The sequence below is a fragment of the Lactuca sativa genome, chromosome 2 (assembly GCF_002870075.4).
Source record: "Lactuca sativa cultivar Salinas chromosome 2, Lsat_Salinas_v11, whole genome shotgun sequence".
In the NCBI taxonomy this organism is placed as follows: Eukaryota; Viridiplantae; Streptophyta; class Magnoliopsida; order Asterales; family Asteraceae; genus Lactuca; species Lactuca sativa.
Genome location: NC_056624.2, coordinates 81,693,836 through 81,765,924, shown reverse-complemented (window position 1 = coordinate 81,765,924; position 72,089 = coordinate 81,693,836). Strand labels below are relative to the sequence as shown.

The 72,089-nt window shown below is 38.0% G+C and overlaps 1 protein-coding gene and 1 long non-coding RNA gene across 2 annotated transcripts; both read left to right on the top strand.

The window, feature by feature from the left end:
- Positions 1 to 37,052: 37,052 nt before the first annotated feature.
- On the top strand, positions 37,053 to 37,904 carry LOC111909381 (uncharacterized). Its single transcript, XM_023905196.1, has 5 exons — positions 37,053 to 37,082; positions 37,160 to 37,195; positions 37,370 to 37,465; positions 37,547 to 37,654; positions 37,755 to 37,904. Exons 1-5 carry the CDS (start codon positions 37,053 to 37,055, stop codon positions 37,902 to 37,904), a joined length of 420 nt encoding a protein of 139 aa, XP_023760964.1.
- An 8,737-nt stretch (positions 37,905 to 46,641) lies between these two features.
- Positions 46,642 to 47,897, top strand: LOC122196704 (uncharacterized). The gene is made up of 2 exons (XR_006188735.1): positions 46,642 to 46,773; positions 47,084 to 47,897. It is a non-coding gene; the product is annotated as an uncharacterized LOC122196704 (long non-coding RNA).
- Positions 47,898 to 72,089: the final 24,192 nt, after the last annotated feature.

The window sequence follows — 72,089 nt, the reverse complement described above, 5'->3', positions numbered from 1 at the left end:
TCACCACTTGACTCTTGAATTTCTTCAAGGTCAACTTGCCTCCCACTGTTTCCTTTGGTTATGAACTCTCTCTCTCTCTCGAAAGACAACCCTCCTAGCTACAAAGACCACATTTTCATTAGGTCTGTAGAAGAGGTAACCAAAGGATTTCTATGGGTAGCCGATGAAAATACACATCTCACTTTGAGGTTCGAGCTTATCATGAGTCCTGCGTCTCACGAAAGCCAGGCAACCCCAAATCTCGATGTGGTCTAGTTTGGGTACTTTACCAGTCCACATCTCATGAGGAGTTTTGGCAACTTTTTTTGTAGGGACTAGCTTGGGCGGCAGTCTTTAAGGCATATCCCCAAAATGAGATTGGTAGCGAAGCTCGACTCATCATGGAACGAATCATATCCAAAAAGGTTCGATTACGCCTCTCAGCCACACCATTCAACTGCGGTGTCCTGGGAGGTATCAATTGTGAGACCATCCCACATTCCCTAAGATAGTCGAGGAACTCTGAACTAAGATACTCACCATCTCGATCGGATCGAAGCATCTTAATGTTCCTGCCCAATTGATTCTCGACTTCCTGTTTAAACTCTTTAAAACTTTCAAAAGTTTCTGACTTATGCTTGATTAAGTAGACATATCCATATCTACTGTAATCATCAGTGAAAGTCAAATAATAACGATTAGCATCCCTTGTGGCATGTTTGAAGGGTCCACACACATCCGTGTGTACAAGATCCAACAAACCTTCACCCCTCTCACAAGAACCTGTGATGGGTGACTTTGTCATTTTTCCATGTAAGCATGATTCGCAACTATCATCTGACTTTAGGTCAAATGACTCCAAGACTCCATCCCTTTGGAGTTGGCCTATGCGTTTCTTGCTTATATGTCCAAGATGACAATGCCATAATGATGCTTTATCCAAGTTATTATCGCTAACAGAATGAATACACAACACATTATTTCCTAAGTTGTTAACCACAAATACAGTTTCATACACACCATCACAAGGTAATGCTTTAAAATATAAAACATTATTAAAGAAAGCATTAATCGAACGAACTTCATTATCAAATGAAAAGATAAAACCTTGTTTGTACAATGCATGAAAGGAAATAACATTTGTTGCCATTTATGGCAAATAACAACATTTATTCAAATCTAAACTAAACCCACTACTTAGCGATAAAGTATAAACTCCAATCTTGGTGACAGGTGAAACTTTCATATTCCCCATGATCAAGTTTATTCTTCCTTGCTCCACATTATCACTTCTTTTTAGTCCCTACAAGTAAGAACATATATGAATACCGCAACTGGTATCAAGGACCCAAGAGTTTGAATATGGTGAGTTATTAGATAAGATAGTGTAAATACTTGCACGGTTGGGTTTAACTTTCCCATCCTTCACATCTTGCTGGTACTTTGGTCAGTTCCGCTTCTAATGTTCCTTTTCATGGCAATAGAAGCATTTAGCCTCTTTTGGGTCAGCATAAGGAGTGATGAAACCTTTCTTGGTTCCATTGGAAGAGGAGCCTTCAAGGGTCTTACCCTTGGTACCCTTCAAGGGACTTTTCCTCTTCTTACCCTTCCCTATCCCGATTGCCAAGACAGGGGCAAAGTTGGTAGGAGTAGAAGTAACACCCGACTTACCCTTAAGACCACTTTCCGCGGTCTTTAGGAGTCCTTGAAGTTTTCTGAGTGTGACCTCTTCCTTATTCATGTGATATGTCATGCGGAATTGATCATAGCATGAGGGTAAGGAGTGCAAAATAATATCTATTGCAAGCTCCTCGGGGAAGTTCACATTAAGCTTCAGCAAATGGTCCACAAATCTTTGCATTTCCTGCATGTGGCCCGTGATGGGCTCACCATCCTTCATTCGGGTTGTTATCATGGAGGAGATGATTTAATACCTCTCTTGTCGTGCACTTTGATGGTATCTTTCCATCAAATCTTAGTGCATTTCAAAAGGGTAGAAGTCCTCATAGGACTTTTGGAGTTCATGGTGGCCAACATGATGCATGCCACTTTGGTAGCATCCCTTTCATGTGCCCGGAAGTCAACGAACTCCTGGGGAGTTGCAGTGGTCTCATCAATCTCCTTAAGCTCCTTATCGAGGACATATTCTTTGTCCTCGTAGTGGGTAATCATCCTGATGTTTCTGATCCATTCATTGAAGTTGGATCCATCAAAAGTGACTTTCCCACACAAGTTCATAAGGGTAAAGGAGCCATTAGGATTAGAGCCAGAAGCAGCATTGTTTGAAGACATCTGAGTGAGAAGAAAGAATAGATTAGTTTAGATATAGATATAGTCCTTAATAAAACACCCAAATGTAATATTAAGGCTAGGACCCAATCACAATATATTATACTTAGAAGAGGTATGCTGTAATCTAAGTAATAACATATTTGAAAGGTAGGTGAATGAAGATTCACCAATTTCCACCAAAAACGAAATATTTAAAATATTAAGTTTTTTATTTGGTTCTTAGAAATTCCTAGATTCTTTTGAGATTCAATGAACTTTTCAAAGACATGTTTCAATCTCGAGTGTGCCCTCCAAGTTTTGTGACTGGGATACCGTGGCTCACAAAACGAGGTGTGAAGTAACCATACAAATCACTTGGTACCCTTAATGTTTATCACTCAATCTATGTGCCGGTTAACCACACACGCTCCACCAATACTATGATAAACCTTAAGTCACCCTTTACCTACCTTGTTAAGTCCAAGTTAGTGTGCCGGTTAACCACACACGCTCCACTAACGACTTAAACAAAGTGTAAAGTGTAATTTCATGGATTAGCACCTTATTCACATTTTCCTAAAGTAACTAAGATTGGCAATTTAATAAAACATTTAGTTACTTTATAATATTCATTATACTTTTAATGAGAGTTTATAAGTCCTTTTACTGCCCGTTTGGCTAACGACCCTCCACCAATCAAGGAAGCGGTGGGTGAGAGTGGACACCCATTAAGTTGCCATTTTATAGGCAAGAACCTTATACCCCCTTATAGACCGGCTTCGTGAATGAGGCGTACTAGCGGTAAGCCGACTTGATCTTATACATACACACACACACACATAAATATATATATATTATTAACTTATAATATTATAAAGTATAAGGGTTGAATTTTAACTTTTAAAATTCTAAGGGTTGGAACTAAAGTTTTAATCATTACTTTACTTGTTCCAAAACTTGAGGGCAAGTTTTTGAAAACTTTTCATTTCTCATAACTTATGATTGATTTGAGTATTAAAAATGAAGACTCTTCATTTTTATAACTCTTGTGTTCTTTTAATGGTTTTTATTAAAGTGTGATCTTTGCTTTTCCATAACTTGTGGACAAGTTATGGACTCCATTAAAACACATTATGATCATGAATTAAACTACCAAGTAGGTTACAAACAATTCCTATGATCATCTAATCTTCATAAGTTCAAGAACATGAATATGAACATTTCAAGAATCATAAATTACTCAAAGAACTTGTAATTTTTTGATAACTGCCATTGTAAATGGATTAGCATAAACATTACACCATCTAAAACAGGTTTTCTAGTACCAAAACAGTTTAGGGTAATGATTCTAGTCCATTTCCAGCAACAAAAGTTGAAAATCTGTTGCCAGTGCCTCCTACTCGTCGAGTGCATGATCCTACTCGACGAGTAGAATGAATTTTCACTTGGACTCGTCGAGTCCCCCCATGGACTCGGCGAGTTCACTGATCAGACAACAAACGATTTCGATTTTTAACACAATTTTGCACAAATAACAAACAAACAAGCCTAGGATCTGATACCACTGATGGGTTTTGAGCATTCTAACACTTCCGAAGTGTACATGCAACCCTAATAACCTTAGATCTATGTTTGTCTAAAATTCATGCAAAGTTAATCTCCAAGGTTCTTGATCCTATCTAGCGTACACGGGGAACATTTTTAACTTAAATGTAAGATAGAATAGCATACCTTGTTGTTGATTTTGATTCCTTGAAACCTTGTGAGCCTAGCACCCCAAGTTTGATGCCTCAAATGCTTCACACAACACCAAACGCTATGGAGTAAACTTGGAGAGAATATTAACACTCAAAAATCGGCTCTAGCCCTCAAGAATGCATGTGTGTGCCGATTTTGGGAGAACATGAGCTTTATATAGTGTGTTGCATTAGGGTTACACCATGTAAACCCTAATGTAACATGACTCTTCATTTCCATGATCTGAGGGTTAACTCCATGGAGCATCCTATGGGTGAAACCCAACTTGATAATCCATGGAGCCTCTTAGCCCACTATATAAGTTATGGATGATTTACATAATCAACCCATATATTTAATTAGTTATCTTTTCATCACTTAATTAATTCTAAATTAATTCTTGATCAAACTTATTAAATAATATTATTAATATATTAGAACTTATAATATATTAATAACCATAAGTGTTATTTCTCTCATTTAGTTTATCCAAATGCATGGTGCCATGCAACCCAAGTGGACCATGCCGGGTCGGGTCAAGTACATACTAGAAATAGTTATGGACTTAGACACCTTATCCAACAGTAAGTCCCTTTGGGACTACTATGAAACAGACTATGACAAGACCCTTAATGATCTTATCTATTTGCTTGGTGCTGCTGAATCAGAAATGATCTGAAACACTAGTAAAGAAATTTTGATTAGAAGATCAACTTTCCAAAACTGTATGGACATTGATAATGATGACACTGGAAATCTAGAAAAAGCATTCTCTTCCCAATGGAAAGGGATTGGCCATAGTCAATTCGGTTGACCAAATGGTAAGGCTAAGTCAGAGATAGTCCCATGTACCATTTCCAAAGAGTCCATATGCTTATATTGCCAAAGGAAAGGGAATTGATTGTGAAGCAGCCTTTTTTACCTGAAAGATCATAAGGTTGATCAAGTCAAGAAGATTGACTCTACTTCAGGTGAAGTCCATTATCTAACTCTGTTAAGTTTCTATTCTGAGATTCTTGTTACATGATGTGACTGAGTCACATGTTGATGTTTTAAGAATCAAAGAAAAGTAAAGAAACTTAAAGCAAGAGTATGCTGAATCTGATTGCGAAGATGGATTTTTATCGTTTTGTTTAAGATCGGTTTCTTGAGTTACTTCTTAGGAGTTATGATAGATTGCTAGGAAACATGTAATAGCATAGTTTTCATTTCATGTTGCATTGTAAGGAAAAAGTTTTTCTACATTTTGATAAATAAATAAAAGGTTTTTTTACTTTATTTTATATCTCCTTGCAATGGCATTTATGAAAAATTTGATGTTTGTATGTTTCTAGCAATATTGGAAATATGAATTTGATTCTTTTATTTGTGGTTGTCTCTAAATTTACCAAATAAGGAAAGATTCTCATCACCTAAGTTTCAATTGGACCGAAACTTGGAATCATGCAAGTTGTATAGTATGATGAATGAGAACTTTCATGCATTGGAAAATTAAGACTAATTACTTGTTCACATGGATGTGTGAGTCAGTTAAAGGCTAATGGATCGAGTACACATTCTTTTGCATTGGTCAAGTCCACCACAAAAGATCGATAAGACTATTCGTCATGATTTACTAAAGCTCAATAAATATGGTTATACTTACAAGTTTAAGTATAATTCTGAAACATTGGAAAAGATTTAATGTATGTCAGAACGAATAAGAAGAATCAAATTAGGCAAAAGGATAAAGGTTTCTCAAATCTGAAAAAATGGGAGTGTACTTTAGTATGATGTTTGTGATCATCTTAATGATTTAGAAATCATTTCACAATTAGTCCTCTAAGGTAATCTTAGTACATTCTTATGACTAAGTAGAGGAGTCATGAATTTTTGAAATGGTTAAATCAAGAAGATGAGTCATATACTCCAAGATTGTAATTTGAGTGACACATCTTAAAGAAGGTTTTATTAACACTAGTCAAATGTAAGAGTAAAAGGTTTTCTACTCTTGTACATTTGAAATTGCTAAGTTGTGATGTTTTGGATAAAACAAAGACCAACTTAGGCCAATTGTGTGAAGTGCTTGTCTTGATAAAGAATCTGCACTATCTCTTGGATGTTTGAAAAGGGAGTCTTATATGTTAAGAGGACAGTGGGAGTCTTAAAGGTCTTGAAAGTCTCAAGAACTAATCAAGAATAAAACCTGAAGTTCTTCACTAGCACACGACTTGAGGTTTATAACCTATCATGTTGACATATTCTGTGCCCATTCTAGTTAAAGTTGGTTTTGCATATGAGTTCTAAGAGTTCTCAATTGGTTACATAACAACTTGGAAGCAATGGCAGGCCCTTGAGCTGCCAGATGACAAGAAATTCAGATTGAGTTCAGTCCATATGAGTTTGGATTTTTCATTATACTTGTCTTGAGACTAGGGTTTTGACAATTCACATGGATAGGAACACATATACCATAAAATCTAAGGGTCATATGGTTTCTCTCCGATTCATGAAAATGATGGTGAGGAAACACTTCCAACAAGTAGATTTGAAGCAGATAGAAAAGGTCTAAACAACTGAGACTATGATTACGACATCCCTTTTCATAGTTCTGAAATTGTTTAGACACACCTGTGAGCTATCTAAGATAAGGTGTATGATTTTGATAAAGTCTTATCAAAGCAATCTAGTATTGACCTCTAGAAGTCTAGTTGTTTTCTGGATACATGTCAAAGCTAGTGGGAATATAGGTGTTATGCTAATAATCATCATGTTAGTGGGAGCATGATAATTATGATAAGCATTGCAAGTTAGCAATGTTAATTATAGAAAACAAAAGTTTCAATTCGTGAGGCTATAAGGGTTTTAATTATAATCAAATTTTGCTATAATTAAGGGAGAGAAAATTATACTTCATCTCAAATCTATAAGCTTAGATCGTGAGATTTTAATCAAATTTAGTCAAGTATATATATGAATGTTATGTTGGAATGGCTCAACATAAGAAAATTCTATATATGGGTCCATTATTTGCGTTCTAAAATTTGATTATGATTACGACATCCCTTTTTATAATCTGAATTATGAGAACTTGGCAAATTGAAATGGAGATATGATAGCAAAAGACTGGTTTAGTCTTTATGTGAGACATCATGAATCGTGTCCCATATGCTTTGGATATAGGATCGATTACATGTTCTATATTCATCCTTTCTAAAATTTTCCAAATGCCTGGGGCATTAAGAAGGGAAGAGGTCTAGAATTGGATATGACTAAAATTATTAAGTAATTGTCGAGGACAACCTAAGGTTTACCAAAGATTGGTTGCTCACAGATAGTTGGAAGTATAGTGTTAATTTTTGGAAGGACCATATTGACATATTCTAAAAAGAGGTAACTCTTTTTCAGAAGTGATAGTCAAAAGGGGAATATGGAAATGATCCCATAGGTGAAAGTTGTTCAATAAATCTGTGTAAGATTAGGAAACTTAATGCAAGAAGGATGTTTCCAAGGAGTTGATCTCCTTTGGAACGCTCTGTAATGTTTGTTGTCAAGTCTGCATGACTTTGTGCATAATCATTACAAGAGGAGCAATGCATATACATTTAGAATCTAACAGATTTTAGTAAATGGCATGAATTTGGAATTCTTGCATTTGCAGTAAGAAATTGGGAGTGTGAAATTGGAATCATTGGAGTTATGTTCAATCGATCTATTTCACAAAGTATAGATCATAGACAAACATAATGTGCATATTTGGTGTATGGCATGACTAGTGTTTAGAAAACATAGTGTACATGCTTGGAGCATGGGACAACTATTGTTATTAATTCAAGTATAAAGTTGATAGTTGAAACAGTATGCAATGAATGATGGGTAATCTGTCAAACCCCAAAACCAAGAACGGCGGAAACGTTCTGGGGCGGAGGACATCATGTAAAGTATCACAACACAGTAAAAGTAAACAAGCAAACAACATCATCCATTGCATTAAATATATAATTATAATACAAGCGTGTTTAGAACAGTTATAGACACCAAAAATATAATGTGAATTGAAATAATAAGATGAGTCTTGGATGCGCTCCATCTTCTCAAACGCTGGCCTCGGTACTTGTCTACTGATGACCTGAGAATACAAGTTATTTTGAAAGAGTTTATCAGCTTTAAGCTGGTGAGTTCATAAGTGTTTTAGTGTCGGTGTTTGTTATCAAAACGTTTGAACATGTCTCAAGTGTAAGTTTGTAAAATGTATGTAAATGTTTGTAAAAGTTTGAATCTCTCAGAAAAACCTATATTTTCTATTAAAGTAGCCTTCTACCAAGGCTTAAATGTTTTGTATGCTCGTTTGTTGTAAAAGTGTGTAATTTCCCAAGTGTAACTATCATTTAACAAAATATAGTTTGTACATTAATGTTTAAGTGAAATAATCACTAAATATATGTAATGGGTAAATTATTGTAGTACTGTAGTGTTGTATTATAGGAACTACTGTTGTACTAACTACCTTAAACCGGATTTATATTAAGGTATCATGTGACTAATTGCACCATACTATCGACTGGTAACAACGACATACGAATGGTCGTAATAACGGAATGACGTTTGGCACCCACAGACCTGCAGGTCCGGTTGTAGCTAGCAGCAAGGTGTAGAATAGTCAATCCAGTATAGATCTATACGCAAACTCACGCTCTCCCTTCAAGAGACTATGGCTACAACTCGGGCCATGGCATTTAAGTCATGCTCCGATTCATATCACAATAATGAACGTATTCTTGTATATGTAATGTAATGAACTGTTCTAGTATAGTTGTATATGTTCTTTCTCTAGTATAGTTGTATATGTTCTCTGTCTAGTATAGTTGTATATGTTCTCTTTCTAGTATAGTTGTATATGTTCTCTTTCTAGTATAGTTGCATATGTTCTCTTTCTAGTATAGTTGTATATGTACTCGTAGTAATAAGTATTGACTCATGAATGAACTGACTCATTGATCTAGAAATTGTAGTAGTATGATCCTGTGTTAACCCGATGGTAACTTACTAATGATGTACTGATACGCATGAATAAAGGAGTACTTTTATGTCTATATATGTACATTTGATATATAATTAATATTGAAACGACCTTCGGAGGGCTACCCGAAATCCCACCAGACCACATCCAAATCGAGAAAAAGGAAATAGGGCGGATGGCCTTCCTAAGCCCTTTAAACATTTCCTATATATCTACACATATATGGGCATGCAATTTATAAGAAATATAACAAAGTTTAAATAAAAGTATTTGATAAGTAAAAGAGTTTGTAAAGCAGTTTGAAGTAAAACAGTTTGATAAACAGTTTGAACAATAATAAAATCATTGGTTTTGTAGTTACTAATCACATGTGATTGATGTAATAACTATAAGTATTTAACTTGTATTCCCCCCCCCCCATAAAAGCATTTAAAACATTAAAAGTATTTCAAAGGTTAATTAAAGGGGTATGAACTCACTTGTGGTGAGTGGATTGGATTGAAGTGTCGGATACCGTGCTAGGTGGCAAACGGAGACTTGTTCACACGCACGAGCGTAGTTATCATATAATGAGCATATATATAACTAATTAGCCAAATAATAACTAATGAAATAAGTTGGGACACTCTAGAACATGAAAACACTTTGTATAAGTGTTATAGGTCCTAATGGTTGTCTCTAGGTTGTTGTGGGACAAGGCTAAAGGGGTTTAATGCTTCCAAGGACCTTGTATAGGTGTTTACTCCTCAATAAACTCCACACAAGGAGTTTACGGTCGTAAACCCTTGAGTTTACAGCCGTGAACTCTTAACTTGGTGGTACATGGTGTTTTGAAGTGCTATTTGATTTCTAGAATAATTTCTACTTGGTGGTTTAGTTCTTTGGGTAGTTTAGGGCATAGAAACATTCCCTTGAGGAGTTTATGGCCTCAAGGCCAATTCCCTTAGAGTTTACGGCCGTAAACTCTCTTGGGATGGGTATTTTTATTCTTTCAAGCTCCAAGCACAAGTACGATAATTTCTAGGCATTTGTTTAAGGCTAATGAGGACCCTAGGCACACTTTGGTGCCCTTGTTTGGAGTTTACGGCCTATGATTATTCCTTGGACGTAAACTCACTTTGATGGGGTGCTCTTGATGTTTTAAAGTCCACAATTTAGCTAGGAATAAATGGGGGTTAATGTCTAAAGCTTTAGGAGTGGTTAGGGCACATTTTGGCCCTTGAAGTTGGAGTTCACGGTCCAAGAAGTTCTTGGGCCGTGAACACCCTAAGCTTGGTGTTTTTGATTTTTTTTCTAGCCTCAAATTTACATATTTGCAAGCCTAAGCTAGTTACTTATCAAGGGAATGGGACTAGATAGCCATTAAGCTTCATTTTGGAGTTTACTTCCCAAGAACGTTCTTGGGCGGTAAACTACCGAATATCACGTATTTGACATGTAATCTATGTTATTAAGCATATAATAATCATTATAAAACAACTAGAGAAGTGTACTCACGATTTGGGATGAAAACCCGAAGATCCGTGAGAGAGAAAATGGCTTTTCTCTAGTTGGAAATGTGAATAATGAATGAATTTGGTTCAGAAATCTATTTATAGTCCTGAGATATTTTTGACAGAAAATATTTTTATTCCTGAAATGATTTCTAATATAACAGAGTGTTGGAATAACAGTGTTGCACAAAACCATAGTGCATCCACTCTCTTGATATTTACTGAAGTGTAAACCCTGGATTACTCCAACTTATACGAAAAGTCTGAAAATTGACTATGACTGTTATAACTTATATTGAAATGATATTGTTTGTACAGAATGGAAATTTTGGGTTGTCATATCATCCCCCCGTTAGAAGGAATTTCGTCCCGAAATTAGAATATAAGCAATTAAGGAGTTACAAATAACTAATCGAAAAGATGAGGGTATTTCAGTTTCATCTGATCCTCGCGTTCCCAAGTGAATTCCGGTCCTCGCTTGGCGTTCCAGCGGACCTTCACGATCGGGATACGGCTTTGCTTTGTCTGCTTGACCTCACGGTCCATGATCTCTATCGGTTCTTCCACGAAGTTGAGGCTCTCGTTGATCTCGATCTCGTCGAGTGGGATTACAAGAGTCTCGTCGGACAGATACTTTTTCAAGTTAGATACATGGAATTTAGAATGTACGTTACGAAGTTCGTCGTGTAGGTCGAGTTTGTAAGCTACGGGGCCGACCCTTGCGAGAATCTCGAAAGGCCCTATGTATCTCGGATAAAGCTTCCCACGCTTACCGAAACGTATCAAGCCCTTCCATGGTGAGACTTTGAGAAGGACTCGGTCTCCCGCCTGGAATTCCAAAGGTTTCCTTCGCTTATCAGCGTAGCTCTTCTGTCGGTCTCTAGAGGCTTTCAATCGTTCACGAATTTTAACGATCTTCTCTGTCGTTTCTCGAATGATCTCCGGACCTGTGAGAGTGCTTTCGGGAACTCGTCCCTTAGCTAACTGGGTATCACCCACCTCAGCCCAACACAGAGGGGATCTACACTTTCGGCCATAGAGGGCCTCGAATGGTGCTGCCTTTATGCTCATGTGATAACTGTTGTTGTAGGAAAATTCGACGATGGGTAAATGAGTATCCCAAGCTCTTCCAAAGTCGATTACACAAGCACGCAACATATCTTCTAAGGTCTGGATTGTTCTCTCACTTTGTCCGTCGGTCTGTGGATGGTAGGTTGTGCTCATGTCCAGCCTTGTTCCTAGGGAGTGTTGTAGTGATTGCCAGAATCTGGAGGTGAACCTACTATCTCTATCGGAGATAATGGATATAGGTACACCATGTAGCCGTACGATTTCCTTAATGTATGTTCTCGTAAGTTTCTCCATCTTGTCAGTTTCTTTGATAGGTAGGAAGTGTGCAGACTTGGTCAATCTATCGACGATGACCCATATGGTATCAAGTCCACCCGTTGTCTTGGGCAACTTGGTTATGAAATCCATAGTGATCCACTCCCACTTCCATTTTGGGATCTCTGGTTGTTGTAGTAGACCGGAGGTCTTCTGGTACTCGACCTTAACCTTTGCGCAAGTAAGGCATTTACTTACGAAGGTAGCAATCTCTGCTTTCATATTAGGCCACCAGTATAGCTTTTTAAGATCCAGATACATCTTATCTGAACCTGGGTGGACGGAATACCGAGTGTTGTGCACCTCGGTCATGACCAAGTCTCGGAAACCACTGTGTTTCGGTGTCCAGATCCGGTTCATGAAATATAAGGCTCCGCCATCCTTGACTTCTAGGTTTTTATCCATTCCTCTAAGGGATTCACTCGTCACATTTTCAGGTTTCATGGCTTCAAGTTGGGCCGCCTAAATTTGTTTAGACAAGTGTGAATGGATGGTTATTGACAATGAATTGGCCCTGCGACCAGAATATTCCTTCCGACTTAGGGCGTCTGCTACTACGTTGGCTTTACCCTGATGATAACGAATATCGCATTCGTAGTCACTGAGTAGCTCGACCCACCGTCGTTGTCTCATGTTGAGCTCCTTCTGATCGAAAATGTGTTGTAAACATAGTGCTTTTCGTTCCGTACAAGTAATGTCTCCAAATCTTCAGAGCAAACACCACTGCTCCAAGTTCAAGATCGTGGGTCGTGTAGTTAACTTCGTGCGTTTTCAGCTGTCTTGAGGCGTAGGCGATGACCTTACCTCGCTGCATCAGAACACATCCGAGCCCTTGATTCGATGCATCGCAATAGACTACGAAGTCTTTTATTCCTTTGGGAAGGGATAGTATTGGTGCGGTGCACAAGGCTCTCTTGAGCGTTTGGAACGCTCTCTCCTGTCTCTCTTCCCAGTCAAAGGCCACGCCTTTCTGGGTCAGGGTTGTCAGAGGTTTTGCTATTCGGGAGAAGTTCTATATGAACCTGCGGTAGTAGCCAGCGAGACCTAAAAATTGACGAATTTCTGTAGGCGTCTTTGGTGCTGACCAGTTCTCAATGGCTTTAATTTTGGATGGGTCCACGTGGATTCCCTCTTCGCTTACCACGTGTCCTAAGAATTCGACCCTTCGGATCCAAAATTCACATTTAGAGAACTTCGCATATAGTTTCTCTATTCGTAAGGTTCCTAGAACTTGTCGCAGGTGATCGCCATGCTCTTCCTTACTTTGGGAGTAGATCAGGATGTCGTCAATGAAGACGATGACGAACTGATCCATGTAAGGTCGGCATACTCTATTCATCAGATCCATGAAGACTGCGGGCGCATTGGTCAGTCTGAATGGCATCACCACGAACTCGTAGTGTCCGTAACGACTTCGGAAGGCTGTCTTCGGCACATCCTCCTCTAGTACTCGTAACTGGTGATATCCGGATCTCAAATCAATTTTGGAAAAATAGTTCGCCCCTTGCAGTTGGTCAAATAGATCGTCTATTCGAGGCAGAGGGTAACGATTCTTGACTGTCATTTTGTTGAGTTCTCTATAGTCGATAGACATACAGAATGATTCGTCTTTCTTCTTAACGAACAAGATCGGTGCTCCCCAAGGTGAGAAACTTGGTCTTATAAAGCCCTTGCTGAGCAATTCGTTAAGTTGAATAGAGAGTTCCTGCATCTCAGCTGGTTCTAAACGGTAAGGCGACTTGGCTACTGGGGTAGCTCCTGGGACTAAGTTAATTCTGAACTCGACCTGTCGTTGCGGAGGTAATCTAGGTAGCTCTTCTGGGAAAATGTCGGGGAAGTCGCTCACCACTGGGATGTTCTTTAGTTCTTTCATCTCGAGGCTCGTATCGACGATGTGAGCAAGGAATGCACGGTATTCTTTACGCAGATACTTCTGTGCTTGAATACTTGATATAATGCGAAGACTCGCACCGGGTTTGTCGCCGTAGACGATAAGAGTTTCGTTAGATGGAAGGTTTAGACGGATTGCTTTCTCGTAGCACATGATGTCGGCGCGATGAAGACTTAACCAATCCATGCCAATGATAACGTCGAAGCTTTTTATTGAGATCGACATGAGGTCGATTGGGAATGAATGGTTATCTTGAGTTAGGGTACAACCTAAGTATATGCTATTCGTACTTTCAGTTTTTCCATTAGCCATTTCTACTGTGAATTGTTCCTTAAGTGTGTGGTTGTTGCTTAAGCATGCGAGCAAATTTATGGTTCACGAAGCTTCGCTCCGCTCCACTATCGAATAGAATGCATGCATAGGTGTTATCGAGGAGGAACGTACCAGTCACCACTGTCGGGTCAGCAACCGCTTTCCCATGGCCTATTGCTAGTACCCTCCCTGCTCCTCCAGCATTCTTCGCTTTGGGGAAGTCCCTCTTATAGTGCCCTGCTTCACCACATCCAGAGCAGGTCGGGCTCGCGCCAGAGCCGGGGACTTGGGCGATCGGTTGTGCTGGAAATTTACAGAAACGGACTGTGTGTCCTTTCCTGTTGCAGTTAGAGCACTGCATTTCACGGCAGGGGCCGTTGTGGTGGTAGTTGCATTTGTTGCATTTGGGCAAACTCCCGGCATACTGTCCCACCGGAGCAGTAGCAGTAGCAGTAGCAGTAGGGGTTATCGCGGCATGTACTGTCACAATTTGCTGCTTTTTGGCAGCTCGCTGCTTCTTCTTATTTTCGTCCCAGAGCTTCCGCTTAGTGTCATCGGGTTTTGAGGGTTCTGAGACGGCTAGGGTTGTTGTTGTTGCAAGGGTTTTGACTCCATGGTCAATGAGTCGCTGTGTGTGACAACCCGATATTTCAACTCTATGTAATGACCTGAAAAGTCAATTATTGTAACCACTTTTGTGATAATGAAATTAACTTCGAAAATAAAATGTCCAAAAAGTTTCTATTTAATTACCTACTGCGATAGATGTCTTTAAACCGTGATCGTACGTAAAAAGAACGCCCAAATCCGACTTTGTATATTGAAGTTAGGATTTTTCCAAGTTTGGCTTACCAGCAGACAGCTAAAAACTCGAATCGGAGATCGAGCGACTTTTGGCCGGAATGACCTGAACGAGAATTGAAGGTCTCGACAATGGTAATTCAGCGGTAAAAAGTCTGGAAAAAACCGACGTCAGAGAAAGAAGTTGTGAATTTCTAAAGAAATTCCTTAAACACGACCCTTTTAAAAATAAATAATAAAAATAATTTCAAAATTTGCCGACGGAGTCTAAACGAAAGTTGTAGAGCGTAGTCTCACCTACGCGTGGATATAAAGACCATCGAAAACGGAATTTGTATGAAGAAGATGTGAATTTTAGAAATTTATTAATTAAATTAAATATAAATTTAATTATAAACTCTTGGTATATCCGAAGAGGAGTCAGCAGATAGGACCGAGGTACGCCCTGCGTACCCTCGTATGCCCCACATACTCAAATCAAGGGCCCCGGTTCGTCCACGTCAACCCCTATGCGAGCTACGCCCCATCCCATCCGAACTCCAGTGCAGTCGAGGACTCGGTCATGCATGACGCACGGGTACGCCCCACGTACGCCTGTACGCCCCGCGTACCGAGGCCTCTCAGCCCCTATAAAAGGGATGTGAGGGTTCCGGGAAAACTTGCTCATTTCCTCTCGTTTCTCTTGCGTTTTGCCTCGTTTTCCGTGCCCGTGCTAACCCAAAGCCCTGGTCTTTTTGCCCAAGTCCCGAAGATCGTTTTTACTCCCGAGATTCCTGAGAATCCCGAGAAAAATCCGTTTCCCGAGACGAAATTCTTCCCGGTTTCCATCTCGCTTTCTTCAAACCTTCAGGTGAGTTCATACCCCTACAAACACACTTTAAATACGTTTTAAATGCTTTTTATACTCTTTTAAGGGGGGGAATACAAGTAAACATACGGTTATTATCGTGTGAAACATCGATCTTTTGCTATACTTTTCATACTGTTGTTTTAACTATCTTATGACGTAATCATCATGCAAAACACCTCACAACACAGCTTTACCCTCTTGGGATACAATATGTTTTATAAATAGAAATAATGTTTTATTTATACGTTTACATACAAATACATCATATCAAGGGTAACATTCTTTAATAAATCATTTTATGCATTCAAAGAACTTATGATTTATGCTTTGTCAAACATTGTGAAAAAGGATAAACTTTGCATACAAAACTACTACTTTAATATAGACTTAGTTGAGAATCCGTGAGACGTGTATATCTTCAAATAATACCTTTTTGCTAAAAGGTACCGCTATAAGTCCTGTCTATAACCAGAGTCTCCCGTTCGGAGAACGTGTCAAATGTGTATAGATCTATACGGGAAGTCATGATCCCGCGCCCTGACTGTTAGCTACAGTCCGTCCTTTGGGGTGACAGTTTGTTATAACGCTACGACGCCTGAAGAACGTCGCTACAGGCATATTATGTTTAGTATGGTTATAAAACTCATCGGATATACAATTATTATAGTACTTCTGATTGATGAATGAGTAGCTATTAAAACTATTCTTCATCTAGCAAACTGAAATCTTCTAATAGGTTTTATTATATAAATCTATGCTTCAACCTTCTAAAGCATGTCATTTGCTTTCGGTTTTTAGTCTGGGACATTAGGCTAACTATTACTTTAGGAAAATATGGGATTTTCATGTATACAAAACAAACAACTAATAGGAAAATAAGGGATTTTCTTGATTCAACTATCTACATTATTCAATACAAATATTCTTATGCATTTCACACTTTTATAAGAAAATAAGGGATTTTCTTGGAAAACATACTCTCAATTTGGAATGGCATACAAATTTTCTAAACCACTTATGAACTCACCAACTTAATTGTTGACACTTTCTCTTTGAAATAACTTGTATTCTCAGGGAACCGCTAAGCAGGTTTGGAAATCAACTTTTGGGGATTAACGCGCTGGCGTTAATTACTTCTTTTGAAAGATTTTTATGTATTTATCTTTTGAACATGTAATGAATACAATTATGTAAACATTTTTAAAACCTTTAAATATGTATGGTGGTGTGTACTTTCCTTTCTATGAACTGTTATGATACTGAATATGACGTCCTCCGCCCCCGAACGTTTCCGCCGTTCTGGTTTGGGAGTGTGACAGATTGGTATCAGAGCATTATTTATAGTGAATTAAGTATATCAAAACCATTTTTGGTATACAACTATAAACTCAACTGGGAAAAAACACTCTGAGAAGAGTCATACTTTTGAAATTAAATTTATTTAGTTTTTGTAAAGTAAGCATGCACTCATTTCATACTAATAACAGTTTCACATCGGACCATTTTAGAAGTCTTACAAATAAGTTGTGCAGTGCAGGTACACCTTGGGACATGTAATTGGAACTGGGAAGAATATAGCCTGATCAACTATATTTGTCCGAGAGCCGACTAACGTGTGCCAAGGAGTGTCTGCAGTGGACAACAAATTTAAAACTTATCAAAAAGCATATCGTTAAATAATACTAAGGGAGTATTTGAGTATCAACAACCATTAAACTTAAGGGTAAATTTCATGTACTCTAGCTTATAGTAAATTCTTAACCCTATTCTCGTACAGACTCAATTGCTGGATTCCACCACCCCAATGACCCCTACTACCCCAACCAAGGTAATGGAGGATGGATCGAAGAAGATCCCGAAGAAGACGAAGAACCTATAGAGTTGGATGAAGGAGATGACTCTGGTACAGATTCAGAGCCAGAGGTTATCAATCCACCGGCCCCACAACCTCCCGTCCATGTGAGGAACTTCCAAGGACCCACTCCTGTATGGAGGAGTCACCTCCACCATTGGAGCCAACAACAAAACCTACGCCCTCCCTACAGCATGTGCCGTGACTTCTACGATGTCCGCGGCGGAGGTTCAGCTGATCGGGCACTACCAGTAATGGTGGGCAAGCTAGCCAATCAGTCCTACCAATCCGGAGTTCAAGCTAGCCGGATTCGGGATGTCAACGTAGAAGTACAGGTTCACACTTCTGACATCCGTAGGCTGGATAGAATTCAGGACAATGCCCAACTCCAAACCGAGGCATTCCAAGCACAAATGATTACAGCCCTAGCCGAATTAAGGGAACAACAAGCCGCTTTTGATAGGCGTCTAATGGAATAAAAGCAATCGGATGCGGAGTCAAGCTCCAAGCGCAACCTACGTCGCAAGTAGTGCTTGCCAAAATTCCGAATTTTGTTCTAAATTAGGACTTCGGATAGGAGTATTATTTTCTTTAAACTTTCTGTAATCGGAGACCTTTAGAAAGGTCAAAAAAAAATTTGTCTAAACTCGGGTGTAACACAACTGTATGTTTAATATATATAGGACATATCCCTTTCGTATGATAAGTATGTGTAGTTCATTCAATTCATAAATATATCTATTCAAACTCCATTTGTAAATCAAACTCAAGACCCTGTGTTGGTCAAACCAAGTTCTTGAACTATTAAAGAAAGTTAACTCAATATCATTCAACTCTCAACCACCAAAACTTATAATCTCTCATTTTCTTTTGGCAGCGCGATGCCCCCTCGTCCAAACCTAAGGCCCAGGCCGGGCACGGCGCCACCACCACCTCCACCACCAACGTATGATCCGGCCATGGTCCAGGCTGCTATCACAGCAGCAGTAACAGCAGCTCTCTCGCAAATAAACTCCAATGGGAATGGAGGTACAGGAAGCAGCACGAATCATTCCAATCGTGGCACTGGTCATGGTCAAGTAAGAGAATGTACTTACAAGGAATTCTCCAACTCAAAGCCAAAAACTTTTAATGGCATTGGGGGAGTCATTACACTAATGCAATGGTTCGAAAAGACCGAAACAGTCTTCGAGATCTGCTCATGCCAAGAAACAAGCAAGGTTAAGTTCGCTGCTTGCACCTTCATAGATCGAGCCCTCACTTGGTGGAAAAGCCATGTGAATTCTGTGACTCTCACTGTCGCCAATGCCATGAGTTGGGAGGATCTAAAGGTTCTACTAGTGGAAGAATACTGCCCAAGGGGCGAAGTGCAAAAGCTTGAGCAAGAGCTCTGGAATCTGAAGATGACTGGGTCTGATCTAGTCGCCTACACAGCTAGGTTCAACGACCTCGCTGCATTGTGCCCTACCATGGTCAACCCAGAATCAAAGAAATTTGAAAGGTACATTTGGGGGTTGTCACCCCAGATTCAAGGGCATGTCCTAGCTTCCAACCCTATTACCTACAATAGCGCTAAACGCCTGGCTCAACGACTCATCAACCATGGGGTAAAACAGGGTACCATTGCAGCTACCGCCAATCCATCTAAGGAGGCACAGGGCCAGAGTAGGCCTTGGAACAAGAGAAGGGGACAAACCCTATAGGAGAACCCCAATAAACAACAAGTAGTAGCGACCCACGCTATTACTGTACCTACCAACACTGCCCCCACAAGCTCATACAATGGGAAACTTCCGAAATGCAACCAATGCAACTTCCACCACCACAGTCTCTGCCGTGACTTCCAATGCACTAGGTGCAATAAGAAGGGGCATACAACACGCTACTACAAGGAACCGACACAACAATCTGCCCCCGCTGCTAATACCGGAGTAAGTCGCGTCTGCTTTGAGTGCGGAGACACGGGGCACTACCGCGGGGACTGCCCGAAGGCAAACAACAGGAATACCGGCGGAAGAGGCCGAGTATTCACAATGGGACAAGACGAAGCCGTTGCGGACCCCACTGTTGTTACAGGTACGTTTCTTCTCGATAACTCGTATGCATGCATTTTGTTTGATAGTGGAGCGGAGAGAAGTTTTGTGAGTCACGATTTTAAAGGCTTGCTAAAGCCATTACCACAATCATTAAGTTAACCGTTTATAGTAGAAATGGCCAACGGTAAAACCGAAGGCACTAAGGAGATATACTTAAACTATACCCTAACTCTAAACGATAATCCCTTTCCAATCAACCTCATGCCAGTCTCGATTAAGAGTTTCGATGTCATCATTGGCATGGATTGGCTGAGTTCTCATCATGCTGACATTTTATGTTACGATAAGGCCGTTCGCCTTAATCTGCCAACCGACAAAACTTTCCTTGTCTTGGGCGACAAACCTAGTACCACTCTTCGTATCATCTCAAACATCCAAGCTCAGAAGTGCCTACGCAAGGAGTATCACGCGTTTCTGGCACATGTCGTGGATGTGAAACGCGAAGTCCAGGACGTCAAGAATGTGCCTGACGTATGCGATTTTCCCGACGTTTTTCCCGAGGACCTTCCAGGAATACCACCCGCGAGACAAGTCGAGTTCAGAATCGACCTGGTTCCCGGAGCTACCCCAGTAGCCAAAGCGCCCTATCGGTTAGCCCCGGCAGACATGCAAGAACTATCCAGCCAACTGAATGAGCTACTCGGAAAAGGATTCATCAGGCCGAGCTTCTCGCCTTGGGGAGCACCCGTATTATTCGTGAAAAAGAAGAATGGATCATTCTGAATGTGCATCGACTACCGAGGACTCAACAAACTCACCATCAAAAACCGTTATCCCTTACCCCGAATTGACGACTTATTCGACCAACTCCAAGGAGCCAACTACTTCTCCAAGATCGATCTGAGGTCAGGATATCACCAGTTGCAAGTCCTAGAGAGTGATTTTCCCAAGACGGCCTTCCGAACGAGATACGGACATTACGAGTTCGTAGTGATGCCGTTCGGACTAACCAATGCCCCGGCCGTATTCATGGACCTAATGAATCGGGTATGTCAACCATTCTTGGATAAATTTGTGATAGTATTCATAGACGACATACTCATTTATTCAAAGAATAAAGAAGAGCATAGTCAACATCTGAGACAAGTCTTAGAGATGTTACGAACTGAGAGACTCTATGCAAAGTTCTTGAAATGCGAGTTTTGGATTAGAAGGGTGGACTTCCTCGGTCACGTGGTCAGCAAGGAAGGAATCCACGTGGACCCATAAAAAATCAAGGCTATCAAAAATTGGTCTGCACCAACTACACCAACAGAGATTCGCCAGTTTCTAGGTCTTGCTGTTTATTATCGAAGGTTCATTCCGAACTTCTCCAGCATCGCAAAGCCTCTTACCGCCCTAACTCAAAAAGGGGTGACCTACAACTGGGGAGAAAAACAAGATGCTGCATTTCAAACCCTGAAACATGCCCTTTGTAGTGCGCCCATCCTTTCTCTTCCAGAGGGGACAGAAGATTTTGTGGTGTATTGCGATGCTTCGAAGCAAGGGCTGGGCTGTGTACTAATGCAGAGAGGAAAGGTTATTCCATATGCCTCACGACAACTGAAAACGCATGAAGTCAACTACACCACTCATGACCTAGAACTTGGAGCAGTGGTCTTCGCTCTAAAAATCTAGAGGCACTACCTATACGGGACCAAGTGCACCATCTTTACAGACCACAAGAGCCTTCAGCACATCTTCGACCAGAAGGAGTTAAACATGAGACAGCGACGTTGGGTTGAATTGCTCAACGACTACGAATGTGAGATTCACTATCATCCCGGAAAGGCAAACGTCGTGGCCGATGCCCTTAGTCGTAAGGAGTACTCTGGTCGAAGAGTGAAGTCATTAACCATGTCGATCCATTCGCACCTGTCAGCACAAGTCAAGGAGGCTCAAATAGAGGCCTTGAAACCCGAAAACATGACAGGTGAGACCCTTAGGGGGATGGACAAGAACCTAGAAATCAAGAGTGACGGAGTACGCTACTTCATGGACCGAATCTAGACACCCAAGTTTGGTGGGTTCAGAGAGGTAGTTATGAGCGAAGCACACAAGACTCTGTACTCCGTGCACCCAGGGTCAGATAAGATGTATCTAGATCTCAAGCAACTCTACTGGTGGCCAAACATGTAAGCAGAGATTGCTACCTATGTGAGCAAGTGTTTGACTTGCGCCAAGATAAAAATAGAACACCAAAAACCCTCAGTTCTACTCCATCAACCTGAAATACCTGAGTGGAAATGGGAACAGATTTCCATGGACTTCATAACGAAACTGCCCAAAACTCAGGGTGGCCAAGATACTATTTGGGTGATCGTCGACAGACTAACCAAGTCCGCTCATTTCTTACCGATCAAGGAAACTGATAAGATGGAAAAACTATCGAGAACCTACATCCGGGAGATCGTACGACTTCATGGAGTGCCGATGTCTATCATCTCAGATAGGGACAGCAGATTTACTTCCAGATTCTGGCAATCATTGCAAAAATCCATGGGAACAAGGTTGGATATGAGTACAGCATACCACCCACAAACTGATGGACAGAGTGAGAGGACGATCCAAACCTTGGAAGACATGTTGCGAGCATGTGTAATCGAATTTGGTAAAGCGTGGGATGTTCACTTACCTTTAGTCGAGTTCTCTTATAACAATAGTTATCATACAAGTATCAAGACTGCTCCATTTGAAGCCCTTTATGGCCGTAAGTGAGGTCACCTCTATGCTGGACGGAAGTAGGCGACACGCAGTTGGCAAAAGGTCTAGTCCATGATAGCACCCTCACTGGTCCGGAGATCATCAGAGAAACGACTGAAAAGATCATTCAAATACGAGAACGACTGAAATCCTCAAGGGATAGGCAAAAGAGTTATGCCGACAAAAGACGAAAACCCTTGGAATTTCATATTGGAGACCTGTACTGCTAAAGGTCTCACCCTGGAAGGGCATGATATGCTTTGGAAAGCGTGGGAAACTAACTCCTCGGTACATTGGACCCATCGAAATCATTTCAAGAATTGGTCCAGTGGCTTACAAACTCCAACTTCCAATCGAGTTTAACAAAGTACATCCAGTATTCCACGTATCGAAACTGAAAAAGTGTTTGTCCGACGAAACACTAGTAATTCCACTCAAAGAAATCGAACTTAACGAAAACCTTAACTTTGTGGATGAACCCGTCGAGATCATGGATAGAGAAATTAAACGAACTAAGCAGAGTCGAATACCAATAGTAAAGGTTCGCTGGAATGCTAAGCGAGGACCTGAATTCACATGGGAACGAGAAGATCAGATGCAACAGAAGTATCTGCATCTTTTCCTCAGCCCCTAAAACTTTTCTTTTGTATTTAATTTCGGGACGAAATTCCCTCTAACGGGGGGATGATGTGACAACCCGATATTTCAACTCTATGTAATGACCTGAAAATTCAATTATTGTAACCACTTTTGTGATAATGAAATCAACTTCGAAAATAAAATGTCCAAAAAGTTTCTATTTAATTACCTACTGCGATAGATGTCTTTAAACCGTGATCGTACGTAAAAAGAACGCCCAAATCCGACTTCGTATATTGAAGTTATGATTTTTCCAAGTTCGGCTTAGCAGCAGACAGCTAAAAACTCGAATCGGAGATCGAGCGACTTTTGGTCAGAATGACCTAAACGAGAATCGAAGGTCTTGACAATGGTAATTCAGTGGTAAAAAGTCTGGCAAAAACCGACGTCAGAGAAAGAAATTGTGAATTTCTAAAGAAATTCCTTAAACACGACCCTTTTAAAAATAAATAATAAAAATAATTTCAAAATTTGCTGACGGAGTCTAAACGAAAGTTGTAGAGCGTAGTCTCACCTACGCGTGGATATAAAGACCATCGAAAACGAAATTCGTATGAAGAAGATACGAATTTTAGAAGTTTATTAATTAAATCAAATATAAATTTAATTATAAACTCTTGGTAATATCCGAAGAGGAGTCAGCAGATAGGACCGAGGTACGCCTTGCGTACCCTCGTACGCCCTGCGTACTCAAATCAAGGGCCCCGGTTCGTCCACGTCGCCCCCTATGCGAGCTACGCCCCGTCCCATCCGAACTCCGGGGCAGTCGAGGACCCAGTCATGCATGACGCACGGGTACGCCCTGCGTACGCCCGTATGCCCCGCGTACCGAGGCCTCTCAGCCCCTATAAAAGGGATGCGAGGGTTCTGGGAAAACTTGCTCATTTCCTCTCGTTTCTCTTGCGTTTTGCCTCGTTTTCCGTGCCCGTGCTAACCCGAAGCCCTGGTCTTTTTACCCAAGTCCCGAAGATCGTTTTTACTCCCGAGATTCCCGAGAATCCCGAGAAAAATCCATATCCCAAGATGAAATTCTGCCTGGTTTCCATCTCGCTTTCTTCAAACCTTCAGGTGAGTTCATACCCCTACAAACACACTTTAAATATGTTTTAAATGCTTTTTAAACTCTTTTAAGGGGGGGGGGGGGAATACAAGTAAACATAAGGTTATTATCGTGTGAAACATCGATCTTTTGCTATACTTTTCATACTATTGTTTTAACTATCTTATGAAGTCATCATCATGCAAAACACCTCACAACACAGCTTTACCCTCTTGGGATACAATATGTTTTATAAATAGAAATAATATTTTATTTATACGTTTACATACAAATACATCATATCAAGGGTAACATTCTTTAATAAATCATTTTATGCATTCAAAGAACTTACGATTTTTGCTTTGTCAAACATTGTGAAAAACGATAAACTTTGCATAAAAAACTACTACTTTAATACATACTTAGTTGAGAATCCGTGAGACGTGTATATCTTCAAATAATACATTTTTGCTAAAAGGTACCGCTACAAGTCCTGTCTATAACCAGAGTCTCCCGTTCGGAGAACGTGTCAAATGTGTATAGATCTATACGGGAAGTCATGATCCCGCGCCCTGACTGTTAGCTACAGTCCGTCCTTTGGGGTGACAGTTTGTCATAACGCTACGACGCCTGAAGAACGTCGCTACAGGCATATTATGTTTAGTATGGTTATAAAACTCATCGGATATACAATTATTATAGTACTTCTGATTGATGAATGAGTAGCTATTAAAACTATTCTTCATCTAGCAAACTGAAATCTTCTAATAGGTTTTATTATATAAATCTATGCTTCAACCTTCTAAAGCATGTCATTTGCTTTCGGTTTTTAGTCTGGGACATTAGGCTAACTATTACTTTAGGAAAATATGGGATTTTCCTGTATAGAAAACAAACAACTAATAGGAAAATAAGGGATTTTCTTGATTCAACTATCTACATTATTCAATACAAATATTCTCATGCATTTCACACTTTTATAAGAAAATAAGGGATTTTCTTGGAAACATACTCTCAATTTGGAATGGCATACAAATTTTCTAAACCACTTATGAACTCACCAACTTAATTGTTGACACTTTCTCTTTGAAATAACTTGTATTCTCAGGGAACCGCTAAGCAGGTTTGGAAATCAACTTTTGGGGATTAACGCGCTGGCGTTAATTACTTCTTTTGAAAGATGTTCATGTATTTATCTTTTGAACATGTAATGAATACAATTATCTAAACATTTTTAAAACCTTTATAAATGTATGGTGGTGTGTACTTTCCTTTCTATGAACTATTATGATACTGAATATGACGTCCTCTGCCCCCGAACGTTTCCGCCGTTCTGGTTTGGGGGTGTGAAACTATGCCAGTCGCTTGGCACTGTCGAAGGTAGCGAGGTTTGATGATATAACATTCCCCTGATACGGAGGCACTAGCCCCCATATGTACCTTTCGATCTTTTTCCCTTCAGTGGGAACCATATTGGGGTAGAGGGCCACCAGTTCGCTGAATCTGGCGGTATAAGCGACCACGTTGGTGCCCTTCCTGGTCAGGCTCCAAAGCTCCTGCTCTAATTTCTGGACTTCGCCCCTTGGGCATTATTCCTCAATCATGAGGTCTTTCATCGTTTCCCAGCCCATGTCGTTGGCTACGACGAGGGTTAGAGCTTTAACGTGGCCTTTCCACCACGTCAGGGCCTTTCCTTCAAAGGTGCATGCGGCATATTTGACTTTTCTCGCAGCAGGGCATGAATAGATTTTGAAGACTGATTCAGTCTTGTCGAACCATTGCGAGAGGACAATGACTCTTCCGGTCCCATGAAAGGACTTCGTCTTGCAGTTGGTGAAATCCTTGTAGGAGCACTCTCTTGAGCGCACAGGGGTGTCAACCGGAATGGAGTTAACAGGGGTCCCACCTCTGCTGGCGTCAGTAGAGTGATACTGAGCCATGGCAGTTGCCACTGCTGCGGCTACGACAGCATTCAGGGCTGCAGTATCAATGACCGGAGGCGGAGGAGGCGCAGGGTTATTCCGGGTAGATTTGCGAGGAGGCATCTTTCAGCTATAAGTTTATAAAGATAAGCAAAGTGGTAAGAATCGATTTGTAAGTAAGGTGAAAGTGACACATGGACTAACTAACCATAGCCCCACAGTTTGAATAAGTGTTTGAGATTACAAGAATGAATATTAGTAGGAAAACACAAGTGTACAGATTTTTCCCACAGATTAGATAGACGTCAATATTACTCGTATTACCAATGTAACAAGTTCAGGGAAAATCGACCTAACAGTAGGTCTTACATCATACCATATGGACAAGTTTAACAGTTCATAGATTCCTAATTAGAGTACTGAAAGTTAGGAATATTTTACAGACAAGTGCTACTTAGAGCACAGATGTTAAAGGCTATTCATTAACCAAAAGACAGAGATGTACTAGACATCATCTAACGGCGATGGGAATTCCTTGGGCGAGTCTTGAGGTCTGACACTTGATGAAACACCTCTTGAAGGTGTCGCTCCTGAGCCCTCTGGCGGGCTCGAAGTTCCAAGACTTCAGCTCGGGAGGCAGCTAGCTGTTGCTGCAGGGTTTCATTGGTTCTCCGGGTCCGTTCCATGTCTTCTTCAAGACGGCAGATGCGGACTGTGTTGACACCAGAGTTTGCATCAATCTCCATGACCCGGTCGATGGCTACTCGACCTTGCTCAACATTACGAGCTATTCTGCGGATAATGACGGGCAGAGCTCGATCCGCAGAGCCACCATTGCTAACGTGGTAAAAGGTTCGGTCCCCAAAGTAAGGTAAGGGTTGACCCTGTTCGTCACTCCAGCGATTCAAGTTGGTTGCCCACAAGGGTGTAGGACCTGGAAAAGCTGGTCGGGGTTGTTGTTCGGGGCTTGACCTACTAGCGGTAGGTTGTTGACTTCAGGCTCGGAGTCGGATCCATTAGAAAAGCCTTCTGCGAGGTGGTCATCCAAAGGGATTGGATGCTCATCTTCGGGCCCTTCTTCGATCCACCCTGCATTGCCTTCATTTGGAAAGTACGGGTCGCCGTGATGGAATCCAGCCATTTAAATCTACGCGAGAAAAGAGGTATAAGAATATAGTATATATGTAGCGAGTAGTACAAAATACACCTATAGTATTTTAAGTTTAGGTTCTACTGATCTTCTTATGGTATTGTTGGTAAGTTTTTAGACTTGTTAACATATCACAACCATTCTAGGGCACATGCTAATCACTCCTCGGACCAGCATAGTTGACCAGGCTATGCCGTTCCCAGGACTGACCATACATCCCCGAGCTCACTTGTGATATTTAACAATCATAATACTTTTGTTCTTGTCATTGTGACACCGATTTTAGTATGAATGAAGACTAGTATACTTAATTAAATATTTTAATATTTAAAGTATAGACTCTTGGTCAGAGAGTTTTAATCCCTAATGGGTTTATAGTTTAGTATATCTTTTATGGGTTGATATACTTAATTCACTATAAACAATGCTCTGATACCAATCTGTCACACCCCAAAACCAAGAACGGCGGAAACGTTCTAGGGCGGAGGACGTCATGTAAAGTATCACAACACAGTAAAAGTAAACAAGCAAACAACATCATCCATTGCATTAAATATATAATTTTAATAGAAGCGTGTTCTGAACAGTTATAGACAGCAAAAATATAATGTGAATCAAAATAATAAGATGAGTCTTGGATGCGCTCCATCTTCTCAAACGCTGGCCTTGGTACCTGTCTACTGATGACTTGAGAATACAAGTTATTTTGAAAGAGCTTATCAGCTTTAAGCTGGTGAGTTCATAAGTGTTTTAGTGTCGGTGTTTGTTATCAAAACGTTTGAACATGTCTCAAGTGTAAGTTTGTAAAATGTATGTAAATGTTTGTAAGTGTTTGTAAAAGTTTGAATCTCTCAGAAAAACCTATATTTTCTATTAAAGTAGCCTTCTACCAAGGCTTAACTGTTTTGTATGCTCGTTTGTTGTAAAAGTGTGTAATTTCCCAAGTGTAACTATCATTTAACAAAATATAGTTTGTACATTAATGTTTAAGTGAAATAATCACTAAATATATGTAATGGGTAAATTATTGTAGTACTGTAGTGTTGTATTATAGGAACTACTACTGTACTAACTACCTTAAACCGAATTTATATTAAGGTATCATGTGACTAATTGCACCATATTATCGACTGGTAACAACGACATACGAATGGTCGTAATAACGGAATGACGTTTGGCACCCGTAGACCTGCAGGTCCGGCTGTAGCTAGCAGCAAGGTGAAGGATAGTCAATCCAGTATAGATATATACGCAAACTCACGCTCTCCCTTCAAGAGACTCTGGCTACAACTCGGGCCATGGCATTTAAGTCATGCTCCGCTTCATATCACAATAATGAACGTATTCTTGTATATGTAATGTAATGAACTGTTCTAGTATAGTTGTATATGTTCTTTCTCTAGTATAGTTGTATATGTTCTTTGTCTAGTATAGTTGTATATGTTCTCTTTCTAGTCTAGTTGTATATGTTCTCTTTCTAGTATAGTTGTATATGTTCTCTTTCTAGTATAGTTGTATATGTTCTCTTTCTAGTATAGTTGTATATGTACTCGTAGTAATAAGTATTGACTCATGAATGAACTGACTCATTGATCTAGAAATTGTAGTAGTATGATCCTGTGTTACCCTGATGGTAACTTACTAATGATGTACTGATATGCATGAATAAAGGAGTACTTTTATGTCTATATATGTGCATTTGATATATAATTAATATTGAAACGACCTTCGGAGGGCTACCCGAAATCCCACCAGACCACATCCAAATCGAGAAAAAGGAAATAGGGCGGATGGCCTTCCTAAGCCCTTTAAACATTTCCTATATATCTACACATATATGGGCATGCAATTTATAAGAAATATAACAAATTTTAAATAAAAGTATTTGATAAGTAAAAGAGTTTGTAAAGCAGTTTGAAGTAAAACAGTTTGATAAACAGTTTGAACAATAATAAAATCATTGGTTTTGTAGTTACTAATCACATGTGATTGATGTAATAACTATAAGTATTTAACTTGTATTTCCCCCCATAAAAGCATTTAAAACATTAAAAGTATTTCAAAGGTTAATTAAAGGGGTATGAACTCACTTGTGGTGAGTGGATTGGATTGAAGTGTCGGATACCGTGCTAGGTGGCAAACGGAGACTTGTTCACACGCACGAGCCTAGTTATCATATAGTGAGCATATATATAACTAATTAGCCAAATAATAACTAATGAAATAAGTTGGGACACTCTAGAACATGAAAACACTTTGTATAAGTGTTATAGGTCCTAATGGTTGTCTCTAGGTTGTTGTGGGACAAGGCTAAAGGGGTTTAATGCTTCCAAGGACCTTGTATAGGTGTTTACTCCTCAATAAACTCCACACAAGGAGTTTATGGTCGTAAACCCTTGAGTTTACAGCCGTGAACTCTTAACTTGGTGGTACATGGTGTTTTGAAGTGCTATTTGATTTCTAGAATAAGTTCTACTTGGTGGTTTAGTTCTTTGGGTAGTTTAGGGCATAGAAACATTCCCTTGAGGAGTTTACGGCCCCAAGGCCAATTCCCTTAGATTTTACGGCCGTAAACTCTCTTGGGATGGGTATTTTTATTCTTTCAAGCTCCATGCACAAGTACGATAATTTCTAGGCATTTGTTTAAGGCTAATGAGGACCCTAGGCACACTTTGGTGCCCTTGTTTGGAGTTTACGGCCTATGAGTATTCCTTGGTCGTAAACTCACTTTGAGGGGTGCTCTTGATGTTTTAAAGACCACAATTTAGCTAGGAATAAATGGGGGTTAATGTCTAAAGCTTTAGGAGTGGTTAGGGCACATTTTGGCCCTTGAAGTTGGAGTTCACGGTCCAAGAAGTTCTTGGGCCGTGAACACCCTAAGCTTGGTGTTTTTGATTTTTTTTCTAGCCTCAAATTTACATATTTGCAAGCCTAAGCTAGTTACTTATCAAGGGAACGGGACTAGATAGCCTATAAGCTTCATTTTGGAGTTTACTTCCCAAGAACGTTCTTGGGCGGTAAACTCCCGAATCTCACGTATTTGACATGTAATCTATGTTATTAAGCATATAATAATCATTATAAAACAACTAGAGAAGTGTACTCATGATTTGGGATGAAAACCCGAAGATCCGTGAGAGAGAAAATGGCTTTTCTCTAGTTGGAAATGTGAATAATGAATGAATTTGGTTCAGAAATCTATTTATAGTCCTGAGATATTTTTGACTGAAAATATTTTTATTCCTGAAATGATTTTTAATATAACAGAGTGTTGGAATAACAGTGTTGCACAAAACCATAGTTCATCCACTATCCTGATATTTACTGAAGTGTAAACCTTGGATTACTCCAACTTATACGAAAAGTCTGAAAATTGACTATGACAGTTATAACTTCTATTGAAGTGATATTTTTTGTACAGAATGGAAATTTCGGGTTGTCACATAATCAATATGGTGATAAATAAAAGGTGTTATATGTATATTCATAAATTCAGAGACCATATTGGATTCGATTATTCTTGTGTTTCACTTTGCATGTTTTGACTTACATAATAACTAGGTTATTCTTCTAGAATGAATAAGTTATTCAAACCATCCACAGTTGGTCATATGTTGGAAGTAGATATGAATCAAGACTATCATAGGTTGGCTTGTAGAGGTCCAAGTTGGTGGACAAAGTTGTGCTACAACACTCATGAGTGCTCATAAGTTTTGAGTATTAGATTCAACCCACGCTCATTTGAATCACTTCATGGATTTTATCACGAGTGATCATGAGACGATAATATCTTATATTCTTCAAACCTAGAGATATAAGTTGTTACTATGAGTTGGTTGTACATTGATTGGACGAAACCGCATTGGTAACTCGATGTTATAAAACATGCCTTTGTGTATGATTCAACAAGTAGTAGAACAAGCCAGATGAGTCGAAGTTTATCCATTCCTTTGGGATAATAGTGATATTTGTGGGTCCCTCGATGATTTAATGATGATACATGTGAGTGCTTGGCCAAGCCAGGACATATTTGATCTGTTTAATTAGTCATTCATCATGAATCGGAAATCAGGAAACAACAAATGGACAAAGAGAATGATTTATAACCATGTCTCAGTCCATATGATATCTAGAATGGAGGAATATATGATCCCTTATTTAATGGACAAGTCATTAACAAAGGTCAGAGTTCATCGACAAGGTCAGAGTTCGACAGAAGCTTTTGAGAGCTACGATTGCTGATCGGTTCCTGAAGTCATACGCAATAATAGTTTTAGACTTATCCAAGTGGGAGTTTGTTGGAATAATGTCTAAGTCCATAACTATAATTGGTAAGACTTGACCCGACCCGACATGGTCCATTTGGGTTGCATGGCATCAAGTATTTGGATAGACTATAATGAGAGAAATAACACTTAAGGTTTGTTAATATATTATAAGTTCTAATATATTAATAAGATTATTTAAGTAGTATTGATCAAGAATTAATCTAGAATTAATTAAGTGATCAAAAGAAGACTAATTAAATATATGGGTTGATTGTGTATATCATCCATACTTGTATAGTGGGCTAATGATCCATGGATTGTCAAGTTGGGCTAAAACCCACAAGATGCTCCATGGATGCTCCATGGTATATTTGAACCCATGGATCCAAGGAAATGGAAAGCCATGACAATTAGGGTTTACCCTAATTGTCACAAACTATATAAGCATCTTATTGTTGACAAAATCGGCCACTAGAGTATGTGTGAAAGGGCTAGCCAATTTTCATGAAGTGTGTATATTCTCTCAAGTTATTCCAAGTGTATTTGGTGTTGTGTGAACCATTTGAGGTTTCACACTTGGGGCACTAGGCACTCAAGCTTCATGAAGACATTCTACATCAAATAGGTATGTAAGTCTAACTTGAGATATTCATATAAATCAATGTTATTATGCTAGTTAGGATGAATACTTTGGAAAGTTCATATTTACATGTATAATAGAGACAACATAGATCCAAGGTATTTAGGGTTGCATGTACACTTAGGAGTGTTAGAATGCTCAAAACCCAACACCAGTGACCCATATGTCATCTATGGGTGATTCCATCACACGATAAACAACTACCATGTTGACCAATGACCTGCATGTCATCCATGGACACCATAAGAAAATACCATGTTGACCAATGACCCATATGTCATCCATGAGTGATACCATCACACCATAAGCAACTACCATGTTGAAAAATGACCTGTATGTCATCCATGGATACCATAAGCAACTACCATGTTGACCAATGGCTCGTATGTCATCCATAGACACCATAATCAAATACCATGTTGACCAATGACCCATATATCATCCATGAGTGATACCATCACACCATAAGCAACTACCATATATATTGAAATGACCCGTACGTCTTTTATATATAAATTTTGGTTTAAATATAAAATCATAAAGATGTATAGTTTATTAATGTTTAATCCTCGTTTATAATTTTAAATTAAAATTATACTATGTATACCTCGTTAGTCTATGTTCTTTCTTGATGTTAGCTAGATGTATATACCCTATCTATCAATATGGAACTACTTTAATAAATTTGAATTAATAAATATTTAGCGGTAATTAGCACAGTTCGAATTTTTCATTAGCGGAGATTCAAAATATTTCGCAATTCCTTTCCCTCCAACCTACACACGATTACGCTGCATATTAGGGTAAGTTTACTGATTAGAAATAGGGTTTACATTTTCTGTAATCATCATCTTCGGCGGCTAATTGATCGAAGGCTTTGTTCATTATACGTTTGTGCACTGACTTTGGTGATATAGGTTGTCGCTCATCTAAAATTTAATTTTATTTAATTTACTGTTATCGTGATGATCGTTTCTTGTTCTCTGATCATCTTCATGTATATTATCATCTTAAATTACAAGTAAATTGGTTTTGATTGTATTCAATAGTTTGCATGCATAGTAATGCATTCATATATAATTTATTTTTATTGTTTGTTTCTCTTTTCTCATCAGTAGTTTATCATCTTTAATACATCGGTATTGACTACAGTTTTTTGTTATTTTTTAAGCAAGAAAGATGTCGAACTCGAAAGCTAAAGGAGCATCCGATGTGAAGACAACTAAATTCAGTGCACCACAGGTTATGAAACGCAACAGGATTTCAGCTGCAAAATTCATAAACAGACAATTACAAGATGAAGAAATCGACTTTCCAATACCAACAACCACATACAAAGAACCTATAACATCTACAAACAAAACCCCAATACCAAAATCATTAACATCAACCATGACTACCACTTCCTCGGCATCACTTACAACATCTACACCGTCCTTAGAAAATACATCTAAAACTTCAGAAACTTGAACAATACAATCCTGACAATAACCAAAACTTCAACACCTACATCATCTAAACCATCCTCAACACCGACACCCACTACCACATCATCAGCACCTATATCTGTGACAACCTGAAATTTATTCTGTCACCGTAATCCATTTCCGTTAGTAAATATATTATTATTATTATTATTTATTTCGTTAACATTTGGGTTAGGCAAACGAATTAATGTTTTATTTTATTTTATTGTCGATATGAAATAAATAAAAACACGCGTAATACCCTCAAAAGGATTTGAGAAAAATTTAGGTTTACGACTAAGCCGGGTCACGACCATTTAATCGGGTAAAATTTTAAATTCCGTTTAACGTCAGTTTGGGGTGGATCCCCACCTGGCCGCCAACTCAGACCCTGTATAAGGGTTGAGTGGCCTTCATTTGAGGCTTTCCCCACTCCTAAAGCTTTCTCTCTCTACACTCTCTCTCTAGAAGTTGGGTTTGGTCAAGAATCACCTCATTCAAGCTCCAAAATCGTAAGTAATCCTCCCTAGCTTGTTGTTTAGCTTTCTATTCATGAAAACTCGAGATTTAATCACCCAAACACCTTAAAAACTCGACTTTACAGTTTGGGAACACCTCCCAAAACCGTGAACACCCTTAAGGGGGTTTTGAAGCCCCAAAATCCCTCCATAACTCTTCTAATGCTCATCCTTGACTTAGAAACTTACATGCATGAAATTAGAAACCCAAAATCGTGCTTTTAAAGGGGTAAACATGAGTTTACTGTCCATGAACATTCATGAACCGTAAACACCCAACAAAGGGGTTTTGATGCCCCAAAACCCTCCCAATGCTTGGATATGGACCTAGAAACTTGCATAAATGACCTTAGAACCCCAAATCACGAAATGGATGGAGTAGCCATGAGTTTACTGTTGTAAACTCATGGGTTTACGGTAGTAAACTCCCAAGAACCATTCAAAAACCGTAAACACCCCAAAAAGGTGTTTTGATGATCCAACTCCCTATCTAGCATGACTTATGGACTAGGAACTTGCTTGGATGGTCTAGGAGCCTCAAAATTCGAAGTGGATGGATAGACCATGAGTTTACTGCCGTAAACTCATGGTTTTATGGTAGTAAACTCCCCAAAAAGGGTCCAAGGACCGTAAACTCCAAAAAAGTGGGCAATTCATGCCCTAACCACTTTCCTAAACCCTTGAAATCAACCCTAGAACCTTCCTTGGTTAGGCATGAAGCTTAAAAGCACACAAATACACTCGTCCCATGATTTTACGGCCATAAACTCATGGGGGAATTGGCCCCTCAACCATAAACTCACCTAGGGTGAGTATTTGAGGAGTAAACTCCATAGTGAGGTGTTACACTCCTTCCTTGCAACCCAATAGCCTCCTAACACTTGACCAAAGAGTTTTCTTCACATTAGGATGTATATATGTGTTTAATTAGTTTATTAATCACTAATTACTTGTAAGCATATGTCTTCATATGTTACTAGGATCATAAAGTGTGTTCAAGTCTTTACTTGACACCAAGCGCTCATCCGACACGTCCACCCGATCTACTCGCTACATATGAGTTCATACCCCTCAATTAACCTTTTCAAATGTTTTTACATGTTTTAGGGGGGGGGAATACAAGTTAAATACAACAAGTTATAGTATCAAATCATATGTTATTTATAACTTGTAATCAAAAAGGATTTTCTATACTTTTAGCTACTTGTCAACAAAACTATTTTAGATAATTACCAAACGCATTTTCTATATTAAATTGTTATCAAACTAGTTTCAAACTTTTTTTAAATTAATTTTCCTTTAAACTATATCTACACCAATATATTTATATAAGTAAGACTTGAAGGACTTAGGACCGATAGTTCGCCTTATTTCCTGTTCTTGTTTGATTGCGGTCTTAGAGTATACTGTTATCCGTCCGACTGTCGTTGAATTCTTGGTTATATATCATATATATTTGTGTTAGATATGAAAGTCTTCATCTTATTCAATACCTTTGTAAATCAAAGGTATGCAATCCCTCACTCTATTTAACTATAATAGGTATAGTTAAGACTACTGCTCGTTACCTCTATCACTATGATACTCACTATAATTACTACTATTACGAGTTAAGGCACGTTAAAGAGAACACTCTTTATACTATACTAAAAGTTACTATACTATAATACAAGAGAATACACTAATCCAGAACAAGACACACTATCCCTCTATACGTCACTCTACTGCGCAAATACCATGTAACCAGAGCTTCCCGGAAGGAAAGCAACACTACATGTATAGATCTATATAGGACAGACGCTATTACATCCCGACTGTTAACTACAGTCCGAGCCGACTAGGCCCAGGGGTGATAAAATATTGCTACACTACGTATAACCGGGAAGGTCATCGAACTCTCTATCACTCAGTTTGGTTACATGAGAGATCATATTCATATCCAAAATTTACACACTAAGGATCAAAGTCTAAGCTAACTTCCCAAAGTAAATAAATATATATTACTAAATGAAGTTTGCAACACTACTACAGCCAGTCGGCAATATCTTTTCTCATCTACTTTACTTGAATGAAATCTATTACCTTATATTTATAACTGAAAGTTTCAATGGAAATACTTTCACACCCTCGAAGGATTAAACTTACAAATGCTCGAATCTAGAAAATATGGGAGTTTCTATGGATTTTTACTATTCTCAAACATAAATCATAGCTTTTATATTACGTGATTGTAAACACTTTTATACAAGCAACGACACTAAATTCTTATGAACTCACCAGCTTTATGCTGATACTCATTTTCAAAATAACTTGTATTCTCAGGTCAAAAATAGACAGGTACTGGTGCAACTTTTGAGAAGATGGATCAAATACAAGACCCATCTTTTATTTTGTTTATACTTTTGGTGTCTATCAAACTGTACAGAACACGTTTGTATTTACAATTACTATACTAATGCAATGGTTGTTGTTGCTTGTTTTTACTATTATGCAATTGTAATGATACTGTACATGACGTCCTCCACCCTAGAACGTATTCCGCCGTTCTCAGTTTTGGGGTGTGACAATATCTACTACCACAACCTCAAAATATGCATCTACACTACCATCCTCCACAACTATAGTAACTACCACACCCTCCTTAAGCAAAGGAACTACCACATCCTCAACATATATATCTATCCCAATACCTACCCCAGAATATACCCCATCAACAACACCTATCCCAGAATCTTCCCCATCACCAACACAACCAACCATGAATGGATCTATAGTGGAAAGTGTAGAAGGTGAAAAAAATTCCTCTTAAGATTGTGGACCAGATGGACGTTTAACTGTTAATGTTTGGAAAAAAAATGTGAGTTACCAATCAAATCTTATTTACAACTTTTTCTATGTATAAACTTTTAGTTTACACACACACATATCAATTCATAACTTAAAACATCACATGATTACTTGCAGGCTAATGCCACCAGGCCCTTGTGAACACTTTATTAGTCAGTCCTTTAAACAAAGAGTAGATCCAGAAGGGTACGCTTGGGGAAAAGTAAACAAAGAAATGCGCGAATTATATTGGGAGGAGTTTCAGGTAATTAACTATATGTGACAAATTATTGTTTGGTAAACATTTACACTTTAACTTATGTTTATATTGTTAATGTGTAGAAAAAATGTTGTTGGGATGAAGCAATAGACTCGCGGGTAAGGCAAGCTTTGGCAAGGAAAGCAGCAGAAAGTTATGGTCAATATCTCTTCAACATGCAGAGCCCAAAAAGAAACAAACATAGCTTTAAACTAGCTCATATTCCATAGGAAGTCTGGAACTCCTGACAATTAAAATGGAATACAGAAGAATACAAGCTAAAATCTGAGTAGAACAACAAAAATAGGAATAACGGTGTGGCTGATGGAGTAGCAAAACCTACACATAATGCTGGATCCGCAAGTCATTTGAAGATAGCTTCTGATTTGGTAATTTTTTAAATGGTATATCGTATCAATGTTTATATATGTTTATCTGTATATTTGACATTTTATATTGTATTTATGCAGAAGAGGAAATTAGGATGTGATCCACCACATAGTGAATTGTTCCTGTATACACACACAAAGAATCACGATGGAGTCAGTTTCATAAATGAAAAAGATGGACAAATTCATGTAATATTCATTTCAGTGTTAAACTTTTATATTGTAGCTAGTCCATAATATCATTCATAAATTTGATATATTTTAACTTATATTATTAAAACGAGAATAGTTGGAAGCTGAAGGTGTTGAATTTGAAGAGGACAAGCTATTTTATGTTGTTGGTGGTCATGTTAAAAAAAGAAGACTTTATGGATTAGGCTCTTTTGCAAAGGCGGTTCCCAATAGGAACGTTAAAACGGATGTATCTTACATTCCCTAAAAAAATGATGAAATAGAAGAAATGAGGGAGCTTGTTGCTAAACAAAAACAGCAAAACGAAGAGCTTAAAGAAATGACGAATGCCCAACAAGAAGTAAGCAACGCAAGGGTTGGGCATCTTGAAAAACAACTTCAAACGACATTTCATCTTATTAATGTCTTTACAAAACAACAAAATTAGTAGCTTGATATATGTTTATTGTAGAGTATTTATTTTAGATTAACAACTTTCTTTTTTCCATGTAATAAATAATTATTGTATTATATTATGATATAATGGTTTTGATTTTTTTTTTGTTATTTTTTTTTCATATATTACTACAAAATAATTTGGATATAATTTATAAATCAATTATCCATCCGTCCATATCGGATCTGATATACAATATACACCACGAAAATTGCTAGGGATTCATGACCATGGAATTTGCTAGTAAGTCATCAAACATAATTTTCTAGGGATTCAACACGACGGAATTTGCTACATAATCACCTCCATGGAATTTACTACGGAATGATCACCACGAAATTTACTAGGGAATGACCACCACAAAATTTACTAGGGATTCACCACCATGGAATTTGGTAGAGAATGACCACCATGGAATTTGCTAGGGAATCACCACCATGGAATTTACTAGGGAATGACCACCACAGAATTTACTAGGGATTCACCACCACGGAAGTTGCTAGGGAATCACCACCACGGAATTTGTGATGGAATAACTACCATAGATTGTGTGACAGAATCCTACTACAAAATACCATCTACCACAGATTTAATTCCGTTGTCACATTTGTGACAGAAGTATCGTTTCCGTTGCAACCCCCTCTCCACGGCGTTTTTAGGGATGGAAATGGGTCATTGCAAATTCCATAGAAAATCATCTTTTGCAACGGAATTTCAGCTTTTCGCAAAGGATTCCTTCCGTACCAAAATCGCGTTTTTCTTGTAGTGTGAAAACCCTAAGCACAAAGCTTAGTGAGTTCCCCAAAATACCATAAACATACAATCACAGAATATCATGCCACATACGTATAAATTGCCATGGGCTCCCCTGCATGGTCTTTATCTGGAATGCCATGGGCTCCCCCCATGGTCTGATATCCAATTGCTTTGGGCACCCTCTAAGGTCTTCCATGAACGTATCATAGAGACAACTAGCACACCACATATCACAGAACAACTATCATATCACATATTACATAATGAGCCGATATTGGTGCTTTCGACCCATGGATATAGTGAGGAGACTCACCTCGCACTGCAGAAGCTCATTGAAAGAATCCCTAGTTGCTGCCCTGACGGCTTCCTGAACTACTAATATCAATAATACACCCAATTAACAATCGAGCTCCTATCCATAACCACAACTCCATACCTGGGGTAAAAGGACCATTTTACCCCCAACCTAGCCTTGATCAAGCCCATGGCCTAAACTACAATCTGAAAGGCCCAAAGGCCCACTAATCAACCAATGGCCCAATTTTCCAAATTGGGCCCAAAATCCTTACATGGCCTTGCCTTAAGGCCCAACCATTCTTTCTAGTCCAAACACTTTGTATCCCGATGGCCTATTAACAACTCAAGCCCAAAATACTAGAAACTACTAGATCCATCAAAGCCCACTAATAGCCCAATTTTCCAAATTGGGCCCAACCCCATACAAGCCTTATACTAAGCCCATAATTCCTTTAATTATAAGTCAAAAGTCAAAGTTAATGGTCTGAGTTGACCCAAATCGCCGAGTTCTCCCATTAAATGCACAGATCGGGAAAATTCGCATCAACTCGTCGAGTTCTCCTCATGAACTCGTTGAGTTGGCCAGGAATCAAACAGCTTAATGCATTAAGCCGTTTCCATTGAATCTAGAAACTTCCATTCTTCGATCTCTTCCCAAAATTAGGGTGCAAAAATAGGGTTAAGGTCTTTAAATAGGATGAAAAACCCTAAAATTAGGGTGCAAAATAGGGTTAAGGTCTTTAAATAGGGTGCAAAACCCTAAAATTAAGGATTTCTCAAACAGCGTCCAACTCGTCGAGTTTCCCTATACCAACTCACACATAACAATAATCAGTAATTCAATTCAACTCACACATAACAATAATCAATAATTAAGACCCAACTGGTCACAAACATAAATACCACGTAGGTAAATGTAGTAAGAAGACTCACCTCACAAATAGCAGCTAAATTAAGACAACTCTCATATAGTGAAGACTAGTACTACGAAACACCTAACAAAAATAAAAAAGTGCCTACTCAGTCTATAACCTAAATCCTCTAAATTGAACAAAAGTCAACTATGGTCAAAAGTCAATGGTTAAAGTCAACTTGACACGCCTCAATGTCGTGGCCACCCATAGGCCACGTCATAGGCACTACAGGACAAAACAGCCGACAACTAATTGATTCACACACTATGGCGACCTTTGGTTATGTTGTGGCAACGCTTAACGAGATGGTCGCAGAAACATCAGTCGTCACGTCGTGGCAACTGGTCGCCACACCGTGGGCACTAGGAACCAACAACTTAATGGATTAAATTTTTGTACTCAATCCTAACAACTATAATTCTCAGATCTGGTTCCCCTCTAGTTCTTGATGGATAAAGTTTCCATCTTTATCCATTGAGACATCCTATTAAGACAATATCTTAAATTCTAAGTCCTAAATGACAGTATCAAGGCATAAACTCACTCAAAATGCCATGCAAGCCAACTTTCCAACCAATCCCAAGGTCCAAAAGCTAACAAATTCACTCAAGGGTTTTAGAGTTCACTCAAACTCCAAGAACAAGAAGATTTGGGACCAAAAGCTTATAAAATAAACTAGAACTAGATCTACAGAAATAATGAGCAAGGTAGAGACTTTATACCTCCAATGAGTCAAAATATCTTTTATGCAGTTGTACCTCCAAAAGGAAGAGGTATGGCAAAAAAATGTAAAAATACATAGGGTATACGAAGCAAATGGTAAGTGGTCTCTTAAGTTGGCATTTGACAGGGATAATTACATTCTGGTTGGTCATGTATACGATTATTTCATTCGGAAGGTTCGTAGTTAATTGTGGCACGACATCGCTTTTGATAGGACATCTGGAAAGTTGTTTATGAAGCCGAAAAGAATGGCATGTTACAGCATCTTTCGGTAAATTATTCATAAACTTATATTTAATATGTTTAATTTTGTTTTGTTTTTAATTTTTTCTTATTTTTTTTGTAGACATGGTTTTATTTTCAATCCATTTCAACTCGAGGCTCCAATCTTATGGGTGTCCCTTAACGCCTAGATATGTGTGAGGTATCGAGGTTGCAAATATAACGCAAAACAACATGTTAAAGGGTTGCAAACTGTGACAACCCGGAATTTTCATTCGGTTAAACCCTAAAATTCAATCACTTCATATTATAAGTCATGTTCACTTTTACTTGTTTTTGGGAAAAATAAGTTCATTTGATTATTTTAATAATTAATCTTTAAACGAACGGGTGAACAGATGGGTCGTCTCGGGTCTCGAAATTTCTAAACCGCGTATACCATGTAGCTTAGAAGTTCGCGGCCAAACTTTTATGTTTGGGCCGTAAACTACCCCCCAAAACGTAAACTCATGCCTGAAGCATGAGCTTACTCCCCAAACTAGTCATTTATATTTACTCCCCAATTACCAAAAGAGTAAACTCAAAAACACTCTCAAGTATCATCCAAGAATTTAATCAAGATCTTCAAACTTGTAAGTGTTCTAGCCATTCCAAGTTGGTATAACACCTAATCTAGTGATTGTACATCTTTTCATCCATCTGTTTTTGTGTTTTGATTAGATTTCCAAAAACACCAAGAACACACACTAAGTGTTCTTGGACTTTTAGCTCATTTCAAGCTTCCTTATAGTAAGTACTTCCATCCTTGAGTCTTAATAAGCTTGTATTACATATTAACATCAAAGAAAAGTCCCAAGAACACCAAGATCGAGGCGTTCACGGTTTTGGGAGGCTCCCAAAACCGTAAACACCAAATATGGTGCAAAGTGGTGCCTTAGGGTGCCTAGATGCTTCACCATGCCTTAGGGACTTGTCTAGATTTATCCTTGATGAGTTTATCACACAAAAAGCACCAAAACCTTACATTTTCATGTGTTTACGGTTTGGGGATCTCCCAAAACCGTAAACACCCCAAAAGGTGCATAAAAGTCCCATAAAAGTCCAATGGTTATTCCTTATGTCTAAATCTAACATAGACTATTGCCATGATTGAGCTAAGGACTTGAAAACCCCCAAATACCAAACTTATGGGTTTAAGGTAGTAAACTCATGAGTTTAAGTTAGTAAACTCATGAGTTTAAGGTAGTAAACCCAAAGGGAAATGACCATGAGGCCGTAAACTCCTCAAAGGAGTGTTTTGTTGCCCTAGTCCCTTCCTAAGGCCTAACCACCAAGTAGAAATGCTTCAAAGGACTTGTAAAACCTCAAAACAACATATGGTCATAAGGTGTAGAGTTTACGACCGTAAACCCTTGAGTTTACTTCCGTAAACTCCTTGGGTAATGGTCATTAAAACCGTAAACTCCAAAGGAGTTTACCCTTGAACTCCAAACACTCTAGCTTTTCCCTACAAACACTTGGATGCAACCCTTGTGATCTTTAACACTTGAAACAAAGTGTTTTCATATTCTAAAGTGTCCCAACTTAATTTATTAGTTATAAATTGGCTAATTAGTTATATATATATATATATATATATGTATGTATATATATATATATATATATATATATATATATATATATATATGTTCATTATATGATAACTAGGCTCGTGCGTGTGTACAAGTCCCCATTTGTCACCTAGCACCATATCCGACACTTCAATCCAATCCACTCGCTGCAAGTGAGTTCATACCCCTTAATCAATGTTTTAAATGATTTTAAATGCTTTAATGGGGGGGGGGGAATACAAGTAGAAAACAACATGTTATTAAATCAATCATATGTATTTATAACTGTGTTTTCATCCAGTAGATTTCACATACTACAAAATGTGATGCATGAAATGGTTTTCCATCTTAAAAATACCTTGGTAGCAAAAGTATTACGTTTGAAATATTTATTAAAATGACATCAAGTCATTGTTAATTATTGTTCAAAACTATTAGATGTCTTACAAAACTATTTTTATCTTCGGGAACAAAACTATATCTATACACTTATGTTCTTATATATGTATCGATGTTATAGTTTTCAGCCTTCATTCAGTTTCCCACACTCTTGTGTAGCAAGGGTGTATAAACCTGCATGGACAATCAATTACCTTCCAGTTAACTATTATAGGGATAGTTAGGAGATACAAAACATTATTCCTGTTTCAAGGAATTACACCAGAGTCAGTTCATTCATGAGTCTATACTATACATTACATGTTACTTGAATACGTCTACATCGATACGCTTACATGAATACTTTTACATATATACATTTATTTGTATGCACTTACATGGATTCTTGTACCTAAATTCACTAGGATGATTTACTAGTACATTATGTGTAAATTGTCCTGCCTATCCCAGTTCAACGGGATGTCTAGACGGGACTAACCATTCCGGAACCCACCTGTTAGCAACAGTGGTAGATGAATATCTACGGATGCCTACGGTTGTTACTTATACTAGGGGTACCTTTACGGTACTAACCATTCCTTTAACCTGTTGTTCGCTACATAGGTAAATGACCATCTACGGATGCCTACGGTTAATACTTATATTAGGAGTACCTTTACGGGACTAACCATTCCTTACACCTGCTGCAGCTACAGAGGAAAAATTGAACAATCTACGAATGTTCAAAGGTTATACATTTCGCTAATCGCGATGTCGTGTTAATCCTAATACAAAAGGATAACACTTACATGATTACATTTTTCCTATTACTTTATTTTGTGACACATTCACATAAAGGATGAGTTAGACTAAGTACTGTTAGTAATAGTCAAAAAGGAAGGAAAAACTATCATTTTTATAGCAAAACATTCGGGTCTTGGTAGAGTACTACATTTCATACTAGTAGGAAATATGGGATTTTCTAGGGTTTCATACTTATATCAACTGTTTCATTCAAAGATTTACATAGCATTCATAACAGCTTTCCAAAACAAGACAATAACACTTAAATACTTATGAATTCACCAGCTTTAGGCTGATACTCTCTTTCAAAATAACTTGTATTCTCAGGTCACCAGTAGACAGGTACGATGGCCAGGTTTTGAGAAGACGGAGCACAGACAAGACTCGTCTTTTATTTTGATTATATATTTTGGTGTCTTATTACAATGAAAGAACACACGTGTATTAAAACTTTACTTTTAATGCAATGGATGTTGTTGTTGCTTGTTTACTACTTTACATTGTTATGATACTTCACATGACATCCTCCACCCCGGAACGTTTCCGCCGTTCTCGGTTTTGGGGTGTGACACACACGGTATGCGGATGTGGATGGAGCAAGGGCTCAACCCCCACATGTATGAATGACAATTTCTTAACTGAGAAGCATAAAAAATGATCTAATGAAAATAGATAATGCCGAAAAAAGCAAGTAATTAAGAATCGTGGAGGGACGAGAACCTATAGTAGTGCTTGTTTTAAGAAAGTGAGTTACGATAATGTTTATTCAAGTATGACATATTTTCTAATGTTTATTCGAGTATAACATATTTTGTAATGTTAAACATAATTTGAATAGACCTGAAGCATATCATTGTGTGCATGTCAATAAACAGGTGGAATTAGTTGACCCATTAGTCGAAGAGCAATACGTAAGTTTTTATTACTTAAAAGTGAATTAGATTGTTGTTTTTTGCATTGGATTTGAAGTATATTGAAAATATTTTTGAAATACATAATGATTTAGTTGGTGAGATCGCTCTAAAAAAATAAATCATAACCTCCTCCGGTGGTGATCCGAGCTCAATGGATTGCACATACATATTTGAGAAGGTGTTAGGTGCTCCAAGGGGATATGTGAGAAACATCAACCGTAAACCTCAAACTCAAACTCTTAAGGAGTTTCACAATCACAAGCACTACAACAAACTCAAATTCTTAAGGACTTCGGTAGCTTGGCACTTTGGAACTTTGTTATATTGTTAAGGACTTGATGCATTTTAAAGGGAATTTTGATAATTTGGTACTTTTCTTATTTGTTAAGTGCTTAATGTATTTTTTTTATGAATTTGTTAGTTTGGTAGTTTGTTATTTTGTTAAAGACTTTATTGATTTGGTCGTTTGATACTTTGTTAAATTGTTAATGACTTAATTTATTTGGTAGTTTGATAATTTGTTAAATTGTTAATAACTTCAATTGTCAAAGACTTATTTGATTTGATAGTTTGTTAAATTGTTAAAGACTTAATTGATTTGATAGTTTGATAGTTTGTTAAATTATTAATAACTTAATATGTTTGTGACATAATTGTTAAGTAATAATTTATTTTTTCTTAGTTTTTTATTTTAACTTATATACTTATTTTGTAGGATGTTGATGTTAATGTTTTTCTTTAAAATTGACGTTTATAACGACAATTAGAGATATTATTCACTCATTTAATTAGCTAGTTGACATAAAAAACAATGCGACCGACCATGAGGAAGAAGAATAGTATGTTTTGTTTTTTTGTTATGAATGATGTTATTATGTAAGATATTATGTATTTATTAGATCGTTTATGGATTACAGTATAATAATGGATTAGATCATTTATGTAATCTAGATTTTTAGATTATAATAATGGATTAGATCATTTATGTAATGTAGATTTTTAGATTATAATTTCTGCATTTTTACATAAATTAGAAAAAATATAAATTTTATATTTTAAAAAAAAATCATTAGCGACGACGTACATTTGCGATGACTTTTTCCATTTGCCACGACTTATGACTCCGACAACCTTGGCCAGAAAAACTCTGACCGGTGTACCCCGGAATTGTAACAGCATCGCCACCATTTGCGACGGCAACCTGTTTTAATGACACCTAATAGGGAAGACGCTATAAGCGATGTTTTTATGAGTATTAGACACAAAGTAATAGGGAAGACTCATTTTCGATGACTTGTCTGTTGCTAAAGATGTTAGCTACGATCTATGTAATCAATTTTGTCGACGTTAAAAGCGATTTTTTTTGTTGTGTGGGTTACATTTAATAAATTTCCATTTCCATGATGAGTAGGAGGAAATTGGTTTATTGATAGTACTGTGACATTTTTGTTAAGGGGCCATGATTAATAGCCACCCTTACCCTACACATTTTACATTGTAAAAGGTCAAAAAGTATTAAACTTGGAAAATTTTAAAGTGTAATCGATGGCAAGTTTATTAATGTTGTCTTTCATAATGATGACACTTCATATATGTAAAAAAAATAATTCTCATTAAAAACTTTGGTAATTGCAAATGGCGAATCGCTTAACAGTATAGAGCGACTTTCTTATCATGTTATACATAATTATCTTTTTAATATTCATTATAAATCAACAACTGTGTAAAAAAAGTTAAGACTTCAACATAAATTTTGATATAAATGTAATTATTTAAAAGAAAAACAGTCAATAAATATATAAAGGAAGTATATAAATGGTGGTGATGATTTGAAAATCATCTAAACGTCTCAACAATAAACATATTTGCAGATAGAATATGATATATATAATAAAATATTTTCCTTTTTTAAACTAAAAAACTAATGAGAGATCATTGCTAGACGTTAATATCTAATATTTGGCCAAGTAAATTTTAACAAACGAATCCACGGACGCGTATATTCAAAATGTGTTCAAGTTCAACACATTCTATTGGGAGCCAAACTATTAAAAGACATCAGGTGGCATCTCTCTCTCTCTCTCTCTCTCTCTCTCTCTCTCTCTCTCTCTCTCTCTCTCTCTCTCTCTCTCTCTCTCTCTCTCTCTCACACACACACACACACACTCACACACACAGTATTAAGTTTCAGAGCTTAAGCTTCCAAAGTTGGAACATTGCAGAATCCAAAACTACCAAATAAAGCCTTCATTCATTATTTTACAAGAATTCCTACACACAACGCTTCTAATTTAACACCAAACCCTAGAAATATGACAAGTCGAAGTAAAGCATTTCTCTTATTTTCTTTCTTCGCATTGCTGTTGCTACAGTTACAATTTGTATCTTCTGTTCAAGGGACTCCTTATTCTTCTTCAACTACATACAATATTTCACATCCTCATCATCATGAGCATCATGTTAAATGTAGACGTATTGGTCCAAAGTGTCAAACAGATAAACCAGAAGAAGATGATCGCGTTGCAGAATATGGTGATGACAAGAGGAAGATCCATACGGGTCCAAACCCCTTGCACAACAGATGAAACAAAAGGCTACTAAATTTCAACGACGTGTAAAGAGATGGTTTTGGTTAAAAGTCAAAGGAGTAAACTTGCATGATAAATAAAGAGCCATAAAGGTAATTTGGTATGCAATTACTGTATATCCTTTTCTTTTTCTTCTTATCACTCACGCATATCATAAAGTTTTGTTATTAAAAATCTAGGTTTTCCTTCAAGAAATGGTTGAGATATATAGTACTAGAAAGATTTTGGTTGTAAAGAGTATGAACGAAAGATGGAGATTGTTTCTATATATGTCCAATATAAAGGACGTCTACATATATATTTTTGGAATGGCAAAATGAATATATTGACTTTCAGTTTTATGATACTTCCTTTTGTGGAAACATTTGAATTTCCCTTACAATAATTCCTCATTTATTAATCCTATATTTTCGACATCAATTTTTTACTGACCTCATAGGTAATGTCAAATTTTGTAAATTTTGTGAAGCATTGGGACAATTTTTGTAATGTCGCTATTAGGCAGTGATCATTTAAGTAGTTTTGTTAAATACATGGACCATTTGTGTAATTTCGGAATTAGGCATGGACAATTAATTATGTTGTTTTGTGGAACGTATGGATCATTTCTTTAATTTCTATTAGGTAGGGTAATTTTTGTAGTTTTTGTTATTGTAGGGCCCATTTATGTAATTTAATGAAATAGTTCGCCAATTTATGTAGATGCTATTAGGCATGGACTATTTATATAACTTTGTAGAACAGATGGACGATTTATGTAAATTCTCTATTAGGCATATACTGTTTATGTAAGTTTAAGAAACAAAAGGACCATTTTTAAAAAAAATTTCTAGTGAGAAGGCCCATTTCAATAAATTTGCACGCACAGTCTATTTCTCTAACTTTATAAATCATAGAGCCATTTTTAGAACTTGGGGACCATTAATGTAATTTTATAAATCATAGGGCCTATTTTTCTAATTTTACCTAAGTGGGGACCATTTATATTATTTTGTAGAAACACTGGACCATTTTTATAAATATGCTGCTACGTAGGAGCCATCTTGTAATTTTTTGTGAAACATAGAGACCGTTTATCTAATTTAGGACCATTTCTGGAATTCACCATTAGCCAAGGACGTTTTTGTAAAACACAAGTCCATTTCTATAAATTCGCTTAGACAAAGAATAGTTTTGTGCAATGTTTTAAAACCCGGGTTAACCCGACCGGTTCAACCGGTTGGACCGTGACCCGGGTAGAAGGTGGGTCAATTGAGAGCGGTTTTTTGTAAAAATACGGACCGGATCGAACCGGCCGGGTTTCTCCTAAACCGCGGTTCGACCGCTTATGTCGAACTGGTTAAAACCGGATTGACCCGTTTTAATAGGGCTTGGATAGTTGGATACAAGTAGCGAACGCCAAAACAACGAACCGTTTGCGGTTTCTTCAATGTTTAAACTTTATGGACATCCAATTATTGGCTTTATATGTCTATACAATATGCACGAAAGTAAAAATATATAAAAATAAAGAAAGACCATAAAGCGGGTTGACCCGACGGTTCAACCGGTTGACCGGTCAACCGGTTATCAGACTGGGTCAACTAAAAATCCGGGTTTTAAAACATTGGTTTTGTGAATATATGGAAACTAGACGAAGACTCAGCATACCGTTGGTGTTGGTTTGGATTGGTCGGACTATTTTTTTGTCATTATTATTTGGTTGAATTTTATTAAATAGAGTAAAACATAAGGTTTTTTTAGAGTCCTTTTATCGTAAAAGAATGGAAATATTAAAGGAAGAGGAACGTTCTGTGAGCAAAAAAGCACATTATCCATAAAAGAAATCAGTTAAGAAGGCTTAACATTGAGTAATGTAGGTCAGTCTATTTTTCGGGAATTAACTAAGGGTTAGCATGGTGCAGTTCGGTGCGGTTTTTGGCCAAAACCGAACCGAAAACCGCAACTTCGGTTTTTTCAAATTTAGAAACCGCACCGTTCGGTTTTATGCGGTTCGGTTTTTTCGGTTTTTTATTACGGTTATTTGCGGTTCGGTTTTTTTTTTTCGGTTTTTTGCGGTTCGTTTTGCCTTTTTACTCAATCTCAAGTAACTCAGCGAGTTACTCTGACTCGGATGAGGAGTGCTTATCACTAATTGGAGATAAACCGATACCACCACCTCTTGGTTTGAAATTAAATTATATAACCACTCATCCAACATGTTTCTAATGCTTCTATATAATATGAATTTAATATAATATTTGTTTCACAAATACATACAATAATATCAATTAATGTATTCATAAAAATGATACTATATCACTAGTACTTTTCATATTTGAATGTTAAAAAAATATCATAAACATTATTTGTTATTGTAAATACCACTGAATGTGTGCTTAAAAATATACAATCATCCATCGATAGATAAGATAGATATTTACATTTATAGAAATTTTAATTGTCTTAAGTTTTTGGTTCTTACAAATATCAACACTTTATATATATATATATATATATATATATATATATATATATATATATATATATATGCGGTGCGGTTCGGTTTTTTGCGGTTTTTGCGAGACTAAAAACCGCACCATCGGTTTTCATTTCGGTTTCGGTATATGCAGTTTTTTTGTTTTTTTTTGTTTGTGGTTCAGTTTTTGCTCACCCCTAGAATTAACGGGGAGCCACACAAGGTTTGTCCGTTAGGCTACCATATGAGCACAAGCTTAATCCAAACAAAACTTGAAAAAATCACTTAAAACGTTTTTTTAGCAGTTCACGACCTCAAAATTGAAAACCAAAACAACTTTGTCCTTTATAAGTGAACAATCATTTGACTAAAAAAACGATTCAATTATTTTGTTTAAATTACCATTTTATGTATGTTGGTATTAACTTTTTAAGATACTTTATGTACAAACTTATTTTTCACCATATATGAACTTGAAATTATATATACCTTCATCTGGATCCCCAACCTTGACCCGATGAAGCAAAACCAAGAACTTAAATTTAGTAAAAAACCATTTTCATTATAAAATACAAAATTAACCGCTCGATACTATAGAATTTTTGCATAATTAAGGAGGCACTCTTTAAAAATTTTGCATTATTCATTCTACATTGTGTCAATTAATCATGTAATGGGATGATCATACCTCTATAAATTTAGAGTCAAACCAGCCGTCTAGTCCAAAGAAAGAGCAGCAAGAAATTTTAATCAAAATAAACCTATAACATAAGTACCATAATGAATGTTACTGTAAAGTTGATTTTCATCCCACCCAACACCTTGAGGAGATCTTCAAATAGATAAACTTATCAAATGAAGAAATATAATTGATGCGAAATTGGGAGGTGAATGCGAAAGTCACTTAAAGTCCGATCTGTGTATGGAAGGTGATCCGGTTTTGTCTAGTGAATGTGAATCTATTTAGACTGATAGTTATGATCCATTGTGAATGGATGCGGTCGATCACAACTTGTTGCAATCATTGGAGGTGTTTCATTGCGAAATTGTTCACATTCATTTGTAGATCGTTGCAAAGAAGAATTTGGATGCAAACGGATGCGAAAGCGACTTCCAGTCTAGGAAGTCAGGATGTGAATGCGAGGCCTCGCAAGACTAAGAGTTGCTTCAGAACTCTAAGTCCTCGGAAGCTGAAAAGACACCTCGGAAGGTTCAAAAGCTATTGGAAACAGATTTCTTTTAATAAATCCTTAATGTTTTAAATAAGCCATTAAATGGCATAATAATTAGGTGTCTTTAGATTTATTTTTTTTCATTATCTTTTGTAAGGCTATAAAATCCAAGTTCTATCATTTGTAAGGAAATAGTTGATTGAAATATAAAAACTTATAACTTGTCTTCATTCAAATTGTTACGTATTATTCGAACTTTGATCTTGGTTGGGACATGTCTCCTGATTTTGATGTCGAACTAAAACCAATAGGTCATGGTTTGTTTTCATCGAAGATTCAAGATATAGGTCTAGTTCGGACTTCAATTTTATCCTATTTTCGATACTTGTTCATGTATTTGATTCAAGTGTTCTTTGTTCTGCTGCAAAAGTCGTGTTTGAGCTCCAAATACGCATCAGTTGTGGTATCAAAGCCCCAAGTTCCTGAGGGGTTTTGCTAATTTGCTGTTGTTGTTCTTGTCAAAAAAAAATCTCGTCAAGTTTCATCAAGAATTCAGTCAAGATGAATGTGGATGATCCAAAGTTTCTTCATGAAGCCATGAGGGATATATCTGAAGAATCAATTCGAAGGTAACCTAGGCGTGAGCGGCCCATGTATGTTGAGGAATTGAAGGTTACTAAATTTCCTAAGTTCACAGGAGGAACCGATCTAGAGCGTTATTTGGATTGGGAAAAGAATATGGAAAGAATATCCGAGCTCAAGGGTTTGGATGATGTTCAACGTTGCAAGTACACGATTGTGAGATTGTGGGGTGAAGTGTCATCTTGGTTTGAAGGATTAAAGGACAAAGGAAATCAAGAAGGAAAAAAGAAGATCTCTTTTTGGTAGTCTTTGAAACGCAAACTCTGGAAGAAGTGAATGCCAACCACCTACAGGAAAATTACTGATGTGAAGCAAGGGTTTAGGCATATTCAACATGATTAGTTGAATAGAAGAATGGAAACAACTATAGAAGAAGTTGCAATCCGAGATGAAGTGTTGGAAGAAGAGAAGTTGGGCGATACTTCTGTGATTGAAGAAGTCGAAGTAGTAGATGCGAACACCTACATCTACAAAGCCAAAATCTGGTCTGAACCAGAGGATGATGTTAACGTGGTGGCTCTCTCCAATCCTGAATTGGGGGAGGAAGTTGTTGAAGAACTTAAAGAAGAGGTGTAGCAAATTGATGTGGTTATGGTTAAAGAAGCATTTGAAGTAAAGATGAATAATGTGGCTAAAGACAAAATCATTGAAGTGGTTGTGGAAGACATCAATTTTGTTGTTGAAAAGGAAGTGATTTTTGTTGAACGGTAAAAGGAATACCAAGCACCTATGACATTTATAACCGTGAAGCCTACAAATTACGAACAGGTTCGGATGTCACACCCCAAACCGAAACGGCGAAAACGTTCAAGAGTGGATGACGTCATGTACAATTTCACAGCAATTGTATAATACTAATCAAATAATATAGTAGTTACATTGTATTCGAATCATTGTATATTTGACTCCAAAAGTATATAGCAAAAACTAAGACGTTACTACTATACTCCGTCTTCTCGAAACCTGTGCGGGTACCTGTCAACTGATTTCTTAAGAATACAAGTGGTTTTGAAAGTGTCTCAACATTTAAGTTGGTGAGTTCATAAGCATTTTATATGAAAAGATATGTTCTTTGTTCCTTGAAAATGTTAGTGTGTTCCTCCAGAAAATCCAATATTTTCTGTTGTAAATGTATTCTAGTCTTAAATCCCTGAGACCAAAACGTGTAAATGTTATTGTACTCTGAAACAGTATGATGTAGTTTTAATCCACATAAAGCCATAAAATGGATGTTTTCTGAAATTTAAGTTTCTATGTTAGTAAATAGTGTACTGTACTTGTATGTAGTAGTATGACCCATATCTGTTCCTCCTATGATTACTTAGTGTATAAAAGTTATATATAATCAACATCGAATGGACAGTCGATTGTGCAGTTCTGCCCTAAGCTGTCACAACTTGCATTTTTAGCTAGGAAATTCTATCTATGTATGATTAACTCTGGATGTATCTTGAAACTTTAAGATTGATACTATACATCTTAGTCATTTCAAAAACAGCTATTCAAATCAGAACTCACTCGTGAAGCGCAAAAATCTAATACAATACATTTCATACACTCAACTTTGGGTTGTAACCCTGATTTTCCCGGTCCAAAACCCCTTTTGGGCTAGGAATAATTTATTGGGTCTAATGGGCCAATAAACTCACAACTTGATTATTTTGGGCTAAGAATCCTTATATGGGCCCTAATTGGACCCATATTCATTAAACTATAGCATTATGGGCCTAAAATTTCTCACATTGTTTCATGGGCCTTGTTGGGCCGTAAACAACTTTCTTGAATCTTATTGGGCCGTAAACCCAATTCATTTATCATTTTTGGGCCGTAAACCCATAAAGAGGGCCCAATGGGCCAAAAACCTTCATATTGGGCCTATAATTTCAAGAATATTCAATATAAGCCCAAAACACTCTATTCTTTCACCATTTCTTCTCATTCTTGATTTATAAAAAAAAAAGAGAAAACTCATTTGAACAAAACTTGGACACCTCATCTTTACTTAGTGGTAATCTAGGTAAATTAATTCACATATAACTAAGCATCTACATTCTAAACCATCATGTATTAACCACTTTGATCCTCTCTCCTCCTTCTTCTCCATTTACGACCGAAAATCACAACCCACCACCACTCTTACTTCAACTTGAAACACGTACTATGATTCCTCTCATATTCCTCCAAGAACTTCAAGAAAATCCTTCCTTTCCCTCTTCAAAATTTGTGTGTACTAGTGTGTGAGTTCATGAACACTTCTTTAAAGATCATCACTTTTGGGTAAGCTACTCTCTAAACAAGATGATTAACTTCATTTTATGATAAATCCTTCACTCCTTAACACTCCATTTCATGATCCATGTTCCTTTGAAACCCCATAAGGCCGATATCTACTCAAGGGAGCCTGTTAGGGCCGAAATCTCTCTCATATCTCTTCATCAAAATCGATCCAAACTCCAAAGTGAATTCATACCCCCTATTTTCGGTTTTTACTTGGTTTTGGGGGAGAATACAAGTTGCTTTGTGTAGATCTATGTGTATATGCATACATATATATATATATATATACATATATATATGTGTGTTTTTCATGATTTATGTTGTGATTATGTGTTGAAATCTTCATAAACTCGAAAAATATGCTAACACATGATGGTATTTGTGAAACAAACTACTTGATGCAACATAATATGAAAATGGAAGGATCAAATCATTTCAAGGATGTTGAAACTAAGAAAATCGTGTAAAGGGCCAAAATTGACAAAATAATCAAAAGTGAGGTAGTTATGTAACCCACAGTTTTGAAAGGACCAAAAAGGATTATTTTATATAGACATGGATCTTTATGTTGCTTATGAATTTCCAAGGGCTAAAAATGTAATTTTTCAGAAAATGGGCCTCAAATTGGGCCTTCACGATTTCATGGGCTAGACTTGTAAATTTTTGGCTTTTATGATTTAAATTGTCATTTTAGACAAATTTGAGCCAAAAATGTAAATTTTCGGTTAAAAGGGCTGAAAATGTAAATTTACCTAAACTTGCGCCAAAAAGATAAATTTATACACAATTGGGCCGAAAATGTCAATTTTCATAGAATTGGGGCCAAAAGTGTTAATTCTAACAAAAGAAGGCTAGAAATGCTATTTCGTTTAAAACAAGCCCTAAATTATAAACTTTTGGTCTTAAGGGACCTAAAGCGTCATTCTTACCCAATATGTGCCTTAATTGTAAATTTTCGGTTTTAAGGACCGAAAATGTATTTTTACAAAAAGTGGCCCACTTTTATGTCATTTTGGTAAATAATTGAACAAGAACGAACATTACAATAACAAACGAGTGAATTACGTCAAACTCACTTCTATTAGGCTTGGAAGATATAATACATGTCTATTGGGCCTTAGTGGTCCACTTACATGCTTATTGGGTCTGGAATATACATTACATGTCTATTGGGCTTTAGTTGTCCACTTACATGCTTATTGGGACTGAATATACATTAAATGCTTATTGGGCCTTTGTAGCCCAAATACATGCTTGTTGGGCCTAGAATATGCACTTACATGTTTATTGGGCCTTTTTGGTCCATTTATATACTCATTGGGCCTTGTAACCTTATAACATACTCGAAAGCATTAATTACTACATTAAATAGTGTGATACAATATTCGCGTAAATATAGTTAAGGTTCTTGTGAGACACGTTCATTCATTCGTACCTACATAGTGTACAACCTTTAGCCTGTAGTTATAACCAGAGTCTCCTGGAGGGAGAGTGAGAGTTTGTGTATAGATCTATACAGGGTTGACATCCCACACCTGAGCTGTTCGCTACAGTTAGACTAGGTCAGTATAGGGTGACAAACCTTACCTTAAACTAGTCGGCGTCTGAAAAACATCATGACGGGCGGATTAGTCATCATTAAGTATGGTTATAACGACTCACAAAGAAATTAGCTCCACTGTAAATTTACGGAATACATAAACAATTCTACAATTACAATATTATACAAACACGAACTTACGGTCTTTGGGTATTAATACTATAACACTTTTTCAAGAAGAAAATATCGGATTTTCTAGGAAAAAGTTATACTATACATCACCTTTTACTTACACAAAAAACATGGGATTTTTTGGAATACTTTCCTTATACATTTTCAAAACACACATGCATTAACACAAGATTCAATACAAAGCGTTCAAACCATTTACTACATTTACAGAAAATATATGATTTTCTGGTGTTTACAAAGTGATACAAAATTTTCATACAAATACACTTATGAACTCACCAACATTATATATGTTGATCGTTTTCAAAATAACGTGTACTCTCAGGAAATCGTTAAACAGATGGACATCAAGATCATGTGGAAATTTGTTGTATTTTGTTGCTATTATAAACAATGATATTTTTGGATGTAGCTCTTGTAAACAATTACAATGATGTAAACTCAATATTGTTCTATTATTTTTCGTGTGATGATGATGCATGCTTTGTTTCAATTATATTCACTGTGATGATATTACAAGATGAAGTCACCTCAACCCCCAGACGTTTCTGCCGTACTCTTCGGTACGGGGTGTGACAGATTGGTATTAGAGCATTGTTTATAGTGAACTGGCATATCTAATCATACAAGGTATGCAACTATAAATACAATGGGACTAAAATACTCTGAACAAAATAATTAAAATACATACCTATGTGTGCATCATTACAATAACAATAAAAGTCTTTGGAGGAATTGAACATCGTGGTTAAACATGGACAGTTATGTAGTCGTATTGGGGATAAATATAGCCTAATCAACTATATTTATTCAAAATACGACCAACATGTGTTTGGGAGTAATCATGGTGGGCAATGAATCTAGAAACTTACCAACCTTGTATCCAAAAAGTTTTAAGGAAATAAAACATAAGCAATTAAAATGCTATATGAATATTGTGGAATGCTATCTACATACACTTCTCTCACACACTTCTCACACCTCGTGTAGAATCGATGGCTGGATTTCATCATCTAGGAGATCCTTCTTTCCCTAACCAGGGGAATGGAGGATGGTTAGAGCCGGAACCAGAGGAGGAACCCGAAGAACCTGAAGAAGGACTGGTAGAACCGGTGGTAGACTCAGATGAGGAGGAGGCTGATGGTAGCGATGCAGATGACTCGGACGCAGATTCCGAAGTCATTAATCCGCCATACATGGCCAGGGTGCCCCCGCACAGGATGGGTCCCAACGGCCCAACACCCCCATGGGCACACAAGATCTGGAGATGGATTCACCAGCAAGGGGTGTGTCCCCCATTCAACATGAACCGGGACTATTACGACCCGAGTCACGGTGGACCTACAGATCGGGCCCTGCCAATAATGGTTAGGAGGACGTGTGACATGGTGAGCAGACACAGGAAACCGGTGGTCAAATGGTTGTAATGAGAGTTGCGGTTGAGCGCGCAGAAAGGATGACTCATGAGGTAGTCAGAGACTATCAGGCGCAATAGGCAGCATTGGAGGCCCGACTTCGAGCCACCGAACATCATCTGGTCAGACTTCAGGGTGCATCTACCTCACCATCAGCACCACCAGACACTTCCTATCGTGACTAGGATCCACTCCACCCATCACCACTATTACTATGGTTCTCTTTTATGTTTTATTGTATGTGTGACCGGCTTTATGTTTAAGTGACTACACTACTCATAAATCTGTTATGCTATCGGATTATATATATATATATATATATATATATATATATATATATATATATATATATATATATATATCACTATGTACTGTACGCCTTCCAAGGAAAATTTTAAAAGCATTGTACTACAAATCTATCATTAATGAAATGACTCTATGTTTTATTTGTGATGTTGTTATCTGCTATGTGTTCTGTTTTCCCTATTTTATGATATGGTATGAATTCACTTATATGCACAACCACACCATCGAAACCACTATATGCCAAAGGAATTCGAAACCAGAAACTACTATGTACTCACCATCTTTCTGTTCCATGACAAAAGATGCCTCAAAGACCGATACGCAGAAACCACAACACGTCACCACCACCACCACCTCCGCTAGAAGTGAACTCTACTGATTTCCAAGAAGCAGTCTCGACTGCAATCACAGCAACCTTGGCACATATTCATATTGGGAACAATGGTGACGGTAACGGTCAGGGAACAAGAAGCTCGAATCAAGAACAAATCAAGGGCATACAAAAGCTTGTACCTACAAAAACTTTTCAAATGCCAAACCACGAACATTCAATGGGACGGGAGGCGTAATAATTCTAAAGTGATGGATGGAGAATATCAAATCGGTATTTGAGATCTGCGGATGCCCTGAAGAGTGCAAGGTGATGTTTGTAGCTTGCACGTTTTTCGACCAAGCGCTTTCGTGGTGGAATGGTCACGTGAAGCTAAGACATGTCAAGCCATGGGAGGAGCTCAAGAAAATGTTGATGGTGGAGTATTGTCCCCGAAGGGAGATATAGAAATTGGAGCAGGAGTTATGGAACCTTACAGTACAGAACTCATACATCGAGGCTTACATCTCAAGGTTCAGTGAACTAGCCCTTCTGTGCCCAAGGATGATCACATCTGAAGGGAAGAAGATCAAGCAATTTATTTGGGGATTAACTTCTCCAATTCAAGGAAATGTGATTGAGGTGAATCCGAAAACTTTTGAATGTGCGAAAAGATTAGCTTAGAAGCTCTAAGATCATGGCAACAAGAAAGAATCCAAAACCACTAAGACCGAGACCAAAAAGGAAGGAGATAACATGAAAAACAAGGACAACAAAAGAAAGGGGCGACAGAATCAGAGATCCTCCAAGAAGCAGCAGGTCGTAGCAGTTCACGCTGCTACCGCTCAAGTCACACCAGCTGCTCCAGCCTCAAATACACAAACCACTACCAGACAATACTTAGGAACCTTACCCAAGTGTAACAAATACAACTTTCACCACCATGGAGAGTGCAGAGAAATGTAGTGTACCAACTACAACCGTAAGGGGCACACCGCTCGGTACTGCAGATCTCAACCCCAACAGAACCAACAGCTAAACAACAACAACAACAACAACAACAAACTCGAGGCCAGCCATACTTGTGATGGATGTGGAGGAACTGGCCATTTCAGGAGAAACTGCCCCAAGGCCAACAACCAAGGAACAAGAGGATCAGGCAGGGTCCTGACTTTGGGTCAAGGAGAGGCAGTTCAAGGCCCGATGATTGTTACTGGTACGTTTCTCCTCAACAACACTTACGCATGCATTTTATTCGATAGTGGAGCTGAGCGGAGTTTCGTTAGTAACAAATTTAAACACTTACTAAACCAACAACCTCAGAAGCTAAGCGAATCCTTCACGTTGGAGATGGCTAATGGGAAAACTAAAACAACCAAAGATGTTTACGTAGGGTGCACATTAACACTAAACAACCATTCGTTTCAAATAGATTTGATGCCAGTAAATATTAGGAGTTTTGATGTGATAATCGGCATGGATTGGTTAAGCACCATGCTAATATTATGTGCCACGAGAAGGTTGTTCGCCTTCACCTCCTCAATCACGAAACCCTAATAATCTATGGTGATAAACCTGGCGCTAATCTTCGTCTGATCTCGTGCATCAAGGCATAAAAGTACCTGCATAAAAGAAATAATGCCTTCCTCGCCCATGTTGTGGATAAAGCAAAAGTGGAACTAAACATTAACGACATCTCAGTGGCATGTGACTCTCCGGACGTGTTTCTTGAGGATCTTCTGGGAATACCCCAAGAAAGACAAGTCGATTTTCAAATCGACCTAATACCAGGATCCACATCAATTGCCAAATCACCCTACAGGTTAGCTCCCGCCAAAATGCAGAAGTTATCCAGTCAATTAAGCGAACTTCTGAACAAAGGATTCATTAGGCCGAGCTTCTCTCCATGGGGAGCTCCGGTCTTGTTTGTCAAGAAGAAGGACGAATCCTTCAGAGTGTGTATTGACTATCAAGAGTTTAACAAACTCACTGTCAAAAATCGATATCTACTCCCTCGTATTAATGATCTATTTGACCAACTTTAAGGAGCTAGTTATTTCTCCAAAATATATCTAAGATCCAGTTATCATCAGCTTCGAGTCCGGGAAGAGGATATGTCGAAAATTGTTTTTCGAACTCGATACAGCCATTACGAATTCATTGTTATGCCCTTCGGTCTGACAAATAGCCCCACAACATTTATGGACCTCATGAATCAAGTCTGCCACCCATTCCTCGATAATTTCGTAATCATCTTCATTAATGATATACTCATATACTCTCGATGCAAGGAGGAGCATGGTTAGCACCTCCGTCAAATCTTAAAAACTCTAAGAGCTGAAAAGCTATATGCGAAACTCTCCAAATGTGAGTTCTGGATTTGCAGTGTAAACTTTAGGGTCATGTAGTCAATGAGGAGGGAATTCATGTGGATCCTTCCAAGATCAAGGCCATTGAAGCTTGGGCGATTCTGAAAACACCAACAGAAATCCAACAATTCTTGGGTCTCGCAGGCAACTACCGAAGATTTATTCAGAACTTCTTAAAGATAGCCAAGCCCCTCACCACTCTAACACAAAAGGGCGTAGTCTTCAACTGGAAGGACAAAAAAGAAGCTGCCTTCCAAACCTTAAAGCGAGCCCTCTTTAGTGCTCCAGTGCTATCCTTACCAGAGGGAACCGAAGACTTCGTAGTACATTGCAATGCTTCGAACCAAGGGTTAGGCTGTGTCTTTATGCAGTGTGGAAAGGTGATAGCTTACGCGTCGAGGCAATTGAAGACACGTGAAGTGAATTACACCACCCATGATCTCAAACTGGGAGTCGTGGTCTTCGACCTAAAGATTTGGAGGCACTACCTCTATGGTACAACGTGCATCATCTACACGGACCACAAAAGCCTCCAGCACATTCTAAATCAAAAGGAGCTGAACATGAGGCAACGAAGGTGGGTCGAGCTGCTAAATGATTATGAATGTGAGATTAAGTACCACCCAGGCAAGGCTAATGTGATAGCCAATTCCCTGAGTAAGAAAGAATACTCAGGTAGCCGGGTGAAAACATTATCAATAACCATCCACTCCCACCTAACTTCACAAATCAGGGAAGCTCAACTAGAGGCATTGAAGCCGGAGAATGCTGCTAATGAAACCTGACATGGAATGGATAAAAATCTCAAAGTCAAAGGAGACAGAGCTTACTACTTCATGACACGTGTCTGGGTCCCGAAATTTGGAGGGTTCGGGGACGTAGTCATGAACGAAGCACACAAATCACGATACTTTGTCCATCCGAGTTCCGAAAAGATGTACCTAGACATTAAACAACATAATTGGTGGCCAAACATGAAATCAGAAATTGCCACTTACGTGAGCAAGTGTCTCACTTGTGCCCAAGTGAAAGTGGAATATCAGAAGCCCTCAGGGTTGTTACAACAGCCAGTAATACCCGAATGGAAATGGGAAAGGATTACCATGGATTCATAACCAAATTACCTAAGACAACGGACAGATTGGATGATATCTAGGTGATTGTCTATAGGTTAACCAAATCCGCTCATTTCCTGCCAATAAAGGAGTCATACAAAATGAAGAGGTTAACACGAATCAATATAAAGAAAATTCCGAAACTCCATGGAGTTCCGATATCTATTATTTCGGAACAAGATAGTAGATTTACTTCATGATTTTGGCAGACGCTCCAGAAGGCAATGGGAACACAACTAGACATGAGCACTGCTTACCACCGTCAAATCGACGACCAAAGCGAGCGAACCATTCAAATGCTTGAAGATATGCTCCTAGCCTGTGTGATTGATTTTGGCAGGGCATGGGATACCCGCTTTCCCTTAATTGAGTTACCGTACAATAACAACTGTCACACTAGCATTAAGGTTGCTCCTTTTGAGGCGTTGTATGGTCGCAAATGCAAATCGCCTCTTTGATGGGCTTAGGTGGGAGACACCCAATTAGCAAGGGGACAAACACCAAATAGCACTCTTACAGGACCCGAGATCATACGGGAAACGATGGAGAAGATAATTCAAATCAAGGCACGACTCCAAGCATCACGCGACCGACAAAAGAGCTACGTTGATAAACGACGAAAGCCTTTAGAATTTCAATTCGAATATCGAGTACTATTGAATGTCTCTCCCTGGAAAGGGATGATCTGTTTTGGGAGGCGAGGAAAACTAAACCCGCGATACATCGGACCGTTCGAGATTCTTTCTCGGATTGGTCTAGTGGCTTACAAGCTGCAACTACCTGCGGATCTCAGCAACGTACACCCCGTGTTCCACGTGTCGAATCTGAAAAAAGTGCTTATCATATGAAACCCTTGTCGTTCCTATAGATGAGATCGAAGTAAATGAGAATCTACTATTCGTCGAGGAGCCGGTTGAGATAATGGATAGTGAAGTGAAGCGTATAAAACAAAGCCGCATGCTGATTGTGAAGGTTCAATGGAATGCTAAGCGTGGGACGGAACTCACATGGGAACGCAAAGACCAGATGAAGCAGAAGTACCCTCACCTTTTCTCTAGTTCCTAAGTATATATTTCAAAAGAATTTCGGGACGAAATTCCCTCTAACGGGGGGATGATGTCACAACTAGCATTTTTGGCTTGGAAATTCTATCTATGTATGATCAACTCTGGATGTATCTTGAAACTTTAATATTAATACTACACATGTTAGTCATTTCAAAAATAGCTATTCAAATCAAAACTCACTCGTGAAGCCAAAAAATCTAATACAATACATTTCATACACTCAACTTTGGGTTGTACCCCTAATTTTCCTGGTCCAAAACCCCTATTGGGCTAGGAATCATTTATTGGGCCTAATGGTCCATTAAACTCACAACTTAATTATTTTGGGCTAAGAATCCTTATAAGGGACCTAATTTGACCCACATTGATTAAACTATAGCATTGTGTGCCTTAATGGGCCTAAAATGTCTCACATTGTTTCATGGGCCTTATTGGGTCGTAAACAACTTTATTGAATCTTATTGGGCCGTAAACCCAAATCCTTTATCATTTTTGGGTCGTAAACCTATAAAGAGGGCCTAATGGGCCGAAAACCTTCATATTGGGCCTATAATTTCAAGAATATTCAATATAAGCCCCAAACACTCTTTTCTTTCACCATTTCTTCTCATTCTTAATTATATATATATATATATATATATATATATATATATATATATATATATATATATATATATAAACTCATTTGAACAAAACTTTGACACCTCATCTTTACTTAGTGGTAATTTAGGTAAAGTAATTCACATATAACTAAGCGTCTACACTCTAAACCATCATTTATTAACCACTTGGATCCTCTCTCCTCCTTCTTCTCTATTTACGGCCCACCACCACTCTCACTTCAACTTCAAACACATACTATAATTCCTCTCATATTCCTCCAAGAACTTCAAGAAAATCCTTCCCTTCCCTCTTCAAAATTAGTGTGTGTAAGTGTGTGAGTTCAAGAACACTTCTTCAAAGATCATAACTTTTGGGTAAGCTACTCTCTAAACAAGTTGATTAACTTCATTTTATGATAAATCCTTCACTCCTTAACACTCCATTTTATGATCCATGTTCCTTTGAAACCCCATAAGGTCGAGATCTACTCAAGGGAGCCTGCTAGTGCCAAAATATTTCTCATATCTCTTCATCAAAACCGATCAAAACCCCAAAGTGAGTTCATAACCCCTATTTTCAATTTTTAGTTGGGTTTGGGGGAGAATACAAGTATCTTTGTGTAGATCTATGTGTATATGCATGGATATGTGTGTTTTTCATGATTTATGTTGTGATTATGTGTTGTAATCTTCATAAACTCAAAAAATATGCTAACACATGATGGCATTTGTGAAACAAACTACTTGATGCAACATAATATGAAAATGGAAGGATCAAATCATTTCAAGGATGTTGAAACTAAGAAAATCGTGTAAAGGGCCAAAATTGACAAAATAATCAAAAGTGAGGTGCTTATGTAACCCACATTTTTGAAAGGACCAAAAAGGATTATTTTATATAAACATGGATCTTTATGTTATTCATGAATTTCCAAGGGCTAAAAATGTAACTTTTCACAAAATGTGCGTCAAATTAGGCCTTCACGGTTTTATGGGCTAGACTTGTAAATTTTTGGCTTTTATGATTTAAATTGTCATTTTAGACAAATTTGAGCCAAAAATGTAAATTTTCGGTTAAAAGGGCTGAAAGTGTAAATTTAAATAAACTTGGGCCAAAAAGGTAAATTTATACACAATTGGGCCGAAAATGTCAATTTTCATAGAATTGGGGCCAAAAGTGTTAATTCTAACAAAAGAGGGTTGGAAATGCTATTTCTTTTAAACAAGCCATAAATTATAAACTTTTGGTCTTAAGGGACCTAAAGCGTCATTCTTACCCAAAATGTGCCTTAATTGTAAATTTTCGATTTTAAGGACCAAAAATCACCATTTACTTACATAGAAAACATGGGATTTTTTGGAATACTTTCCTTATATATTTTCAAAACACACATGCATTAACACAAGATTGGATACAAAGCGTTCAAACCGTTTACTTCATTTACAGAAAATATCGGATTTTTTGGTGTTTACAAAGTGATACAAAATTTTCTTACAAATACACTTATGAACTCACCAACATTATATATGTTGACCATTTTCAAAATAACTTATATTCTTAAGAAATCGTTAAACAGGTGGACAACAAGATCATGTGGAAGTTTGTTGCATTTTGTTGCTATAATAAACATTGATATTTTAGGATGTAACTCTTCTAAACAATTATAATGATGTAAACTCAATATTGTTTTATTATTTCTCGTGTGATGATGATGCATGCTTTGTTTCAATTATATTCACCGTGATGATATTACAAGATGAAGTGACCTCAACCCCCGGACGTTTCAACTGTACTTTTCGGTTCAGGGGTGTGACATAAGCCCACATCCAAACAAGAAATAGGAAATGAGGTGGAAATCACACATTCCACTGGATATTGGATATTATTTATGTATAAATTTGATATATAAACTAAGGAATCATAGGATTAGCAATAAGGGTCCTTTATGTCTTACTAGTTCGAATGTATGTTCCTGGATTCACCTGTTGTATTGTAAAGTCCTGTTTGGTAGTTTTATTATTAAATAAAACTATGTACCGTTGTTTACGTATTCATACACTAACCGTATTGTTAATTCCAAACTATAACCATGCTTGATGACCTAGGATGTCCTGATACGACGTTCTTAAGGAGTCAGAATCGTTATGACATTTATTGTAACATCCCAAATTTCGAGGCTAAAAATTTCATTTTAAAATTTAACATGTAATAAAGCGTGTTACTAAAACATTGTCAAAGTTACATTAATTATAAAACATAAGGTTATGTCTCAAAACAATATCATCGGAAACAAAGAAAATCAGAGTACGATCCTAGAAAAATCCAGTGCGGAAACCATGTGTGTGATGCGCCGCTACGCCACCAGCTCTTTCCCCTTTGACGAAGAGGTACCTGAAACCACAACTAAAACTATAAGCACAAAGCTTAGTAAGTTCCCCCATCATACCACATAACATATAATATCATCGATATCTTTGAACCGGTAACAGCCATCGGTATCTTTCAACCGGTAATCATCATCGGTATCTTTCAACCGGTACTCATCATCGGTATCTTTCAACCGGTACTGGGGACTATCTCACCCCCTATCGCTAGCATACAATAACGAGATATGAACATAAAGTCTGGCATAACTGGGTACTGACCTACCCTACTATCCTAGAGACCGATGTTAGGGAAACTAATTCCTACTACACACAGCATATCATAAAGGCACATCTCACAACCAAAGCACATAACCAAGCCAAGATAATTATCACGAAGAAAATCATCTACTACTGGAAGGTAACTCACCTCGAAAGGTTGGCTGCTGAAAAGCTGATCCGCAAATGCCTGACTGCTGCTTCGGTGATCCTCCGGCTATATTTCCATAAAACACTTAATTAGACATTGATACTATTCCCACGGTAAAATGACTATTTTACCCCTGACTGATTCCAAACCAAAGTCAAGTCAAAGTCAAAGTCAACTTCCAGTTGACCCGGCTCGCCGAGTTGGCTTGCCAACTTGTCGAGTCTATATCCAGTCGATTGTCCTTACTCCCGTCTCTACTCGTCGAGTTAGGCATTGACTCGTCGAGTTCTCTTCCTAATTGATACTCAATGGTCCTTTCATCCGACTCGTCGAGTTGTATGAACAACTCGTCGAGTTGATCTTCATCTGATGAACACTCTAGACTATGACTCGCCGAGTTGTATGAACAACTCGTCGAGTCTGTTCTTGAGGCAAGAAGATTGCCTTGGACCCACCGAGTCAAGGCATTGACTCACCGAGTCCCTCCATTGTTGAGTCTGACTTCCGACTCATTGAGTCCACCTATGGCTCACACTCTACTCACATACTCGAAAGGGCAAAAATCGGGGACTCGTGACTCGACTCGCCGAGTCGGAAGAACAACTCGCCGAGTTGCATACATGCAATCTCTATACACTCGATGCTGCTTTAATCCAGTGCATTCCATTCATAGATCTGGGTTCCTAGGGCTCGATTAACACGTAAAGTTTCTAACTTTACATGTATATGATCATCAATGGGGATTTTTAGGCTCAAAAACAGACTAAAAGGGGTAGATCTAGGGCTTTCATGCAATATGGACCCATAAAGGTATTAGATCTAGGCTCCTGGAACTCGAACATAGCCAGATCTAGTGGATATTCAACCTAGTATGATCCCTATACTTCTATCAAGCTTGGAAATGGTTCAAATATAGCTTTAACGGTGTTCTAATGGGGATTTGAGCATAGAAATAGAATAGATCTGAATTGTACCTCAATGAACTCTGGATTAGGTCCTATATCCTTGCTCTTCACCTTCTCTTTTGGTCTTTCCTTCCTTCTCTTCTTTAATCTTCAAGGAACAAGCACAAAACACTTCAAATCACAAGGAGAGGGTTAGGGTTCGGTATAGGATGCTCTGAGGGTGAAGGAGACTAACTTGGGGCGCATAAGGGGGGTTTAAATAGGGTGCAAACCCCTAAAATTAGGGGTTCTTCCAGACTGGTGGACTCACCGAGTCGCCAACTTAAACGTGCTTAATATCTCGTCCCGACTCGGCGAATCTAGCCTACGACTCGCCAAGTCTAAGGCAAAAAATGTAATATACTCAGATAAATCATACATACCAGGAACCAGGTGCTACATTTATCACCCCTGAACTTCCGTTCCAATTGTAGCTAACAGTCAGGGCGCAGGATTGCCAGTCCTGTATAGATCTATACACAAATTCACGCTCTCCCTCCAGGAGCCTGGTTATAAAATTGGGGATTTTGTTGGCACTTAAATAAGTACTTGAAGGTATGTCTCACAAAGCTATGTTGACGGTTATGTGTAGAATAATGAAAAGCCATTTAGTAAGGATAAATTGTTTGTATTACTATTTTCACAGTGAAAAACTAGTATGTATGGTCCATGAACTATACCTATTATAGTTTATATGTTTGATCTTGTATTGTTATTTGATTTAGTAGAATAGTATGTAAGTTTCCTAAACTATAGCTTATAGTTTATATGTATGTTCTATATGTAATGAAAACCTTTGTAATGTAACATTTTGTATAAACAATAATGAAATATCTGAGAAAGATACCCTTTTGCTCAACATGTTACAAAAGGGTTAAAGTTTTATTTAAATAAGATTTATACTCATATATATATATATATATATATATATATATATATATATACACACATATATAAGGCATATATAATTTAAATTAAAAAGGCAGTCGGACAAGTGATTCTTTCTTAAGCCCACAACCAAACAAAGAACATGAGTTAAGGCGGAAACACCAGTCCTAAGCCTGTTAAATCTTAATTACACACACACACACATATATATATATATATATATATATATATATATATATTTGAAAAACAAAAGTTGAAATAATTTAAGCAGTATGAAATAGTTTAAAATAGTTTGAATCAACTGAAATAGCTTGAAATGGTTTGAAACAGTTTGAAGTCGTTTAAATGTTAACACAAGATTCCTTGTGTTTTACTTGTATTTCCCCCCTAAGAACATTGAAAAATAGTGAAAACATAGGGGGTATGAGCTCACCTCTATTGAACGTTCTTGTTTGGATACGAAGTGGTAGTGATGATCCTCGGGTTAGAACCCATGCGAGTAGTCGTATCCTAATAACAATTATACACAATATCGTATTTAAATTAATGAAATATTAATTTAATTAATAATTTGAAGTTTTAGACAACACTAAATTATGTAAGAAATACTTACACAAGCCTTAGGAATTATTTGAGGGTGTTCTTGATGTTCTTGGGTGAAATATGAATATTTGAAGATATTCTTGGTGTTGAGAAAAATAAGAAGATTTGAAGACCCTTTGTTTTTGATAACTTTATGATGATTTGAAGGAATCTAGGCAAAATCCCTTGAAGATATGATGATTTCGTACGATAGTTGTGAGGATTCTGAATGTGTTTTGAGAGAAAATTGAGGGTATTTTCGGTTTGGGAATTGAGAAATGAGGTTTGATTTTGGTAATACACTTATAAATAAGAGGGGTTTTCGGCCTTAATGGGCCTTGGGATTGTGATTTCTGTCCTACAAGGGCAAAATCTCCTTGATTTCAGTTCTAAGTTGTTTCCCCATGGAGATTTCGTTCATCATTATTCACGAGAAAGTGTTTTTGGTCATCACTTCCATAAAGGAAGTGATTTAAGTTTTTGGAATGGTATTAGATTCCCTTAAACTGAAAACCTTTATATAATGTATCCATTTATGGTTTAGACATAATCATTTTGGTTTATGTTGACTTATCTTAGCTTATTTTTACATAGGTTTCAATTTACACCTAGTCATCAACTTATAAACTTGACCTCATGGCTTTAGATGATATAATGCATCAAGGTTGCAATGTTGTGTCACTTGTACTTTGTTAAGATTTAGACCTTGCTAGTGCTAAAATTTTCTAGTTGTGTCATTATCCCCCCATTAGAAGGAATTTCGTCCAAGAATTAGCATTCTAAGTGGGACCTCAAGGACTGGGGAAAGAGGTGTGGGTTTGTTTTACTCGTCTATGTTCACTCGAATGGTAGCATGTCCACTCGTAGTCTTGGGCAGCTTTGTCCTGAAGCTCATGGTAGGACTTATACTTGGTTCACCTATCATTACCTCGTGTATACAAGTCATATATAATTAAGATTGAAACGGCTTTCGGATGGGTGAATCTACCCCAAGTCCACAACCAGACAAGGAACAGGAGGTAGGGTGGAATCATAGATCCTAAGTCCGTAGAATGTTAATTATATACCACCCTCGCGTATACACTTAGTAGTGATAGGTTAGCCGCATGGGTCCTTAGTCTCTATTATTGAGCTTGATTATTGTACGAGTGGTATTCCCGTGAGGTCTATTGGGAATACTTCGGGAAGGTTACGGACTTCCGGAACATCCTCGATGTTTTTCGCTTCAAGCTTTTTGTCTATAGAGTGGGTTAGGAAGGCGTAGTACCCCTTGCATGGGTACTTCTGAGTTTTCAAGCGAGAGACGATACGAGGGTTTGTGTTGGGTTTGTCGTTATAGATTGAAAGGATTTCTTTAGTCGGTCGGTTAAGGCGAAGGGTCTTTTCCGAGCACATGAAATTGGTATGGTGAGGACCAAGCCAATCCATGTCAAATGACGATGTTGGAACTTCTTATGGTAACAGGTGTTAAGTCGATTTGGAAGGAGTAATTCTTTGGAGCGACGGCGTATTCTATGTATATGTTTTTAGTGCTTTCCGTTTTATCCTTGTTATTACTACTGCGAATGTTTTTATACTGCATTTAGCGAGTACCGGCAGTAAGAGTGCTCCGATAAGTAGTGATGAAATCTTGTAGTATGATCCCTACCAAGTCCTTCTATAATGGCTTAGTGCATACAAGTCGTATATAATTAAGATTGAGAGCACAGTCGACTGAGTGACTCTACCCTGAATCCACAACCAAATAAGGAACATGAACTAAAGCGGAATCACTCACTCTAAGCCTGTAGAATCTTCATTATATATGACCCTAATGTTTACACTAAGCCATCATTGATCACCTGCCAGGATCCTTAGTTTTTATATGAACAATGCGATTTATTCGGATGAGGGAGCAATTTATGATTATGATTTAACTGTCACCAGTTTTAGTACAAATTTTAGCTTTAAGTTTTTTTTTTGAAAACGTACCGTTATTCACAGGTGGTTCCGGAAGAGTCTCTCCTGCAGTGATCATCAACACTCTTCCATCACCACCAGCATTCCTTGCTCTTGGACAATTTCTCTTGAAGTGTCTTGTTTCACCGCACTCGTAACAAGCCATGTTTACTCCAATGTCGGGGACTTGGTTGAGGGTTGTGTCGGTGCCCTTCAGAAACAGGCGGTGTGCCCCTTCCTGTTGCAATTTCTGCAATGCATCTCCCGACAAAGTCCGGCGTGATGGAAGTTACACTTGTTACACTTAAGAAGGGTTCAAACGTAACAACTGGCGGGTACTAGAGCGACAGGGGTTGTGGTAGCATGAACAACAACAATCTGTGGTTTCTTCGAGGGCTCATGTGTTGGCTATCCCTTTTTATTGCTCCAAGACTTTCGCTTATAGTCACTCCCTTTGGTTGGCTCAGGAATGGGGGCCATCATGCCTTGGCGGACACCATGGTCCACGAGTGTTTGTGCCAGACGCTTGGCACTATCGAAAGTGAGTGGATTTGCAGCTATCACATTTCCTTGGATCTGAGGAGATAATCCCTAGAAGTACCTTTACACTTTCTTACTTTCCAGGGTGACCATCCCGGGGCATAGTGCTGCTAGATCACTAAATCTATTAGTGTAGGCTACTATGTCAGAGCCTGTCATGGTAAGAATTCAAAGCTCCTGCTTTAACTTTTGTACATCGCCCCTCGGGCAATACTCTTCCATCATCAGTGCTTTTAGGTTCTCCCAGCCGATTGAGTTAGCCAATTTAAGGGTCAGTGACTTGACATGGCCATTCAACCATGTAAGGGCCCTGTTAGAGAGGGTGCAGGCGGCAAACTTCACTTTTCTCCCTTCTGGGCACACACATATCTCAAAAATCGACGTCGTTTTCTCGAACCATTGCATTAGATCAATGACACCCCCACTTACATTAAAGGATTTGGGTTTGCAGTTGGTGAAGTCTTTGTAGGAACACTCCTTTGGGTGTCCATAGTTATCTCCATGGTTAGAATTGTTGCCACCGCTACCCGCCCTACTGGTAGCACTCGCATGGATTTGAGTCATGGCAGCTGTCACTGCGGCTATTACAGCAACTTGAAAGACAATAGGATCATTCTGTAGTGGAGGTGGTGGTGGTGGATTTTTCGACGTGTTGTTGACGATACGCCTAATATGTCTACGAGGGGGCATCTTTCTACTATAAGGTTTAAAAGATGAAATGGTGGTAAGTCTTTAGTAGTGGTTATAAGTCGACTGTCAATTGAACTACTATGCTCCGTCTTCTCGAAACCCGTGCGGGTACCTGTTAACTGATTTCCTGAGAATACAAGTGGTTTTGAAAGTGTATCAACATTTAATTTGGTGAGTTCATAAGCATTTTATACGAAAAGATATGTTCTTTGTTCCTTGAAAATGTTAGTGCATTCATCCAGAAAATCCAATATTTTCTGTTGTAAATGTATTGTGGTCTTAAAACCCTAAGACCAAAACATGTAAATGTTATTGTACTCTACAATAGTATGATGTAGTTTTAATCTACATAAAACCATAAAATGGATGTTTTCTGAAATGTAAGTTTCTATGTTAGAAAATAGTGTACTATTCTTGTATATAGTAGCATGACCCATATCTGTTCGTCCTATGATTACTTAGTGTATACAAGTTATATATAATCAAGATCGAACGGACAATCGATTGTGTGGTTCTGCCCTAAGCCCACAACCAAACAAGGAACAAGAAATGAGGCAGAAATCACACATTCCATTGCATAGAGGATATTGTTCAGGTACATATCTGATGTATAAACTAAGGAATCATAGAATTAGCAATAAGGGTCCTTTATGTCTTACTAGTTCGAATGTATGTTCTTGGATTCACGAGTTGTATTGTAAAGTCTTGTTTTGTAGTTTTATTATTAAATAAAACTATGTACCGTTGTTTATGTATTCATACACTACTCGTATTGTTAATACACAATTTTGAGTTTCTATAACAATGCTTGATGACCTAGGATGGCCTGATACGACATTCTTCAGGCGTCAGAATCGTTACGACATTTTTCACCCCAGAACATCCATTCCGACTGTAGCTAACAGTCAGGGCGCGGGATTGTCAGTCCCGTATACATCTATACATGAAT

Bases quoted from the DNA above. Each gene is read 5' to 3' on its own strand.
- LOC111909381 (XM_023905196.1), top strand. From the start codon at position 37,053: ATGCGCGAATTATATTGGGAGGAGTTTCAG. The intron at 37,196-37,369 runs GTAAGGCAAGCT...AAATCTGAGTAG, and splicing joins ATGAAGCAATAGACTCGCGG to AACAACAAAAATAGGAATAA. The intron at 37,466-37,546 runs GTAATTTTTTAA...GTATTTATGCAG, and splicing joins TGAAGATAGCTTCTGATTTG to AAGAGGAAATTAGGATGTGA.